Here is a 52,663-nt window from a genome sequence, read left to right as displayed (position 1 = left end):
ATTCTGTGATTCTGTGATTCTGTGAAAAGATTTCAATTTTGAACATGAATTTTCTTTTTACTGTGATTTCTGATACAACATATGCCATAGAAATGAGGAAAAACCCTGCAGTTAGCGTGAGGGCCTTCTGATCTTTCTGGAGGATCCTACGTGCCTCAGTATGTTAATGTTTGAAAGGATTTAATTGACATGTTTCTGGAAAGGTAAGAGTTTATTTGTACTTGATACCAGTAAGGTTTTCTTTTTCAAACAGACTCTTAATAGTCATCAGAGCTGTGCTATGAATAAGATATTCTAAAGAAAAGTGAAATTTTTGAACATAACATTTTAAACTGAATTACATTATAAACTACTAAAATTGAAATCTTTTTACTTTAAGAGATAGTTTGAAATTTCGAAGCCATATGTAATCCTATACATTTATGTACTGATCACTGGAAAAGTACCGCTAGAAATAGCATGTACCAACTTGAATTATTCCAAGAATATCATGTTCTTAAAAGGCAATAGTCATTAAATACCCAGTACATGAGACTAATACAGAAATTAATTATTTTATAACTCCTGTATTGATCCAGTTATTTGGCTTGCTAAAAAGGGATTTATGTAAAGCATGACTTTGCAGCTGAACTTTTGTGTAGTCATTTTGGCAGATTGAACCTGATACGAAGAACTTAAATCTATTTGAACAGCACCTGAATTCTCCTGCAAGGTATAAAAAAAGGCAGCAAGCAGACCCCAGTTATATAAGCAATAATGTAATTGCTGTCCTGGTTGACAAGGTTATAATCTGATTTCTGATTATGTATTAATGTCAGCAAATTAAGATAATTCCAAGGAGATGGGTATTCAACATCATTATTTTAGTGTGCCACTTGTCTTTTAAAAATGTCTCTTTTCTTTCAAGAATGAAGTCTGTTCGACTGGAGAATGAGGGCAGCTCAGGCCACCCCAAATCTCAGGAGATCACCAGTGTTAGCAGCTGACGGTCTAATTGTGGATTATTGGGGTCGGACTCTCTTCTCCTGGCTAGGTGTGACTTGATTGACTTACAGGAGGTTCATTCATCCAGTCCCTAGGGGTTACAGCGTGAGTGAATTGTTCCCCTAATAGTGGCAGTCCTATTAATCATAAGGAGTTTCACATTTCCTATAGGTAGACATTTTGATTGTCTAAGATTTTTTAAAATGCACATTTTAATGATAGTACGTGAATTTCTGGCAGTGATGTATGTTGTTATTATGAATTTTGCATGACTTATGTATATTTCTCTTAAAGCCTAGGCTGAAAACATTGACTCAGAAGAATACTGTTATGAATGTTTCCTTTGCAACGTCTCTCTCTTAATTGTGCAAGGGCATACATCCAAAAGAGGCTGTCGCAGCGTGTAATCATTCATGTGTTCATACCTTAAGCTGACCACATACAAGACACGTGACGATGTAGGGTTTATTACAAGTTTTAAATTTTCATCACTTAAGAGATTGAAGAATTCTGTCTTCTTGAATTACACAGTGATTCATGACTGGATTCCAGTATTTTGGAGTTTTCCACAGTTTCTTGCATAAGCATTTTTATGACCTCCCTGTTGTTGTATTTCGCCTCACGTTAGCTCTGGGCTGTACAGAACATGTACAATGTGTCTGGGCATTAACGTAGACCTCAATAAAACTCATACCAAGCAAGGCTCAACGTAGATGATGGGGTACACTATTTAGTTCTTTGGTTGTTCCAAAATCTTGTTCAGGAAATCAGAAGGGATCTGGCCAAGACATGACATCAGGGAAGCGATTTGGGTTGATTTATGCCATCAGGTAGACAGACAAATTTCCAGAGCTTTATATTCCAGTTCAACAGAGCACATGCATTCTGTGAGGGGGATACAGGAGTTTATGGAGGGGGAAAGCATTTCCTGGAAAAGCTAAAGCCCATCATCAAGCCCTGCATCTTTCTATTTCTTTTTTTTTTGAGAACCACACAAAGGAGAGGAGCAGGACACCTCTGACAAAGCTCACCAGAAGTTATGAGGATTAATTTCCTGCCTTCCAGCACTGATCGCCCGGTAAGCATTTCTGAAATGAGAAAATGTTTCTGTCGTGGTTTTTGTTATTTGACTCTGTGATCACTCAACATCCCATTACGGGAGTAGGTTTTGATGAAGGGGAGATTTTACCTTTGCTTATAAGCTTTTTAATAAAACAGTTATTATTTTCCTGATTTGTCTTCGGACTGTCTTGAACCGATCGCTGCGTTGAGGACAGTAGGAACTGCACTCATAGATGCAGCTCTGCAAGACACTTTCTGTGAGGGTGAAGGCAGTTCAGAAGCTCCAGCCCCTTGTCCTCTGGGTCCTTTGCTCCCAGCTCCTTCGGTTGTGCTTTTACAATTACCTGTGGCTATAAACTGAGTACCCGAGTTAATAATCATCTTTCACCAGGAGACTGTGATAAGCCTGACTGTGCAGCCCCACAAAGAGTTGTGCCAGCACAGCTGAAAAAAACATTTTCACAGTAATTACAACCTGGGCTTAGGCTATGGTGGCACAGAGCAGGGCAGTCCCACCTCCTCTCTCAGGATACCAGTTGAGTTTTCCTAACACACGGGTATCGCTGTGTGCTGGTGTAATCCACCAATGAAGATACTAACGTAGAATTTTATTAAGACATCTGGGACAGGATTGTTTTGAATGCAAAGCCGCTGTCTGTCACAGGCTTTCTGTCAGGGCAGCCTGGGTTTTCTTTATGGCTATTTTGCTCCACAGGCGCCGTAAGTGAGAGTGGGAGTGCGAGTGAGCTCTATCCATGACCCACCTCCTTTCAAGTTCTTTAACTTGCCCACTCAGCTTCGTGTAGTCTCTTTTAGCTTGTTGACAGCACTTAAAGTAATAGTTTATTTAAAGGAAACTATACAAAAGGTGTGAGCCTGCATACAGTACCTTACAGAGACTGTGTTTATGGACTTGTGTGTCCACAACGTGTGGCTGCAAACAAGTGCTGAAAAAGACATTTCAGAGGGGTCAGTTTTCCAAAACTCTTACTGTGCTGTCAGGCACACAAACAGCTTGCTGATGAAGCACAGGGTGGTTATGACTGAGGAGCAGGAGTGTGGGGATTGTGGGGTTTTTTACCATTAGTGCAGTAATGGCTATGAAACAGCAGTCCTAGGGGAAAAGACCATCTTTTATGTAGAACATGTTTTCTGATGGCTCTGCTTTGGGCAGACTGGTTGGGATTACTGTTGACTCCGGGCTAGTGGTGGGAGGTGTGTGCCTATGTGGAGTGCGTGTATGTGCAGTCTCTCTTTTGAAACAGTGTTTTGTGAATTTCAGTTTATTGTCAGTGCCTTGTATAGCTAATTCATACAGAACATTTTAGCATATACCAAATAATGATTTCCATTAAAAGCAGAGTTCTCATTACTGTTTACTGGAGGGATTTTGTTTTTGAAAAAGCTTTGGCTTAAGTTCCATATGGTCTATGCAGCACCCTGCAATTTAAGAAGCTCAATCTAGGGGTTTTTTTTGCCTTCCTTTAGATTCCAGGTGCAGATTATTGCTGGATTTTATCTCCTGGAAACCTACATCCTCATTGTATTTAGGGAGCAACCACAGTTGAGGACAAGCTTAGGCCACGCTTACTTACTGTGTGCTTTATCTCTGGCCAATAATCACCCCCAACTTAATTAGCTAAAGTTGTGTTTAGGTATTCAATATTTATGCATCAGTGAAGCAATAACATTGCAAACCGCTCTATTTGTTGAATGCCCTTTTATAAAAACTGGATGTACCCATATGGATTGTTCCAAAGATAAATTGCACCAGGACTATTTATTTGCAGGTAAAATTGGCTCTGATGCAGCTGCTGTATCAAAGGAAAATCTCCCTTATTCTGAAACTCCAGTGTCCGTGCCTTCCATGGAGAATATAATGCTGTGAGTATTGCTGGGCCTGCCTTGAAGAGTTCATCTGATTCTAACGGATCTACACAGCGACAGGCTGGACATCTTGTAAGTAAGGAGAAATTTCCATCACAGCTATTTGAGTTGGTTTTACTTTTTGTGTTGACTAAAGAACCTTTTTTTTGGTCCTTTTTTCAAAAAGTGTAAGTTTTCTTTCGAAAATTTTAACTTTGCATTAAGAAGTTGTGGGTTTTTTCTAAACATGATTTTTCCTGTTTTTTTTCAAGAAATAATATCAACATTTAATTTTTTTGTTCTGTTGAGACTGAAATTTTTCACAGGGAAAAAACAGTTTTACTCCCCAGTGATATCTGCTTGTATCTACAGAAGTTCAGTTTTTGTTTAAGACTAAATGTATCAGACTAAACAAGAGCTATCACCGTTGTCTGGGTTGTTCATTAACAGAGGTTACCCTGGATTTGTTCTCACATAGAAAAGCAAAATTTAGTCCTGCAGTGATCAATCTGGTGCCTTTCTGTTTGAGGTCTGATTCCAGCCAGTTCCAGCCCGGCAGTGCACTGAGAGGCAGAGCAGACCAGCACAAGCAGCAGCTTCCACCACAGCGGCACAAACTCTCCCGTCCCTCACCGTGGTCGAAGCAGCCACTTTGTCTTGTGCAGTGCTTTCACATTTGTGCATCTTTACCTTTTTTTGAAGACTGCTTTGAATAATAGCCAGAATCTCTTCATTTCCTCCAAATGTTTAAGACAAATGGAATTTCCAGTTATTTCTGTGCTAGGTTATACAATTATTGTGTTTCAGCCACAGCACAAAGCAGACACTTGTAAAAACCTGGAAATGTCCACAGGATGGGTACTCAGATAAAAAGCTGCCCCAGTGCTGTATGCTGGTTTGTAACGGAGACCTGAGCTATGTTTGCATGCATGCATGCACACGCACACAGTGTTTCTATTTAGGACTGCTTCTCCTGATATTTATCTCTCTGGGATTATAAAAGATCTCAGGGTAAGAGAAAATCTCACCTTTAGTTTTGTTGACTCCATCAGTTCAACGAAGGCAGTTGTGATGCTTTTTATGTTTGAAATTCCTTGTTACAATTTAATTTAAAACTCCTTCAGGAAATGGCTTTTCTTTTGTCTGTATCATATTCATTTATCTGTGTCTGTTACGACCTTTCCATTACACATTTCAATGAATTGCCACATTGCAAATGTACAGAGATTTTATTTCTGAATTACTTGTAGGGAGTTGCAGGGGTCAGATGAGGATACTCAAAGCCAGGGCACTGATAACTGCCCTGGGAAATGTTGTGACGTTTGCTGTATCATTCCTTTATGTCCAAATAAACCAAACCTCGGGGTAGGGTGAGGGCTCGGGCTCTGAATGCCCCTGCTCAGAACAAGACTCGGGAGGTTTTCAGGCTGAGAACCCTGGGACCCTGAGACCACGGACAAGGACAAGGTTCCTGGTTTGGCTTCTGTTCCATTCCATACCGCAGTTTGCTCATCTAGAAAATAATATCAATAGCAGCAACTTGTTTATCTGGCTCTATGGTCAACAGACTTTACTAAGAGTTCTTTGTAAATTATTTTGAGGTTCTGTGATGAAAGTCGCTCTACCAAATAGTTTATTTTAACCTGATTTGTGCATATGCTAATGTCATCATGTTCACATATGTACAGGTTCACAGGATCAGAGCTGCTTCTCTTAAGCTGTCCACAAATACCTCACATGACAACACCATAAAATCAGGGAACTGGATATCCCTAGAGTTAGAACTTGAGCCATCAGTCACAGTAAGTACATAATAGAGCTATAAAAATACGCATTGACACTAAGTGTGATCAAATGAACATAAACAATATACTCCCAAATAGTCTATCTACATCTCTGTTTGCGTATACCACTTATGTCAAATAGATTCCACTGGCATGTCTAGATTTAGTTTCCATATTACACTTTGTACTTGATCATTAGGTAACACCAGACAACATTATTACTGCAGAGAGTCAATGTTATACAGGATAAATGACAAGAGTACCACACTCTGTCAATTCTCTTTTTATTCAGAGCAGTGAAACTGCATTATCATTGCAACAAACTAATTCCATTTTGTTACGGAGTGCAGGATGCCTATAGCAGTAATACAAATGAATTAAAATATATTGATTATCTAGAAAATTAAGTGCAAATCATTTAAAACATCTTAAGTGATTAGATGTAATAAAATTTTACAGACACAATTGCACAGCTGGCAAACCGAATTCAGAAGAAAGCGATCACCCCACTCTGGATGTACTGAGAGCCTGGCTCCTAACCTTGGCTTCTAAGCGCGGAGCCTGACAAGCACTGTTTGTGCTGCGCCGAGACAGGTGGCAGTCGCAGCGCAGAGCACTCCAGCTCTGCCGCTCTCCTCTTTTAGACCTGACATCAAGGCTGCCTGAGCGCTGGCTTGAAATCAGCGTCTTCATGCAAAGACAAAGGCCAACGCTTGTTTATGAACGTGAGTTCTAAAGGTATTACATAAAAACCACTGTTCGTTTAGATTACACAGTATTTTTACGGGATGTGTGATGCATTGGAGGACTATATAGACATACATTTTAAAGTAACTGTTGATTGCCTACGTATAATAATTCTTATCCTAAACAGATCGACACTGCAAAGAAGGTTTTTGTTTACAAAAACAATGCTACGATAGCATAAAATAAAACTGTCTTGACTGTGGGTATACAAAAGGATTAAAGAGTATAATTTTACTCTCTTAGACCAAATGAAGTCCTAAATTGGAAAAGCAGCTCCATCCAAGGTCGCCTCTGTTGTTTCCAAAAATATCTTGAAACGAACGCAAGAGGGGCACTTTGTTGGGTGTTATCTAGACATATATAGTTTCAATCAAATTCTTCAAGAAGTGTCAGAATAAAAGTCGAACATTTGTTTGACACTGCCAAGTCACCAGCAAGTGAATCCCTTCAAAAGTTGAAAATAACTTTGATAAGAGCATTAAAAATTGTACGGTTTTTCCTTACACTTAAAAAAAAAAGCCACATTAATTTGGGATGGAATTGTAAACACTTTTTAGACATTTGATAAAAGGACTGTATAATTCTTTCCACTACACGGGGTGAAGTGTTACAAGGTTGTGTTAATGATCCCAGGAAAATATTTATAGTGCTTTTTCCAGTATATGAGTTCTCTCTTTCCCGCTTGTCATATTTTACGATCAACCTTCACTTCATTCGGCTCGATCAACAAGCAGAAAAGAACCTTCCATGTACATAGATTTTAAAGCGATGCATTTCGCATACGAATGGTTGAAGTACAGCGTAGCAAATAAAAAAACCACAAAAGGAATGGTAAGCACAGCAGGAACAACCCGCTATGAAGTGTGCTGTGCTCCAGCACTTTGCTAGAAGAATTCAGGTTGCTTTCCAGTTATTACCTGTGGGAGACTGAATTTTGAGATGGTGTTGTCATTGCCCCTGAAATAATAAATGCCTGATTTTTGTTACTGTCCTCTGGACGTCAGTGGGGTCTCTCGGTGTTTCCTGGCTCACCGTTGCAGATACCTGAGCAGTTGGATCCACCCACGGAAAATGAGAATGAAGCCAAGAAAGCCTTTAGGACACGTGATGCAACACGAATGTAAAATATGAGTGGAACAGGTTGTCTGTGGGTGACTTTCAGTGTTCTGATACAGCTCTGTTTTCTTTTTAATATGCTATCAAAACACAGCAAGCTTTAGACCATGGAATAAGGGACATGGGTACAATGTTTTATAAATACTTACAACAGTTCCACGTTTTTGAATGCTGTCTTGGAGCAGAGCATCATTTAAATAGCAGTCGATAAGCAAAATGCGTCATTTTCACATGACTTTTTTATGTCTGAATTTTCAATTTTTAGAATCCCAAATTATTCAGCCCTTTCTGCTGTTGGTAATTCTTCACTAATGGCTCTGAGATTTCTGTGATAACGGCAAGGAAAGGCCTGAACACTCGTTTACTCGACAGAAAATGCTGCAATAGTGTAAACCAAGTAAACTGCTGAATTAGCCATATTTCATAACCCTAGAGTTTCAACTGCTATTTAAAAAACACTAATCCAGTAAAAAGTAAAGCACTAAAACCCCACAAATTTTAACTGCAGAACATCTTAAGAATTTTCTGGGTTTTGTTTTTAGTATGAACCGGTTGTAAAATTTATAAAGAAGAAATTGTAAGGTTAATTCCTTCATTATTTCCCTTACATGGTTATTATTTGTACGTGATCTATGCCTTTACGGGTTTGTTGTTGTTGCTCCCTAAGTGCATATTTTCTATTCCATTCCAGGGAAAAGAAGTAGGGAGAGAGAAAGGAATTTATCTTGGAAAACTGGTAAGATCCCATTTTCCATACTCCTATCAACTGCATTTTCTCTGGTATTAGCAAAACGTGCAGGACTTGGCTTTATCCTGTTTCAAGAGTAGACCTAATTGAGTGCTTGTTGTATAAAAGAGTGGTTTTGAAACTTGAGCAGTTGCACTAAAATGTAGAAGCTTACAAACGCCACGTTACTCTGTAATGCCAGACTGAACAAAACAGCGTCACAGAGATTGCCTTGCGTGGAGCCATGTGCAGGAAAAGACCCCCAGCTCCTGGCGTTCAGCAAATGCTGGTTGTGTGCATCCTCATCTGCAGAAACACACTTCTTTTTTTCAAAACTGTGAGGAATGGAAATGCAAAAAGAAAAAAGTAAAAATAATCTTCTTTTTTTTAATTATAAATATAAACAATGCCTTTAGATACAAGGTAATGCATAAAGTTGTATTTTAATGGTAAACACTATGCATACTCCAGTCCTAGATTTGTGCAAGACAGCCTGTCATAGTTGTCAAATGAAAATCAAACCATATTGCTAAGGACTTGTGTATTCTGATTGCTTGTGCTGAGAAAAACTTCCACAAACATTTATTTTCTGTTATAAATTAGTCTGTGTCTCATGGAACATTGAATTGTGTTGGATGAAAGGTTTTATTTCAGATAATTACAGCTCGTTTTCATTCTCCGTGTCTTGTAAATCTGCTGCTGGCCCTTTAATTCCTGCTTGCTCTGCCAGGAGGAAGAACACCGAGCTAAATCCAGCAGTCCTTGTTTTGGCAAAACTCCCACCGAAGTCAGTGCGGGTTTGTGACAGTGAGGACTGCACGGTTTGTCTCGCAGTTCCTGCTGCTTATTTGGAATATGTTTGCTCCCCCCTCACTCAGCAGAGGCCTCACCCACTTTGCCATCACCACGGCACAGAGCCTTACAGCTCTTATTTCTGTCTGTAAACCAGAATAATGAAAATCCACGTAATGCAGTTGTGAAAAATGCCCTTTTCACCCAATGATCTTGGAATCCCACGGATTGCCTTGGGACTTTGGAGACGGCTACGGGGACACTGACGCTGCAGAAACAGAGGCACTGAGGGTTTGGAGAACCCATTTTAAATTCATGCTGAGAATTAAACAAAAAAATCTCTTTAAACAAGTTGGAAATAGGTCAAGTTCTGATTGTTAAAAAACAACCTGCCCAACTGGCTGTTGCCCAGACAGGTGGTACTTGTGATAAAATTGTTGGTTCGTGTCATACCTCCTCCCCCGGAGCACTGGCACGTCCATGAAAATGTCAGTTCTGTTCCCATTGCAGAGTGCAATGAAGGCAGCTGAAGAGTTAACGGTGTTCCTTTTAGGAGCCCTGCTGCTCCACATGATAACAGAGGGCATGGTTCAGACCCAATGCTTTATTTTTTTCACTGAAGTCCGGGCAAATCCAGGGCCAGTGAGAGAACCCAGAGCTGCAAGCAGCAGCGCTCTCCTCATCCGCAGACAAGGTGATGGGGTAACAGCTTCCCATGCTGCTGTGTCAATGTGCCGTGACCTCTCTATGAAGGGGACACTTTTCGGTGACAGCACTCCAGTCTCTGTGGTCTTTCAGCTTTAAGTCTCTCTGCCTTGGTGTGAAGCTGGCTCCGGGCTCCCCAGACAGGGGAAAAGGGAAAGGGTCCGGGTACTGCAGCTCGCTCTGCACAGACCCCCGCTGGGGGCAGCCACCAGGCAGTGCACAGGGAGCTTTTGGCCACCGTTCACCTGGGCCAGCCATGAACCAGCGACCTAAGGAGGAGCAGCTCTGTACTTCAGTTCCTGTTCCTGAACCAGCAAAGCACTGAGAACAAATTTTATATTGCTTTTTGGGAACTGTACTATCCATGCTTATTAACCAGAACATCCTCATCGTGAGGGCATTTTCTAGGCACTGAACTGTAGATAAATAATTCTGCTGTACTGTGTTTTATAACAGCGAGCAGCATCATACTGTAGGAGAGCTTTGTCAAGAAAGCTCTGGAAATCAGCACATTTAAACACGATAAATACAATAGCAGGGCCTAACTTTAATGATTGTGGGCAACTATATGCATATGACTTCATTAGCAGTAATATCCACGTGAGTAAAGATAAACAAAAAAGTAATCCTGGATTTGGGTTACTTAAGGAAGTCTAAGAACATTTATTTATTATGGTTCACATGGAAGTAAAATGGTGCCACTAATACAAACAAAATAATCTGAAAACCTGATGGAAAATGGCTGCTCGTGTTACTCGGTAAATGTCCTGTTTTCTCATGCCTATTTCTGATGCCTGTAACTATTTCATCTTAGGTCCATGTGGAACTTGTCTGTAGCTGTAAGGACAGCTAAGCCAACAGGACTAAATCATGTAAAACTGCAGTTTCACAGCTGGATACTTCCTGGGTAAAGATAAGGAGAAGCTGCTTTGAAACTGCTGCTGTTGGATCAGGACTCCAACGGGATGAAATCGGGTAAGTGCTGAGGCCCCAAATTTAACTATGCAGACTTTTTATTGATTTGGACCTTCACAAGGAAAAGGCAGGTATTTTTCCATACGTCATGTTTAATCCTATCAGCTAACTGGCTGTGCTATTAAGAACAGCAAAGTAAAAAAATGAGAAGTAAACTTTTTGTTGCAAATTTGGAAGCAGAGATGTAACTGTGAAATTCAGTCAAAGATTTTCGAATGTTCCCATCAAATCGTGAACGAGGTGGAAAAGCCAGCGAACAGAATCCATTAAAGTTGCATTTACGAAATGTCCACTTATATAAAAAGTTAAAAATAGCATTTGAGCTTTTCCAATTTTCTCTTCATAACAGTTATTATGATTTTCTGCTTCATCTCAGAAAGCCACTTTGCTGCTGCTGTAGTGTATAATCTGCGTGCCCTTTCTTGGTGCAGTACGAATGACAGAACACTAATCAGATCAGAACAACAATCACGTCATCTTTGAGTAACTAGCAATAAACTGTTTTTACAAGGACTATTTTTAGGGTAACTGAACAGAAAAACAGAAAATTATTATACTCAATCTTACTCTGCATCATTGCATGAATTTCAAAACCATTGCTTTTCCCTGGGCAACTGCCTAATCCAGGTACTACATCTTTGCATGAACGGTCCAGTCAAATAGGGCTTCTAGGGCTTTGTTGAAAGTTTTGACTCAAAGTATATAAAATCGCCTTTCTCCCTGCCCTGTCTGCTGACTCTCAACCATGGGCTGTTTCCTAAGTAACCTAAGGGCCCATTTTTGGCAATATCCCATGTTTTCAGCACGTCTCATATCGAGTTGTCTCTGCTATGTTACTATTGCTGGCAGCGTTCAGCCAAGCCCTCCTTCAGGACTGCAGGTACACAACCACCACAGCTTTCCTAGGCTCAAGGGGCTACACAGCGCAGTGCAGGTGAAGTGCGGTAGTAACGGTCCAGGGAGAGCTGGGAGCAAACGTAGAGGTGTCTGGAGATGGCTGTGCCCACGCCGTGCAGTCTGCACATCCTTTTCCTGAGCTCCTCCCTTCCCGATGGACACAGCCACCCTTACTGCAGCCCGTTCTGCCCTGTAACAGCTTCTTGAGCAGTGGGTGGTGGCACCGCTGTGCGTTCTGCCCACCCTGCCCAGCTCTACCTGTGCCTGTGTCCCACACCGCAGCCTCTTTCTGCACTCACCCAAAATGTGCGTGGGGCACACGTGTTGCGTCGCCCTGTCCCGGGAAAGGTTAGCGTGCAGCTGTTGAGAAAGACAAGCTGCAGCTATGCAGCAGCGTGGGAGGGCTTGCATGAGGATGTCCTGGGGATCTACGGATCTGAGACCCACTCCTTACACATACACTGCAGGTCTGAACCCTCTGGGGTCATCTGAAATAAATGTCATCAAGTGACCATTCAAACCTCTCTTCTCGTGACCCAGCAAGCTACTTGTCACTAACAATTTACTTCCTTTCATCCGAGAAACGTAAAAAAATGAATACCACACAGTCAAAATGTAGTGCTCAGATTTTATTTTAGTTCTGTTAACAAATCTATGTAATGCAAAGGCAAACTAGAAACTATATAAACACCATACTCTCTCTTGATACAGAAAACAGCAGAAGAGCTCATAGTTATGTACCAGAGAAAGTGAAATTATTTTCTGTGTCCTGAAAAGACATTTTACTTCAGACAGGAAAAACTAAAAAAAAAACCCCAAACTTATCTAGATATTCAGCAAGTCAGGAGACCAAAGAAGAACAGCAGGAGTTCTGGTCCCACACTTATCTCTCCGCTTCTGCTCCGTGGCTGTGGCTAAGAGGCGCTCATCCGAAATGACGAAGCGTGAGGGACAGTTTCAAGCCTGACCTGCATTCCTCTCGCCCTGGGGCAGCTGTGGGGCTCGTGATGGGATTTTAAGGGCTCACAGGTCCAAGCCAGAGTGTGAGACAGCTTTTGCCTACCTGCCTATTTCACACACCCCAACACATGCCAGAACCACGGAGCCCTATTTCCGTCCACCAACTACCCCCGTCACTCGGATGAGCCCTTCGGGAACCATGCTGCACAGACAAAACCCACAAGATGTCCTCAAGGGAGAAAGCCTTCGCTAAGCCACCGTTTACGCTTTCACATGGGCAACTCAGAAAAAATACATTTGTTAACAACAAAAGATAATGGAAAAAGCTCAGAATCCAAGTAATTGTTCTCAGAACCGACTCCTGACGCTGTGGCAGCACAATCGGTTTAATTCAAGCGTGCAGAGAAAGTCTGACTGGGAGCACGCAGGCGAGGGCTGTGCAGCCAAAGCAAAGTGGCTCCATTCTTGCCAGTCACAGCAGATGGATACAGACAATGGGGAAGGACAGGGCCAAGCCAGGAGGGCCACAATTACACCAGATCAAGTCGCAGGCCTTGCAAAATGTAACCTTAGTGATACAGAATAAGGAGCAGAGCAATTACGCGCATTTTCTGTGACCCTGGAGAAGGATTTCTTTTCCTTTGATCTCTCTGCAGATGCATGCCATTCCCAGCCTCATAAACCAAAGATTTACGATGAGGTTCACCCCAGTGCAGCCCATAACAGATCTTCTGAACCACGCTATCACTTAAACAATGGACCAAAAGCTTTGTAGAGTGGCAAGTTGCACTCAGTTTATCCACCAAAACCAAATAATGTACAACAAATTTTGTAGAAATCATGAAAGCAACCATGTTTAGTAAGAAGTGACCTTTAAGAAGCCAACGCATGGTCTTCCTACTTCCTGGTGGTATGGAGAAAAAGAATTCATAACACAAGCCTATCTTTACCTCCTTCCTGAATGACTTCACCAATAGCTGTTTGGTTTTGTTGTCTCAGAAAACATTCTCTCTTACATTTCATTAACTGCTCAAAATCCTGCCACATTTTCATTTGCTTCATATTTGGCCCGTGACTTTCCCGTACAACTTTCTGCTTCTCTCGTAGTTTCTGTTAAAAACACAAAAATATTCCATTTCTGGAACAGTTCTACACCAAAAAAAATGCTTACATAGCTGTGAATAACAAATATTTTTATATGCAACTGAAATATGAACTTTTGTTCAAGTTGATAACACTCCTGCAAGGAGTGCTAAATGCATTAACACGTGGGACTTGGATATCTGCTTCATATTTCAATGTTTTAAAAGTAAATAATAGTCTTAGCTAGTTGAGAAGTTATGCTAGAAATCTGAGTTCATTTTCATACAGAGCTCTTGCAGTATCAAGTTGTGGATTCGTATCATCATGAGATAAACATGAAATTAGCATTTTACAATGAGATTCGCTACTGATTATTAACAGTGGCAGCCCAAACTTGTAAAACTTGCTCATAGATCGACTCATAAAGAGGAAACTAAGAAAAGAAAGATGTTTAGAGTGAATTGGTCAGCCTAACCTCCTCCACGCTGACCTGAGCTTTATACAAGATTAAAAATGGACAACTGCTTTTTTAGCACCGCTGCGCTGATGATCCCCTGGCCTTTAACAGCAGTGATAAGGCTGACAGGCTCCGAATTTATTGTCTTCAACAGGTTGCTTAATATACAACATAAAACCTGAGCTGGCGCAGTTTGCTAGGCCCATGTTACAGCTTTTGTCCAAATGGTTTTCAGGGAATGTGCTGTCACGTTAAGCCGTCTGGCTCTCTCTTACCAGCGGCTCCTGCCATGCTCTGCAGGAAATCAAGCCCTGCAAGCGAGCGCGATCTCTTCTCAGGGTGTGAGTTACCAACGCCAGCAGCCACGGAATCTTCTCTGTGGGCTGCAATGTGCTTTTTATAAAAGAGCAACCACGGCCTTTGGTAATAAAATACGAACGGTACAGTGTTTTTACAAGGTAAAAACCTCCTCCTTACCTTCCCAAGGTTTTCTTGTTCAAGGATCATTCGCATATACTGCTCTCTAAAGGAAATAAAAATAATTTTATTATTATTTTATTTGTTTCTATGTCATAGGACAAAATCAAGATGCAAGCATGGAATATTATGAAAGTATGGGGAGGTTCATAAACGAGGTAGAAGAGGAAGCGTGAAGAAACCTTTTTATCATTGGATAAAATAACCCTTGATATCAAGGATCTCTTTGCTCCTCTCAGCTCTGCAGCTGGGAGGAGTGACATTGGGTAAGACCTCTTTCATTTCTGAAGCAGCCATGCTTACCGCTCCTTCCAGCTTGAACACAACAACAAGACCATTTAGCTAAGATGTACTTGATCCCTTTTTAATACTGCATTTAACCTGGTGGTATTCCGAGGTTAGCCAGCAGCGTCACTCGTACAAGCACCAGAGTTTACACAGCCCCTAACTGCTGTGAAGGGAGCATCAGAATGAGTGGGAAAATGCAGGAATGGAGGGGAATAGGATTTCAGCCCAGGTTTGACAAATCCAGTGACTGTAATGGAACCGCTGTGTGCTCCTCACTTTCAGAAAACAGCCACCACATGTAGGTGCCTAAATATAGGCTTAGAAGCGTAACTGTTGACATTCATTATTAAAAATCTTGGCTGTACACCTTTGTCTGTAACAAGTAGCGAGATCACTTTCGGACATGCAAACTTGATACATGAAACCTTGATACATGAAGCCTGATGATACAACGTGCAAAGCATAACAGCAGCATTCAGATACATTACTATGGACTTATTCTAAAATGTGACAGTAAAAAACTCTTTACTGATTCACCTGGAAAAAAAAAAAGCAATCATTATATTCTGTGTGTAACAGGTACACTTAGAGGCTGAGCGTTTGCTATCGGAATTCAAAATAACCCAGCTCATCTAAAGAACTTTCCAAACTGCTCAGGGTGGAAGCCCTTTGCGTAGAGGAATCCTAATTTCCAGACAGAAATATCAGCCTTCATGCTAGCAGAGTGTGAAGGTTTGCTAGAGCGTGGTGTGTTTCCAACATTCTGCAATTTCTCCTGAGCACTGCAGGCTGTGACGGGAGCGCCTGGGCCCTGGCTCCTCGCTGCCGCTGCCACTGTCCCTGCTGGGGTCGCTTTGTGATCATCACCCATGGGCAGCTCTGGGCCATCCTGAGGCTGCTGAAGTGCTGTGCTGCACCACTGAGCCCAGCAATCCTCACCGAATCAGAGCTGGAAAACCACGCTGGATCTTGCTTCCACTGCCACACAGCGTACGTTCGCACACTTTTGGCCTCAAGAACACACTTGGGGTTTTTTTAAGGAGAGTTTACAAAGTAATCATCAGAAGATTAGATGTCTTTCCTAGCAAGATTTTCTTTAACTATTTCTAATGATGACTGGAAAGAATGCAACTTAATAACTTCATTAAAAACCCCACAACTTTCTATTTTTAGAGGAGAAAATTAACTTTTCACATTCCTAAGAAGTGACTCCACGGAACAGAGAGTTTATATTCAATAAAGAGGGTTGGAGTTAAGACATTTTTTGTTCAATATGTTGTTAGGAAAGTGCTCCTCTATTTATGGTTCATTTTACTCTGTTTACATTCCAGTGCCTGCTGAAAAATACATTCACATTCTAAATGGATGTCTAGAAAAAAAGTCTATAGTTTCATTTTATATTCTGCAGAGACTGAACTTTGTTGTAATGCATTGCAATGCGACAGTCTGCGACCTCTTACAGAAGGTCAAAAATGTATGCAGGCACTGCAAGAGCGATGATTTCCCCAGCCCCTGTGCCCACAGTCAGCGAGCACAGCAGGGACAGCAGTGTGGCAATGCTCCCTTCGCATTCCCCACACCATACCTGGCATCACACGGCTCACTCACGCCGAATTCCAGCACTTGGCTGTGTGGATGCTCACATTGTGGATGTGCATTTCACAAGCGTTTCGAGTTGGAGCATTTTTGCTCAGCATCTGTGAATAAACCCTGACCCTCTCCTTCCCTGCGAGGCCGTAACAGGACAGCACCTGCGGCCCGACCCACGTTTCCTCCCAGCCGCACGGTGAGCTCTCCTGCCTTTCACGTTCGTCAATATTCACAGCATCACTAGGATTTTTCTCATGGCCACTTCTCTTGTCGTCCTTCTGCTTAATTTTGCTGTTTCATCATCTTTCATTAGAGAAATCTTTTCTTTCCTAAATTATTTTGTGAGATGGAATAAGAGGCTCCTTAGCCTCCACTCACATCCTATCTCCTTGTCCTTTTCTCCCACCCTAACACTAGTAGCTTTGATTCTCTTCTTATTTCTCCTACATTGTTTCCTACATTTGCATGCCTCAGCTCCTTGAGAAGGTCTCTGTGATGGACATTAATCTCACTCTTCATTTCCTATGACCTCTGCATCACGTTCCAGAACCGCAGGAGATGCAGCTCCTCTGGTACCACTGCAAGGGACATTGGGACAGCTTCTCATTCACAAGGAAACTGATGGAGGAAGAAAACCTCATCTCTTAGGGTCTCCCAAGGGAATCCCTACAGTTTCCTCACTCAGTTTGACTGTAGCTATCCCTGCCAATGGCCCCATTCCAGAGTGAAATCTTAGTGGTCAACTACCACCTTTTTTCACTCCATAACCTGTGAAGAAATTGCCTCAGGTGATACTGAATGGCACTGGACCACATATACTATACATATACTATACATATATTATACATATACTATACATAGCCACATACTCCCAACTAACAGTGCTTCCCATGTTGCCACCCCTCCAACAGAAATGTCCAGGAATTCTTCTGAAAGGTAAAAAGCCCTAAGAGGACAGATATCTTGGGAAATGAATTTATCCTTCCATCTCCTGTGAGAAGTGATGACTGTTTCTCTTTTCCCGTTGTGGTGTCAGCACGTTGGATGGTTTGAATTGGAACGCAGAACGGTTATTGATGATCTAATTAAGCAGTTCTGGCTTGGCTTTGCCGCTCAGCCACGTTTTCAAATTGTTTTGTGACTGGGACAGTTCTGTGCAGCATTTTGGCATGCTGTGCAGACGACTGCACACGAAGCACAGCTCTGCCATGACAGATGCCGCAGAGCTCGAGGAGCAATCTGTGCCATCGCCGAAACTCAAATGCAGAAATCGAAGAAAAGGCATCGCGTCCAGGAGCGCCATTGCTGTGGCTTTTTACAGCCCCAGCAATGCAGCAAATGGTAGAAATGTGGATTGGTGCAGACGGTGAGATGGGGAGGGACGAGGCAGAGCTGATGCACTGAGCTCAACATGAGAAACTCTGCGGAGATTGCTTGGCACGGCAACGAGTGCACTTTTAAGGAGATCCAGTCCTACTCTCAAAGCATCAGAGTGCTTTTCACTCATTCCATTCATTAAAAAATAAAACAAAAAGACTCCTGATCAAGCCCAGCAAACATGAATTTAAAACTACTGTTCTGATAAATATTTTCCTGACAGAAACACTGTGGTGCAAAAGCCAAAGACCACTTTGTAGAACTAGTGACAGCAATTTGAGCTTGTTTGCTTTGTTGGCAGCTAGGATCTAAGAAATGGTTTCTGTCAAAAATGAAACCAGCTGGAAAACAGAATTTCTGTTTCATGTAAGATTCTGAAAAATTTGAAAAACTCATTATGAAGAATAAAAAGCAGGTGTTTTGACACTTTTACCAAATGAAAGTTATGAATGTTTTGGTTTGGATTTTCCTGATATTTAATTTTGATGGGGCTGAACCAGCTTGCTGACACTTACTGCCTGAATTTTGTTTCAACTTTTATATTGTATTAAAAGATTTAACATATACAAAATTTTAAACAGGATACTTTACAGAAGTATTTATGCAGTAAAGTGTAACAAATCTATACGGCATGGTAACATTTAGACTTCTTAGCAGAGATCATTAATCCAAAATATCTCATTCTCAAAAACCACTTCAATCTTTGGCAGGACTGCATCATTTAAAATAGAAAAATACACCCCAAAAATACTGAGGTCAATTCTTTTGTGCTTCTCTCCCTACCAGGCAAAGGCAATGGGTCCTGAAAAGACTCAGAGGATGACCTGAACTCACAGGATGACACTTGTATTCTATGGGAGGAACTGCAATGAAGTGTAACGATGAAGGTTTGTGTGATGGTACAGAACAGCACTCCTTGCAGCTCCAGTAGGAACTACAAATAGGAGCAAACCAAAATCCATTTATGATGAAACGAAAGAACGTAGAAGATCAGTGAGAAATAGCCAGGATTTGCAGGCAGCGTGTGGTGGTCTCTGAGGGGTGGCAGATCTCCACGCTGCCATCCCAGGGGAAGTAGGCAGAGGCATCGGGGCTGGTACAGCCACTCCTGTGAGCCCTGTGGAGCTCAGCTGCTCTGGGCTTGGGCCAGCAGGGGCTGGAGTTAAATGCTCCCTGCGGCCTGTGATCCCCAGCAGGAAGGGAAAATCTTTTGGTCTGGCTGAGAGAATTCGTAGGCTTACAGCAGCATATACTGGAATTCAAGATGCTTATTTTTAGATTATTACAGTGTTTCTAAATTTATCAGGTGAACTCCTCCAGTTCAAATGCCAGTGAGAAAATTCCTAACTTCAACCTTAGTTTATGAGCATCCTTCAAGTGAACACAAAGGAAACCCATTAATACACTCACCGAATTGTATTTCGTCTCTCGTGCGGGTCTGGGGAGACGTATGCCTTCATTTCCTCTTTAGCACGCTGCAGCTGTACTTCTAGATTCTATAAAGAAATACATAATTTTAAAAAATATATATTATAACTGCTATTTCATTTCACAATGAACAATCTGGTCCCTCTTGTGATCTTACCTTTTTCATGCAGTTAATATATCGGTAGTTGCTTTCTTCCTGAACACACTCCTCCAGAAGTCCTTTCACTTCCTGTAGAACAACAGTAAGGTTTCAAAGGACATCGTAACTGCAGGTCCACAGGGGATGCCCTGTGTTGCTCTAGAAACCACGAGAGTCCCTAACAGAAACAGGCATAACACCAAATTGATAATTTGTTAAATGTTGATATAATTTGGGCTTTACGGAAGTCGCTTTTGAAGTGAAAGACGATTGCTTTTTTTGGATTTGCAGTTTCAGTCACAGTTAGAGATACTAAATGCTTGTTAATAGGTGTTTATTAACATGACTGACTTCTAACAGACACTTCCCAAGCGCTGCCAAGGCTCTTGTTTCTAAGCACATCTTAAGTGCTGAATAGGGTTGTGAACAAGCATTGCCTGGAACACATCTGCAAAATGCATGTTAGAAGCTACAGGCATGTTAATTGTATGCTAATTAGCAATCAGTAATTATGTTAAGGAGTATGGAGACGGGTGAGTTCCAGCTCTAAATGGTCCATACAAAAACCCCTAATAATCCAAACGTTATTCATGTACTCCAGGCTGCACAGCAGTTGTGAACTCCAGAGCTCTGTCACCATGCGATTTCCAGACCATCAGCTGGAAAACTGAATTCTCTGCACAGCCGCGTCCAGCTCAGTCAGTGAGGTGACTGTCACCATGTGTTAGAAAATGACTGTGATTTGTCTGCCAAGAAAAGCAGCCTTGACTGCTATTGGAAAATTGTTCTTATGGAAGGTCTGCTTCATAGTAGGTTTATCTGTGGATTCTTTTAGTTTTCTTGGATTAAGCCACAGAAAGGTACTTTTAGAGCAGGAAAAGAGTTATCTATATTTCTACCCACACTTTAAATGTATGTCTTTTTTATTTTGAAATATATTCCTTATATGGCCAAGGCCTTGAAAAATCAAGTCCAGACAAAACTCACAGGAGGTGACCTAGTGAGATAAAGCAGGTTCAGACAGGTGAAGTGATACTGTCCCTACCTTAAGGGATTGCGCTGGCTTAAGTATGTGCCTTTCTGTAAGTGCTATAGTTCAAGTAATGCATAAACTGCATACACACAAGCTCTTGGCTATTCCTATATGGTTGTATTTTTAAAAAACTGTTGTTTTTTAAAAGATTAGATTACAGGAAAGTCACATTTAACGAAGCATCCTTGCCATCAGTTTCAGTGCACTAATTATCCATTGGATTGGTTGCTAATTTAATGAATCTGCTAAATACATATAAAGATTTGTCTTGACAAATTAATCCTTATTTTATGGTCAGATTCCTTCCTAACAGACACTATTGGGGTCAGCAGGATTTCTGGCAGATGCATCTTGCTTTGCAGTACTCTTGCTAATCAAGGCAGGATGGCGGTGGATGGACTGAGGTACCACTGAGCTCACTGGTGCTGTTCAGAACAGACGTGTGCGGCTGTAGCCAGTCCTCAGCAGCTTCACGCATCATTTGCATAGCTGTGCATCACCATTGACTCATTTCCACCTGAAGTGGGTTTGTACTTGCCATATCCAGAGGGAAAGCAGGGAAAACGCTGTACCACTGCAAATACCATGTTACACAGCATTTACTAATATGTGCACGAACAAGTCACCGCCTTACCTGTTCCAGCGTGGAGCGGCTGCTCTCTAACCCCGCTGCACAACTGTCGTATTGGATTTTTTTTTCATCACACTCTTGAGTTAATTCCTTAAAAAGGGCAGAGGGTACATAAATGAAACCTGCAGCTGACTGCCATGTGACATGCAGGCAGACGCTGTTCGTGTCAGTGTCACACGTCAACCCCAGCCATTGGCACACTCAGACACATACACCTCGTGGGCACACGGGTGTCCTTACGCACGGGGAAGCCTCCCCTCGTGCACCGGGGATCAGGTGCATACACCACTCATAGCAGGCACGTTTCCTCTTTACTCCACGTCCAGAGCTTTAATGCGGTGGGGTAACAGGGCAGTGTTTGCAAGAAGAAAGGGAAAGCAATTATAAAAATAGAGATTAAGAAAGGATTAGTGTGGTTGCTGCCAACAAAAAGCCATCTTTCCAGCTGTACACAACAAACACCTTAGCTGGGTTTCTTTTGTTGACACTTTTAGTGGCAGCATTAAATGTAAGTTCACTGGAAATTTATTTGATAGACAAATGGACAACTCTATTTGCTTCTACGGCAATGAGCCAACTTAGAGCAGCTGTGGGCCTGAATGACTTCTTTTTAAGCTCTCTACAGAATTTTGAAAACAAATGGATAAACCTGTCTTTACTACAGACTAATATAGCGCTTAGATCAATGTATTCAACTATTTGGATGAGATATTGTTTGCAATCCTTTTGAAAAATATCTGAAAAATATTTTTGCTATGGCTTTGAACCATGATTTTTTACATTTTCCCCTGGTGTAGTAATTGTTTTAATTGCTATAAAGGACAAAGTTTCCAGCCTGATTTTGTGCCTGCACTGTCACCTTTTACAAATCGGTCTTTAACATGTAGCCTGTTGCAAATCACTGCAAATCACCCATTCTGCTATCTGCAGCTTTCCTTCAGAGTTGATCATGTCCTTGTACAGCATCACAGAGCTGTAAATTTGTCTTATTTGTGGCTCTGACTTGATTCACTCAGAAGGAGAGAAGCGTTTCCACTGACCTGGCACTTTTGACGCAGCTGTCTCAGTTCTTTTATAACAGGAGCCAGGCTTGCCTTCTTCTCTGCCACCATGGTGTTCAGTTTTTTCACCTGACAGAGGGACAAAATAATACACACGTTATCGCTATGACACTAATAGTACATTTATATAATTAGGAAAGTAACAAGAAAGAGCCTGAGGAGCAGGGGAAATGAAGGAGTTGCGTAGAAGCAGACTGAGAGAAAGGCAGAAACCCTTAGGAAAACAAGCAAACCAACCTGCCTGCACAGCTTTATAAAGTCTGAAAATGCTAAAACAGAGTTGCTTTAAAATATTTAAGACTGAAATTTCAAATTAGATCCAGCTTTCTATTTGAGAGTCATTCTGTTTTAATTATACCGCTTTATTTTAAAGGTGCCCTAATGATTTCAAAGAATGCTATTTTGCTTCTTTGCTCTTTTATAATATTTTCAAATTAGAAATTCAAGTTCTGTCTTGCTTCTATGGCCACGTGGGAAGTTAAATTAAAACACGACAGATCTACGGACAATTGAAAATTTGGCTACAGGGAACAAGACAGGATATTTAGCTCTTTAGGCATATTAAGTATTTTTTAACAAATGCTTCACTCCAGTGATTTACAAACAACTTAGAAAAACATTCTGTTAAAGATTCAAACCATTTATATCTTTCAAATAATGTGCAAACATGAAACCACTTCTGAAATCACAAACAGTCAAAACCCACAGACAACGAGACTTGATATCCCTGGTGTTTCTGAAGGGGAGGAAAGGACAAAACTCACCATTTCAGACATGTTGTCCAGCGTCTGGCCTTTCATTTCATCCATTTCACTCTTCACTGCAGATACTCTCTCCAGCTCCTCCTGGGTGTAACTATAGCCAGAAATGCCTTTCTTGTCTTCAATAGCTTGCTGCAGACACAAAAAGAAATGCTGGATAGGAATCCACTAATGAAGCAACACAGCAAGCTCCTTCACAGAGCCAAAATACTGTGAGAGAGGAAAAGGTAAGCAGTGCAATCAATTTATTTTAAAAGGGTGTAATAGTCTAGCTGCCAGAAAACCTAACTTCTGATCTAGTACCTGTACAGTAAGACAGCAACAACTTTCTGTAAATGCACTTTTTGGTCATCCAGTGCCCAGTGAAATGAACAGAAAGTTTCCACAAAGTGAAGTGGGCTTTAGGTCAGGCTCTGAGCAAGTTCAAGATGTAAAATCCAGATGCTTCATCTGAAGATGTAGCTAATTATTTTTTAAACAACTGTCAAGCCAAAGTAAGTATTGTGTTCATTATAGTAATACTAATGCCATCTTACCAAATTCTAGCATTACACTACGCCAACTTTACACTGATACATATTGAGGTAAGGGTCTTTAGCAATGCTTGCTCATTAGCAGGTAAGGAGGGGTTTTCTGTAATCCGACTAACGCATTCCCTATTTGTTTAAAAGCAAAACGTTCATTCTTAAAAGCACCATATATCTATGAACTCCATTATCCTCAAAACACTTTACAAGCACATGTTTAAGAAAAGCTTTGTCTCTGCTAACAGCAGCTGCTGCCATGATGGGAGCAGTCTGTAGCCTTTAACAGCAGCGTGGTCTGACAGTGCCTTGTGCCTGGGATAGAAAAAGTACACCTGGTTTTGTGGGGAAAAGTGTGCACAGGCACCTGGTGGTATAAAGTCAAAGCTCTGTGGTTTTACCACAGAGTAGTTTAGAAAAGGTCAGAGTTGAATGAGCAAATACTGCTGACCACGTACAGTCACTGCACAGCAAAACTTGCAGGGCTTTGTCTCTGCTGGGATTTCCCTGCAAGGTGAGCGGCGCACGTTAGTGATCTGTGGTGATAAACACTGCCTAAGTGAAGAGACACAGCCACGCACCTACAGCAGCCATGCGGAAACGCTCTGATCCCACCGCTGAGGTGCTGCTTTCTACCCAGCCAGCAGTTCTGGTTGTATTTTTCATTAAACAGGGAAGCCCTATTGAAACACCATGACATTATCTGCTGCATCGATCTATCTTCCCAAAGTCTGTGACTCTGTGAAGTCTATCCCATGTATTATAACACTTCCGATCTTCTTTTAATAAGGCAAATACTTTTTCATTTAAAAATGTGAAATATGTACATACAACAAATCAGATATAAGGTAAATAAAACCAACATATTCTGATAACAAGAACAGTGGTACTGGAAAAAATACTACAGCAGTAGATTTTTGTGAACTAAAAAGGGAATCTCTTTGCATTTGGGATGCGTGTATATTCCTTGAATGCTGAGTTGTGCATAGCAGAAAACCTTCTCCTGCTGTTGTGGCTTAGAAAAAGCATTCATCCAGTTTTAAATTTTTTGCTTGCTGCAAAACATATTTTCTTCTAAATATTCTGGGGTTAGAATGTTTCCTTCCTGCCTGCTCTGTTTTAAAAGACTTTTCCTATACATTTTGCAGCAGTAGCTTGAAGCCTGCTGGCTGTTGATAATTTTCAAAGCCCTTACTACATGTGTGGATACCAAAAACTAATTTAAGAATGCAGCCCTGCTCTAACTGGAGTTACCGGAGATTTACCATTGCCTTTAAAAAGCAGGGTCAAGCCCCTCAGTCCAAAAAGAAACCGCACAGCAGCCCTGACTGCCTCTAAGAAACAGTTGCTGAACACAAGAGTACAGCAGCTTAGCACAGTGACAGACAAAAATGAATGTTATACCCCAATGGCTGTTTCACCACCGCCAGCAGGAGAGCTGAGGTGATGTGCACTAGGATTTAACACAACAACGTCCACCCGTTACGCAGCTGTGATCGGGGAAGGGAGGGGATGGAGCAGCCAGTGCTGTTACCAACTGCTGCTGAATGGCCTCGTGGCGCTGCCTCAGGAGCTCTTCTGTCCTCTGGAGGATGCCGCACTCAGCTGTGATTTCTGCTATTTCCTGCCGCTTCTTTTTATAAACTGTGTTCTTGCTCCGCAGCTTATTAACATACTGTTTAATCTGGAATGGGAGAGAACAGAAACGCCATTTAACTTAAAGCCAAAAGGGGCCTTATCACAGCCTGTTGCTCTGTAAAACATAATTGTCCTGTTTGCACTGCATGTTAAAATGAAGTGTTCAGAGCAGAGGACTGGAATTCAGGATTCCCAGGGTCTATTTATTTGCAGCTCTGCATTTGTTCACTGAGTGAGCTGAAGAAAACCAGCTCGATGGCTTTCTGTCCCAGCTCGCTCATTTGTAATAGTGAGATCATTCAGCGCTGCTCACCCCCATTTGATAGCTGGAAAAGCAATTACTCTGTAAAATGGTGTGAGAATCACGGATAATGAAAAAGTTCACGTAATAGTCATTTGCACTTGTAACGGAGCAGCAGATCAGCAGCGCATGGCCCCAAGGAGCTCTGCAGACCAAGAACCATGATGAGAAAGTGCAGAAAAACTGGAAGAGAAAAGGGCATGGGAAAAGACTGTCTTTAAAAAAATGCTAGTTCTCAATAGTTAAAATGAATTGATCTCTTTCCTTGTCTCTTGCAGACCCAAATGACATCACTGGCTGAGTTTTTAAAACCAGGAAAAGAAAAGCAGAGACCTTGCATAGAAGCAGAGAAATACAATATATATTTCACTCAAAATCTAAAATAATGCACAATTTATATCTTTATTAGAGACTAAGCAAAATAATACATATCCTTACAGATCAACAGCCTTAGCTAATTTACATCTGAACCTGTGTGTGCTCAATTTGTAAAGTGAAATATCAGGTGTTGCAACAAACATGCCATATTTTTCTTTGCCTTACTGTTTTCCATCTGTCAGACAAACTTAGCTCTTATTCTTACATTTTACGTGAAAGCTGTGCGGCAAATGCCAGCCACAGCTCAAAACTGCATTCAGATCCAGAGAGGGGAAGCAAATATAATTTATAAGAGTAAATGATGTAAGAAGAGGCTTCAGAGCGTTCCTTGACAAGAAGGGGTTCAGCATGTGCAGAGCGAGCACAAAACAGGCAGCCCCAAGGACAGAACAGGCGTCCCACTACCACTGATACAGGTTTAAAACTCAAACCTCGAGGAACTTCGATGCTGACATTTACATTCATTTTTCTTTTTGCAAAATGATGCCTCTCCCTTCTGAAGAATAAATCCAAACCCCAATGTGCCCACTGCCTCAGAGCCCCCAGAGTAACTGTGTGTGCTATAAAAAGTGTCCTGGGCACGATGCCCACAGTGAAATCAACTCTGCTCATCTGCCATCCTGTGCGATATCTAGGCCAAAGCTGCTTCTCTCTCTCTGTGCTCCAGAACTATTTTTAAAGCCAAAAGCTATAAACGTTTTTGGTGAAAGAACAAACCCACCAATTACTCAATGTGCTCTATGTAGATTGGGCTGAGCGTGGCTCTGGAAAACCATTGTACCTCGTGCGCACACCTAGGACAGGGACAGCCAAGGTCACCCCAGCCACAGCCCTGCGCAGCGCAGTTATATCATGGGCACACATCATAGAGCGTTACCAGAACTAAGTATTTTTCATAGCAAATTCAAGTATATCCTCTTAGCTAATACAAAAGACTTGTTTGTTTTTTTAAATTGCTTAGACAATCCCAAGTTTTCTGTGATTTCAGAGATTATAAAAGTATAAAAGTAATCTCTCCAGCTAAGTAAGGAAAGGCCAAAGGAAGCACAGTCATCTGCCGTGGTGGAGTCACTCCAGAGATATTCCATTTGACCAGTGCAATACAGTCAAGAATGATGCAAAGCATTACACTTACTTCATATGTGGCCACATGCAGCTATCAGATCTGAACGACTTTCCGTCAGTTTATCCCAGGATGAAAAGCAAATTCTTCACTTCTATAGCTACTTTTAAGGTCTTGAAAATAGCTCGAGTGGGAGGTAGAGTATTTGCATATTCAATATTCAAAGCATAATGTGTTTTACAATGGAAACCAAAGGATCTTGTTGATTAAAGAACTGATTCCACCAATGTTCTATTAATAGTTGATTAAGTTAGGACTATACAATAAAAATTTCATCCAAAATGAACTACCAGGTGCTCACATTGACAAAACCTATTCACTTTAGGAGATGGATGTTTATCTTTCATAGCAATATCTGGCTTCTTAAAAGCCAGCTTAACCTCATGTAGCTTTTATTGCAGCAAACAAGATAAACCAAGATACAAACACATAGTAAAATGATAACATTTGTAGAAAATCAATCAACAGTTTGGCAGAATTTTCATAAGACTTCATCTACTGCACATGCAGCACAGATTTGCCCCTCAAAATCTGACTGACTGAAGCCTTTTGGAGACTCAGGGCCCAGTTCGGAGCTGGGGTTATCAAATTTGACTCCACTTACATCAGCAGCGTGTGGGGATCTTAAGGCAAAATTTGGTTTCTTCAGCCTAAAAGCTAAGAATCATTCCACAGGTTTCCAAAAATTATAAATAAGCTTCTTGTAAAATGCCAGTGCTTTCATTTGTGTAAGCATACATCTCATGCTCCCTTCTATATGTGGATGGAAATTCAAGCCCCTAAAATGCTATGAAACATTGTATCTTTCTGTGGTTAAAGGTCTTCCAAGTAGTTCACAGAAGAATAACATTGTCTCGCCATATGACTTTCAATTATCTACCCAAAAGGAAGACAGTTCTGAGCAGCAGCATTTTCCCATAGCCCAGGTCAGCTCTCCCTGCACAGGAACTCAGCAGGCTCAGCCCAGAGAATTCCCATGGATCGGCAGCGCCTGCAGCGATGGCCCCATCAAGGCCCTGTCCACCAGGGAGCTCTTCTGTCTCCAGCAACTGAGCACAAACAGTTATTTAAGCTGCAAAGATTAAACGACTGGACATGAACCAAGCGCTGGCACTGAGCGAGCAGTTGAAGCAAACAAGCCTGGAGCCCCATGTTTGCTGCCCGAGTCGGAGCCCCCTGAGATATAAAAACTCTCCCAATGTCAGCAAAGAAAAATTCTGTCTTTTCACTCAGCTATTTTTATGGGTGACTGTAACAGAACAAGCGTGGAATCTAGGCTATGAAATAGAGTGAATGAAGGCAGGACTCTGATCTCTCATTCAATGTCCTGCAGCATGCAGGTATCCAGCATCCCTGCGCAGAGGTCCTGTATAACGATCATTCATATTGGAAGAACCCAGCAATGCCAGTACTTCACGCTTCTCCTCTTGTTACAATCTGAAGGAGATTGCCATCACCAGATCAAGACTCACCACACTTTTGTGAACTAGTTAAGTATTACAATAATTCTGAACACGACAAAATTGAATCACGGCATTAAAACAGCTTCTCCAGGACCAAGCAGAGCCAGGCAGTTCCCCTCCAGGAAGAACAGCAGCACCTTGACCACAGGCTGCGGTGACTGCTGGGCTGGGATCAAAGCTCGGTCCTGTGCTTTCCCTATAGCCCATCACTTTGTCTCCTTAAAACTAACACTTGCCCCATGTGAAGTTTTCACAAGGTTCTTTTTCCAAGATTATTACAGGAGAAAATGGACAAGCTTGTTTTCAGAAAAGAACAAATCCCAGATTAATCCCTCACTTTCAAGTCAAACCTTTAAAACAGTGTTTTCTGGATTACTGTATCAAATTGATGGTGTTATAGCAGTACAACTACTCTCCATAAAATACTACAGAAAAGTATTGTTAAAAAAGAATTCCTTTCTGAAATGCATAATCTAAACAAGGTTCCAAATAAAGTTTTGTTAGTGAAATTATTTGCATAAACACAATTAATTGCGGAAAATCTTAGCTGACTACCTCTGTTTTATTAAGAACTGAGGAAGAGATGTTTTCATATTCTGACTACACCAATTAACAGGGTACAGACCATCCAAAGTACTACAATTCAGTTGGGAAAAGTTCTTGATCATGACAGATTTACTGTATGTTGTTCGAAGAGACTCTAAACTTAAGCTAGTAGAGCCACTGTTGGGTATTGTCAATAACTGGTACACAGAAAGACAAACTTCTAAAAGACACCAGTGGGATTACCTCACTCTGTTGCAATGAGAGTATCCTACAGCCTGCTCCTTAGATCAATCAGGAAAGTTCTTCAGTGGCATTAAGCAGGACATCTCTCATAGGAGTGCTCACTTCTGGTCAGGAACAAAGTGTTAAAGTAGCCATTACTAATAATTTGGATCAATCGGAATATTTATAATGAAAATCCATTTCGGTTATCACTGAAAATGCAGAGATCAATAAAATGGATTTGCTCATGCCAGTCGGTGCTAAAAGAGCATTCAGTGCAGCTCACATTTGTCTGAATCACTGCATACATTTGGCTTAAATGAGGGTTCATTTCTGACAGCAAAAGCTTCTGCGAGAACCTACAGATCTGTGCTCTTGTTCTCCCAGCTGGACTCTGGCCGCTCTCCTCCTGTGTCAGGAGCCTCTGAAGGGGCAACACCTGCACCTGGAACCTAGTGACAAGTTAAGAGAACGGCAGACCCACAGGGTGATGTGTCCTGGGTGCTGGCTGAAACCATCTCATGTTGGAGTTGTGAGCTCCTTTACAGCCGCTCTCTTGAAAATCCATCCACCCAGTCTGGACCTCAGTAAGTGCTTCTGGTGGACTTGGGTGGACCCAAGAGTTATAGAGGAAAAGTGACAAGATCTATGGCCTAAGACTCTGTTTTCTCTGTTTGCAAACAGACATTCTTTATATTGTCTTACCAGGGGCAGGTAGGCATGGATGAGCTCTTGTTTGAAAAAAACCTACATTCCTTACGTAAATAGAGATGCAAACCTCGCACGTGTGTTACCAAACTGATAGGACTTTCTACGCCGCATTCTCAAAAACGTACTCGTTTCAACTAAGCCGTGAGCGCAGTCGTGACCCTGTTCTATTCTGATACCCTGGGAAAGTCGAGGTTCTCGGGGCCCTACAGTGAACTCTGAAAAGTACAATGTGCTGTGTAAAGAGCTAAAAATACCAGCGCTTTACCTAGGATCACTTGTAATTGAACCATCCAACCTTCCAAGTGGCAACATTTGATTCCCTAATTTTTGGGATCTGACAGCTGCAGCTAGGAGCTGCCAGCTTTGCCCCATGCTCATTGTTCTTCGTCTGAAGCACTTAAAAAGATTTCATAATCCCTGAAGCAGACAATTTATCCCTACCTTTCTGTGCTTGAGGTAAATGAATGGGTGATTCCCTGCTGTTTCTGCTCTCTATCTGTACACCCTCTCCAACCAACTGGAATGCTGCACCGTTCCTTCTCATGACTACAGCAGAAAGCAGAGCACTGGCACCTACAAAGATAAGCCAGGATTGACCTTTTGGAGAAGAGAGCGCTAAGAGGACTTTGACTGGAGATCCAAATAGTGGTATGGGAGCACAAGCCAAGTCTTGTGAGTGCCATGATGTAAGAGGACACAGCAAAGTGAGACAAAGAGAAGATGAGAAATACTGGGTATAGGAGAAAAAGATTTTTTTTATTTAACCGTAGCACTTAAATCGGTTAAACGTGGCAGGATTAAAAGCCTGCTTTAAACTTAAAGACAGCAAAACTATTTGTTAAAAATCCCTCTTTCTTCCTTTTTTGAAAATAGAGGAACTAAATGTGAAATGAGTGTGACTAACAGGAAAGCACAAGGAAGCTCTCGTGTCAGAGTGCAGAGCGAAGGCTCAACGTCCAACCCTTTTCTGTCCCCACTGAACACACGTGTTGCAGCAGTGACTCACCACTACTGCTTAAGTCCTGCATAAGTCAAGACTTCCCTCGATATTGGCTCAACCAGAAAATACACATTTAAAAGCATAACTTATCAGAAACCAGTGTAGAGCAAAAGGTTGACGGTGAGTGATAAACGAGACTTTTACAGATGAGAGATACCCTGTTCACTTCACTTCTGCTTCATCACCTCTTCCTTGCCAACTTATTGGTCTCATCTATCAGTCCTGTGTTAAGAAATACCAATCACTTAGCTGAAAGAAGTAAGTTTTATTTAGAATGAATCTCTTAGAGTCAATAATTTAACATTGGGATGCAAGAGTTATAGCATAATATTGTGTGATTTTGTATGCTGTTTGCTTAGCATTACTTGCTAAGTTACTGATTTTTCCTGGCTATACTATTTGAATATATATATATTTTTTTAAATATAAGATCTGATGCTCGAGACTCTGCTACAGGAAACCTAGGGTTTGAACTGCAAGGGTAACACTGGATGCCTGGACGGAGCAGACTGCCTTAATGCCAGTCTTCTCACACCCTAGCCTCTGAAGCAGCACTGTTTCTGAAGCAGCACTGTTTCTCTAATATGCGTTTGCAATGTACTTTGAGGAGATACAAAGGCTATAGTACCAAGGTCCTGTGTAGCAGTTTGCTATTTTATCACAGAATTAAATCTCACTATCTCCATTTTCAGATAGGAAACTCTGACCTTTGAAAAAGAAGCTATCAAAATCATCAAGAATTCCAACCCTTTCCTAGTTTTGACCCATAGGAAACACTCTCTTACTGCCTTACACTGGTGCCTGTGAGTGTCACTACAGCCCCTAATGAAGCAGTAAACACGAACAGCACACAGACTGTATAATACAGGCTGCCTTGGGCCAATGGGCAGAAAGTATCTTACAGAAGAGAAAATGCTTCTTACGAAAAGTCGAACACTTCTTATTTTAAGCTGACAGTTTTGTTCAAAGTGCTCAGTCATTTATCATTCACTCCTCAAAATGATGTCTTGAAAAGACTTAAAAAGTCAAAAGCAGAAGGTATTTTAACAAAAGGAATGCAGGTGATGTTCAAAGCAGGTCTGGTCTTTTTTTCTGTCCTGAGCCAAGACAACTAACTTGCATTTTTCATTATGAAGCCTCTGACGAGGTTCTGTAACCATGTTTCCCTCCTACCCTCCTCTCCTTGAATTACTATGGAGCAGAATATTTTGTCCTTCTCAAGAACAGGCACAACATGAATTATTTCTTACCTTACAGTGCATTTACAGATAATGTAAAACATATGTTACTGTCTTGGTAATGCATTCTTGTTGATTAATTAAACACTTCTTTCCCATCATATGTCATGAAACACAGATTGTCTGCTTTCTGGTTTTATTTTTACTTTAGAAGTTGTCAAAGACTTTAGCAACGTGCCTACTGGGGTTGAAAATCTTGTAGTAGAGAAATCTAATGCAGTGGGGTCATTACTGTTGCTACCTATGGAATGTGTGCAGTGTGTTACCGTAAGAAAAAGCAACATATGACTCCTTCACAGGCTCTGTGCCTCTGCTTTCACCTGTGGTTTTCATCTTGATTCAAAGAAGGGGAGAAAGGCAAGATGGCACAAGTGAAATATGCATGGATTCCATACCATACAGGAAGCCTTCATGCATGAGAGTACACGTACACGTTTCCATCCTGATTCACTCTTTAAAACTCCTTTAAAAGAAAAAACTGATTTCTGTGGAGCAGGCTTGTCCTATGGGATCAGGAAGGGAGTTCCTTCTACAAAGGGCGTTCCCTGTATTGAGCAGTATGTAAGAAAAGCACAGCAACAGACAAAGAAAAGGAAAGCGAAGTGTGTTACTCTTGATAAATGATGGCAGTGCAAATTAGCACATTATGGAGGGAATTAAAAAGATATATTAAGTCAGAGAATGATGCAGCTAAAATACTCTTTGCTTTAGTGATCCTGCCTGTAAGTACACTTAGCAGACTTCTTCCAAACTGAGAAAAATTACTGTCTTAAGAAAAGTCAATTGATTTTGCTGACAAACCACCACCCAGCTGCACAGCAGCCTTATTTTTCGCAAACTTTTGAAGCAGAAAAAGCTGCTTTGCTAAGTACAGCTTCAAGTATAACTTTGCGTGAGCTATGCTGATTGTGCTTGTCAAAGTCCTTGTTGCAGATAAACTCCAGGAGGGTCTGGGATGTGCAGTAAGAAAAGCAGAGGGCAATGCGCTGCAATGCTGAGGCCATGTAGTTTGACAACATCCTATAAAAATGGGTAAGACACCGTAGAAACAGCTCTTGCAATGTAAAATTACAAGGAAATTGTGAGTTTACAAAAATGGATCCATCTCTTACAAACCTCCTGTTCCTTACATCCACTGTTACTCTGCCTACCTCATCCTCTTTGAGAGCTTCCGAGCCCCCCAGCTCCTGGACCTGGCTGCTCTTCTGCAGCATCTGCCTCTCCATGCTGGCCATCTCCTCCCTCGCAGCCTGCAGCTGCTCTGCCATGGCTTCCTTCTTCCGGGAAATTATAGATGCCTGCATGACCATTAAAAATGCATATGGGCAAATAAAGTAAAAACCGCCTTGTTTAATCATTAGTAAAATGTAATCCATTAGATTTCAGGCACTGCACCACCAAAACCACATTTTAACTGCCAAAACCTGATTTTCATTAAGAAATGTGAGCATGTCTCGCTGCAAAGAAAAAAGCATCGATTACGCATTATACACAGAGGGTTAAACCGCAACTTTGCTCAAGCCGATTGCAGACTCCCAACTTTTTTCAGTGCAGCCGAGATTTCAAGCATCCTCTTTTTTCCCAGATTCATCCTGCTATATTTTACATTTCAGATTTACATTTCTTCACTTCAGTTTTTCCTCTTCATTGAAGAAAAAGGTAGGCATTTTAGCTGCTCCATTTCTTCTACTCAGTCCCTTTTTGTACATATGTAAGATACAGCAACATGGCTTCACTGGAAAGTTATCCAAGATTTCACAAATGTCATAATACAGATTTTTATAACTCCAACCTACTCCAACCTACAGAAATATGTTATACTAACAGCAGAACCGAGCCACTAAATCTTGGCAAATAGCTAGAAGACGATGAATAAAGCAATACAGTACAGAAATAGTGTAGATTAGAGATTATTCTCTCTTTTTTTTTTGAGTCTGGAAGATATAGCATTTAAAAACCAATCTTTTCTACATGGCAGAATATTTCAGAGTACCTACCATTTGACCAGAAGCTAACAGATTTGGGAACATAAGAATACATTAGTTCAGGAAAAAAACAACCATTTGTAACTTACCGAAGTATACAATTTAAAACAACACAACACATTAATTTAGCAGCATGCGTGTGAATTTGGAGGCATGGCTGGCTTCATATGAAAAGGAAAACTTATGAAAAATGAAGCAAAATGCAGACCAGCTTTCTCACACTGGGTTAAAAGAACCGGCTTTATTTCTAAAAACATATCTACCAGAATTGTGCTGGGGTAGCATCTCAGCTCTCTGCTCCACGAGACACCTGCAGTGACAAACTGCGCTACAATGTGCACCATTATGTTGTGAACCAGACGCCGGTCCCCAGCAGAACAGAGCAAAGACCACCACAGGCTTCGGCTCCCGCAGCGCTTCCTGCGCTGACCAGAACTGAGCACAAGCCCTTGGTCTCAGTACCAGCACGTTAGGGAGCAGGATTTTCTGTCGAGAAGAAGAGCATCTCTTACAAAACAAAATGGTGCATTTCATATTGCATATGGGATTGAACTGCAGTATACAATTTATCGCAATTTTTTTCCTCCCACCGATACATTTTACTTGAGCCTTTTCATTTTTTAAACCATCACCATAAGCACCACCATGAAAATCTTCAATAAAATTAGCAGCGGTACAGGTTGCCTGGAAAAGAAACCACTTGCATTTCTGCATAAGCTCTGAAAATCTCAGAGTTCATAAATCCTTTTTATAACTTGTGAATTTACTAAGACTGGACCAGACAGCCTATTTTACAGAAATATTATTTTATAGCTTCAGGATGAAAATCATCAAAGAATACCTTCTTAATAGGCATAATGGGAAAACCAGCGTGTGGTCAAACACAAGCAAGGGACCCAACTGAAAGCAGGGCTGCAGGCAGCGCTGCCAGCAGCACTCAGCCCTCGCGCTGCCCTTCCAGAACCTGGCCACAGCTGGAGCTTCACCAAAACAGCTCCTCCGAAACCATCCCTCCAGAATCCCCATGGTACAGCTGAGGCGCAGCACCAGCAGCCTCAGGACAGCAGTCACCACACTCACTGACAGCTGAAAGCAATTGCTTGACTCAGCCCTAAACAACATATATCCAACAGCTATTTATTCTCTTTTTAGCCTCCATTATTATGTATTTCTACCGATTCATGCTAAATAAATTAAAGAAAAAAGTCAAGATGTAAAACAATCAGTGACTGAAATTGCTCTACTGCTTCTGCTTAAAAGAATGTTTTGTTCCTTCTTACCTGTTGGCGATACATGGAAAGTTTACTATCAATTGGCTCACACTTCATCATTCTTTTCTCAATAAGCTGATTTATTTGTGCATTTACTTCATTTATCTGCAAGACAGTAGAAAAATAAGGAAATGAAGCTTTATTTCTTTGTCTCCTTCAAGAACTAAATGCTTTGCAAATGAGATTTACAATCCAGCCAGTTCCATTTTTAAAACAGAGAAACAAACCCAAAAAACTCCATGAGTCATTAGGTATTGGCCAGGAAGAGGCTGTGGGTTTGGATTTCCAGTTCTGTGCCTTTATGATAAGGCAGAAGCACGGCGTTGGCCCTGAAAATGAAGTAAACTGGTGTACATGGAGAGAAAATGCATGTGAATCGGTACAGACAGATAAAAGACTTGATGTTGTCACACACATGAAAAATGTACTTTTACCAACATTAACTAAAATTCCTTCTCACTCAGTCATTCATCAGAAGCTTAAAGGGAAGCAAATAAAGACCAAGGGATAGCTGATTTCATCAATTCTTTGAAAAGTCACAGCCCATCACGTTCCAGCTCTGTGGTACCTTCTTTCTACTGCCGCAAAATGCACGCGTGTGTCCATGGTCTGATTTTTGACCTTCATTGTAGCTGAAGCTTCAGAGCCTCCTGCCTCTGGAAACCCAGACACAGCTACACCAGGGCACTGACGGCAGCATTCCCAGTCCTGACTCAGTGCTACCCTGGGACTCTCATCAGCCCTGGAAACCACAGCCCAGCAACCTTCCTCTAATTCTCTGCTAGCGAGCTGGGTGCTGATAAGCAGCAGTGTAAACCTGTGCTGAAATCCAGTGAAGACAAAACGTACCGCAGGTACATGGGCATGACTCTGACATTCCTATCAGCAACATCAGCGTACTTTGGCAGTGAAGTATCTCAAATAAAGTGCTCAAAAGGACTAAAAATACTCCAACACCTGGAAAAAAAAATCTCCCGTAAATTCTACTCCTTTACAAAAGCTGTTAGTGGTAGAACAGGCCTGAATTTAAAGACAGCATAAGAATTCCCTTCTGTGAATAGATTTGCTTTATATGTTATGAAATGCATGATAGTAGCATGCTCAGTGCAATTTACCTCCTTTTAAAGACACTGAGATAATAAAAGGTTGATTTAAAAAAAAAAAGTTGTCTAAGGCCATGCTGTGATAGCAGCCAAGTATATGGCATGGTTTTATTATCTTTTAAGAAGAATACACTTCCAAAATATAACAAATTAGAAGGTTACCTCATGGAGAAAGAGGAAAAAACACCCAAAACCTTGAAGTTTTTTTTTAAATGTTGCCAAGAACCCAGCAAGACTCTTGGAAAAGAAAGGTGCAAAACAGGGCTTCAAGGATGCCTAAAGGCACTAACTGCAACCACTAACACTATTATTTTCATTAGAAGAAATAAACCAGGAAAGCAGGGGCTGAATCGCAGAGCTAGTTTAAGAAATCAGACCTAAGCTACCGGTTACGAATGTTCTTAAAAGTACAACAATCAGAATCCAAAATGGCATTAGGCTGTCCCTGATTTTACTTTTGTAAATAGTCTTAGCCCTAAAAGAGCACATATTCTTACTGACACCTGACTGCCGACTCTTGTCTCATCCAAAAATCCTGTGGGTAGTTCTTATTGCCTTACTCTGGCACGTTCTGTGTGTGCACACACCAGCTACTGTGATGTTGGTGGAGTTCTGATCCTCTCCTGCTTCAAGACACGAGAATGGTGGATGGCAGCCCTCGCCCACAGGAAGTCATTCTCTGATCTATTCCAAATTCTGTTTCCTCATTTTCTATCTGCCTTTCACAGCAAAGCCAGAGTTGGAGATCCTGGGAATACTAAAAACCAACTGATAAGAGAAAAAACCTGAAAAGGTAAATCACAGGTTTGATCCCCAAAATTCCTTTGGTCTAAAACAAACGATACAGATCTATTCCAAGGACTAAGGAGTTCTGAGCCATTGCACACTGATGAAGACACAATGTGAAGACCGATCACTCAGAATGATGCTCACCACTCCATAAACACTCTCTATACGTTGGTATAAACTCTCTTGATGTCAGTGAGAGTTTACAACAAGTGAAATCTGAAGAAAAATCAAACCTTTAAAAATTAACGTCTCCACTCATGCCTTTGCGAACTGCTGACGCCGTTTTCTAAATTGCTGGGGTTTGAGGTTTCATTTGAGGTTTGTTTGATTGGTTTGTGGGTTTTTTTAAACTTATCTGAGCATTTGCATTTAGTGATTAACACACCTTGTTTTGTTTCACAACTGAACGGATGTTCCTTTGGGAATTAAACAGTTTCTCAAGGATATAAAGCAGGGATAAGAAAACTACAGTGTACAAGAGCCATAGATTATGGTGCAGAACACAAACTGAGTGTGACCTTGGTCAACTTACCTTGTTTTCAAGCACATTGAGGTCAGATTGACTCATAGCAGGCTCTGCAACCACCTTTTGTAAGAAATATGCTGTTTTTTTCTTCCTCTCCAGCTCTCTAGGTATTTTTTCAGTAACTAGGTATGATTTGAAATTTATCTCCTCTTCTAGTTTCTTCATTAAACCTTAAAAACAAATGAAAACAGTGTGTCTATAAAAGTAATGCAGCAGATAATTAACTTTGATTTCACCAACACGCTATTTAGTCACACATTACAATAACAGCAGTATAACATTGGAGTCTTCTTTTCAACGCTTAAAGAAACAGGACGTTACTTGATTTAGATGTTTAATCTGCATGTTACCAGCATCATACGTATTACTATCCATCTGTATATCTAATATACAACTACTAACTCTGTGACAGATTCTTTTCATCAATATACAAGTAAAACCCTTCTTACATGCACTTTAGCTGAACCAGATGCAAAATCCAACAGGCAGCACTGATCTAGAGAGCCATAAACCCTGTGTGTGTCTTACATACATCAAGATATTGGATTCCATGTCGCTTTTCTGTGTTGTGAATTACATTCTTCCAAAATTTAAAAAGTTAAGAGCTAGGCTTTGGTTGCCTCTGTGCACACAAGACGAGGAGCAGCAAAGCACGTCACAGCTATGCTGACTTGCGGAGAGCTTTTTGGAAGCTGTAACCCTTGGCACTTGCCGGGCTGAAGCCGTGGAGCAGTGGAACAAGCGCCCTGGGGCTGGTCCTGCTCTCAGGTTGCACAGGTTGTTGTTTCAGGTGAGTTACTTCATCAGCAGACAGAAACTGTCTCTGTGTGAATTCTTTCTCTGTGCAAAGACCATAATTTGGTCTAGCTTATGCACAGGTTCATTATATCCTTGGCAATTCTCCCTTAAAATAAAACTTTAGTCTAATCTGGCATCTAAAAATGCCTTAAAATAAGCAGAATTTAATGTATGTCTACTTTAAGGGTCTTTTTCATTGCTGGAACACTTATAAATTGTCTCTCTGTAAACAGAGGACTGTGTTTTTTCTTGTGAGAACAATCATTTATTCTTAGGACTGTGATTAGACTGAGAATGCTGAAAATAATAATAAACCAGAAAAATAACAAGAAGGAATTGATGAGTAATGTAAAACCTCTGGTGAGAAAAGCAGCCACATTCAGAAGTTTTGCTCTGCACAAGCCTGATGCACACTGCATGTTGCCATGCTTATGGTATGATGGATGACTTAGCTCTTGCTAGGTAGAGTAATTAAACCTCCTTAACAGATAATTTATAAATAAACACAAACACATTCAGATAAGAACGATACACAGCTAGAAAAACGAGACAGAATAAAATAAAGCAGCTATTTAAATTACATTACACTGTCTTGTGCTGACAACAGGCAGTTTAGTGCAATTACTCCTCTGGGACATCTGTGCCAAGGCTCAGAGTGAGATTTGGAAGGTCTGTGGCAGATGAGAGTGGGAATGGGTATTTCAGACTATTTTTCATGATCTAGGTGACTGAAAGGTAAGTATCCTACTTGCTGGAGTTGGGGTTTCTTGGGGGGAATCTCCCTGTTTGGAAGAATATGTAATTGCTAGGAAATGCCAAGAAAAACAAAAAGGACCAAAGGAGAAGGTCAGAACAAAGTGAAATACAATCCTAGGAAAAGGGCCCCCCGTTATTCTGCCTCTGTTTACCTCTAGAAACACTACTCATAGATTCTCCTCACCCCCTGCTCCCAGCTCTGACTGGAAGGAAAGCTGCTTGGTGGAGGTGCCAGAGAGGAGAGCAGCCATTCTTAGCTCTTGAGAAAGCCTCCAGAACCAGAAGCAAGCAAGCAGCCCCTAGGGAAAGCAGTGCTGCTAACAAAGCCAAGCCAACACAAACTGCAAATGAGTGGGAATTCCTCTTTTCCAGCCGTTGAGTTTGTTTATGAAAAGCAACACTACCACACGAGCTTTTCCCCTTCGTGGAAAGGTCATTTATCTCATGCAAAACAACCAGCACCAATACTGGTTTAGGAAGGGGTAAGCGCAGTTTCTCTGCGCATGCGATAGCTGTGATGTACCTGGCACCGCAGCACTGCCCCGAGAAGCACACCTGGACCTACTGAGGGAGATTTCCTACTCCTTCCTTCCAGAAGGGCTCAGTTCCAGTCTTCCTCAGCCCACGGCAGAGCTGGGCAGGAGGGACCACCTTTTAATGTATCACCTCTGCAAATGCAGCAAAGCTTCCCACACATACTGGGAGCTGAATTGTCACCTCAGAACTGACTAGGAACACAACTCCCAGTTTGATATTTATAACCAAGATCCTTGTGTGGAAATCAAAGTGATAGCAATTAAATTATTCTGATACTAAATATTGATATTTTATCAAAATAATTTGTTGTTTTCCTCTTAGTAGCAAAAAAAAAAAAGCTGCATATATAGCCTATACTTTATTTCTTGAACTACTTCAGTTTTCTTATAAAAATGTACATGTCCAAATCGTAGATATGACACTAAACTCAGGAAATAACCACACCTGAACAATTGCTTTCATAAGAGCAGGGACTCATTGGCTTCACAGGGTATAACCTTGATCCCCTCTAGATTTCTTTCTCAGATAACCTCAGAGCTACTACCGACTTGTTCTAAACACCACCTGGGTCTGCATCGAGCTTATTCACGATGGTGCAAAAAGCAACGAAGCGAGTTACAACTCGACATCTTGATGGGGAAAGACGTGATGATGCCAACATCCCTCATGGCTAATGTAGTTTCTTTCCTAAATGCTTTGGATCTAGTTTTCTTCCTATACAATCCAACACATGAAGGAGTAATACCTAAGAGCTACTTTTGCTGCTTAGCAGAACCTTAAAAAACTAAACACAGGGCAGCTCTTGTTTTAAGTTTCTTTTTCAGTGAAAAACATTCTTTTTTCGAATTCCCAGGCTAGAGGAAAGAAAAGCAAGCATACTTTAAACCTTTCCATTACACATATAAATTATGTTTTTAATGTTTTAACATTCACTTATGATTACAAAATCCACATACGTAAGCTGCACAGAAAGTCTGGCTCTGTGCCCTAAGGTTATTTTAGCAAGGTTCTGCCAACCACGTATTTACATGTGGAGAGCTATTAAGAGCAACTCCTCATGTTTTCCACTCAAGTTTTTTCATTATTATTATTACAAAGTGAGGGATGGGAGAAAAGAGTTTCTTAGTGCTTGCTCAGTCATGTAGGAAAGAGGCAAGTTTCTCTGCATAATGCTGTTAATGGATCTAAAACTGGATTCACCTTGCGCTCAGATTCTAACTTCTTCTCCTACTCCTTTTCCCTCTACAGGCTACCAACTGTGCATCCCATACCAAAACCAAGACTTCCACATGGCTCTCTCTTCCATCAAACCTTCACTTCCCTTTCTGCACTCATCCTCGCTAAGAAAGTACTGAAATGACTCCCTCCACAGCTTCCAACGATGCCACTTCCAGTTCTGTTGTATTAAACAGAGGCCTGGGACATGCAAACACTGACAGCTGGTGACCAAATCATCCCTTTGGTAACTCCTAAAAAAACTAAGAAGCTCCCTGAATTTGCCATTGTAAGTTATCCTTTCCATGTTCATAATTATTATTGATGCACTCTGAAACCTCTTTAACCTTTCAACATTTTTCTTGAATTCTGGTCAAAGGACACAGAGTTGCAGCCAAGGACGTACCAGAGCTAAGAAGAGAGGTAATATAACGTTCCTATTCCAAGTTCTTCCATAAATAAAAGCACGGAAAGCACCAAATCTTTGACACTGGGAGCTTCAGTTCTACCATTTCTACACCATGACCCATGAGTCTTTTCCAGAGTCACTTAGGAAAGAGTCCCACATTGCACACACATTATTCCTAGAGAAATACTGTGGCATTTGGCAATTCATTAAAATACATACTGCTGACACAGACTTGGCTTCCTCAGTGATTAAGGTCCCTTTGAATCAGCAGTCTACTCTTGGCATTATTCAGTCATTTCCCCAATTTTTATTTCACCTGACCATTTCCTCAGCGATCATTTCCTGTTTTCTTTCAGGCACCTGATGTGAATACTAAACAAAAAAGTGCAACACTGATTTCTGCATGTCCTGATCAGAAACACATCCACTCAGTGATGATTCCTTTATTAATTTCCTTTCTAAAACTTTCAATAACTCCTTTTAATCCTTTTAACATAGGTCAAGTTGAATTTTTGCTGCCTTGTTTGTTCTTCAAAATGGGGTGCAAGTTAAGAGTCAGTGGTCTTACAGAAGCCAACCATAGCAATGCTATTAATCTCACCAACCAGACTTGTATCCTCAAAGATATCAAGTTGGCTTTAAAGTGCTTTACTCCTGACCTTGCATCTACTGACAGTGACTTCATAATAGATAAAGTAATTTAAAGATGGCAATACGGTTCCACCTAAGCCACTCTCCTTCACCAAATACACCTGTAACTGTAATCGTAATGTGGTCTGCAGTGTTGGCGGAGATCATTTAAAGTTGGAATTTTAGGGGAAGAGAGTTCCGCAGAAAACAAAAATGTTAAAGTTTTCATTCAAATGGGATATTTAAATAATAGCATCCTAAATTTCTATTTTTATCAAGTGTTCAGAATGACCTAAAATAGACATCTGTACAAAGCAATTCCTCTTTGATCGGTACCTCTGATGTTCTCAGCGCTCTAAATCTATTCCTACATATTAACTTAATGAACAACATAAACTACACATCTTACTGTTTATCAACAACAATCACCTCAGTACATTATTTTAATCAATATTTTCAAGCTAGTCATCCACTTCTTCAGATTTCTGCCAATAAAGTGAACAATAAAGTTCTGTAAAATGGACAGAGATCAAGAATGTCAGTAATTCAGTTCACTTCTTGGCGTCAACAATTTGTGTTTGTGCCAGCAGACATACTCACAACAAAAAGATGGCAATCCTGCTGAGAAAGCATGAGCTAGGGTATTCAAACTCATGGTCAGTGTAAACAGAAATACTATTCATATCCAGAACAGCACCAAAACAAACTCAGAAACTGCAAATTCATGTTACTTAGTGCTACCAGCAGCAGCTGCCTCTCTGTAGTTAAACAAGGTACTGAGTAGCACTGCAGGTAGCAAGGAAGGAGCGCACTGTGGAAACCAGCACGACCAATTCTAGTCTACAAAACAGCTCCTAACAATCAACTGGTTTTCATGATACAAAGTCTTCGAAACCTACTAACCATAAGCTGTATTTTCCTGGCACAGCTAAAGCAGGCTGATACTAATTGCACGTTAACGACACTCAAGAATACATGCTAGTCCCATTCCTTAAAGAGCTACGTTACATTTTTCAAAGTACTTCATCCTAAATTAATTATAAGATAAAGTAAAGCAAAGCTCCTACTCATTACTGACAACTTCTATCATTTTATCTTGCTTTGGAAGCAAAACCACCTGAAGTATTAAAAATGCAAGAATATAATTTAAAAAAAGTACCTAACTTCCAGTGAAAATCCACACCTCTCAATCAGCCGCTGAATTGTCAGCACACAAGCTATGCTGATACGAGTAGGCAGCTGAGGTACCAAACTGCAGCCAGAGGGAATTTTTAAAAGAAAATAAACTGCGCCAACTGTAGACCAATAAAGCTTTTAAAATAAATGGATTTCTATTCAGTGTACTGTGGTCACCTAATTTCAATTATTTAAAAAACACAGTTGGCATTCTGTAACTGCTACTACAGGCAGTGTCTTTGTAACTCCTATGGGGGAAAGCAATCACAAAGCTAAGGCCTGAAGTCTTTGTTTGGGCAAAATTTCAGCACAAGATTTTTTTAAGTAATGACTCCAAGTTTTCCTTTGGAACATCTAAACACTTTTTTTTCCCTCCTAGCAGGACTGAAGATAAGGAAATTAAATATGTTGACTTATCTTTATTTTCATCTCAATGACTAAATGACTTAGTGCTTTTTACTGTTACCTTTACTTCTGTGAACTGAACCCATCAAGTTTCCATTGGCCTTAAAGAAACCCAGGAACTGAAATAGAAATGTTGACACAGCTTTGCAGTATAAACTTTCTGATAGCTACTGTGAAAACTGAGCAGTTATAAAATCCACTACAGGTCCCTTTGGGTAAAATACATAGTTCAGATACTCTTTTAGTTCCTTTTGTGGTTCAGTGGCCGATGAGCATCATTAAAAAAATTAAAGTAAAATTACGTAGTAATAACAACGCAATGCAGTGGTGACTGAAAAAAGTTCTCCAACTCAAAAGAGCTGCCAAAGCAGTTATGTGATGCAAACGGAATATTAAATATATATTGAAAGAGTAGGACAGTGACTTATTTTCTTAAGTTTAAATCGATAAATAATCATATTCTACCGTTTTGGAAGTAATTTATACATATAATAAAAATCATTCTATGACACTTTTTTACCACAGCAACTTAGAATGCGACTGCAAAAGCCCTGCGAAAAGGACCATCCTCAGTCTTGTAACTTCACACTACTTTACATATAGTAAAGTATTTCCCTATAAATCAACACCAATGCCTGCATGAGCAGCACAAAAAATCTCTATCAGTCCTGTGATGTGTTATTAATAACCAAGTGCAAGGGACAAACTGAACTCTAAATTGACTCCCAGTTTTCTTGTAGAGCTGCCAGATACATTTTGGCAAATACAAAAGGCATAAAACCTTAGAAAAGACAAAGTTCTGATCTAGTATGAAGTTTCTGCTTTTTCTAACCCTTTGTAGTTCCAACTGTTTTTTTCTTGCAGAGCGTCATGGTCAGTATTCAGTATTTAACTGATTTAAGATTTTAAAAAAGTGGACCTCAAGAATATGACTGATAATATCTTCCCTTGAGATTGTCTCCCTGGTTTTTGTGGCAAGGCACATTCAGTCTTCGGATCTCCAGCACTTGCCTTTAGAACACAAGTTATTTCTTTCTTTAGATTCTATAAAGTTCCTTTATGCTTTTTGGCACTATCATATTACTGACAGCCATCCAGTTTTGATTTAATTTCTAACAGAGAAGTCCAAACCCCCAGCCTTTAAAGATTACTGCTTACTTTCAGGTTTTGAATCCGCTACTGCATGATGCATCTCTCTCAGCTGGAGCTGTGCTCTCTGCAGCCTCTGCTCTGCATGGAACAACTTTTAAGAGAGAATTGGACACACATAAGCTCATTCCTTTGAAATGCATATTCAGACAACTAAAACAAAAAAGTATCAAAAAGCATCCCAAACATAAAAAATGGTAGGTTTAAGCATCTGGTGATTATCTGTTTCACAAGGGACCGTGCCAAAACAAATTTTCAACAATTGGCCTCAGTTTACTTGAAAATTTTCTAGTGTTAATTAAGGCAAATATTCTTGTACTCCCAAGTGACATTTTGTCTATGGCAGAAATTCATTAAACAATCTCCAACCAAAAATTTGAGCGGCTTGAACATTAGAACGACAACAAAAAAGAAGACAGCAAGAATTAGGATTGCAGCATATAACTGTCCCTATACTGCAGTTCTTCAATGCAGCTGAGTTGTCAGAGCAATTCACTGTCCAACTTGCAAGCACACTGGAAAGCTCATTGCCAAACAACACCCAGTTGATTAGCATTCCTGTGATTTAGAGAGACGTGTACTCAGATCTGGAATTAGCTGGACATCACATTCATTTGACTTGTGATCTCACTTAGGTTCCAGCAAGAGCCAAACAGCTTGAAAGCCTACTGATTCACATTGATTCCAGATAGAGACTGCAATACTAGAAATCTGGGGTTTTTCCCTTTTTAATACAGTGTTGAAGTGCATGTTACAGAATTTGGAGAGATGATGTAACAATATGGCACTGGATTTTGTTAAAGTATCTTGTTTTGACAACACAGTTCAGGAATAAAACCCACTCTTACATTCAGATGTCAACTGCTTCCAGTGCTTCCCAGGACATCATCTGTGTCAAAATCAGCAACCAAAATCCCAAGGTTGCTCCTGAATGCATATTACCTGCACTCAGTGAAAAGCTGAGGTACACAGCTTACTTGCTCTGTAACTCAGCCTCTGAAATCTCAGTGCAGATACAGAGATACAAATCAAACTGAGGAAACATTTGCTCACTACCATAAATATGAAGAATTTTCCTTGGGTGTTACAACAGTAAGTGATGGAACATTTCCTGGGACTTGCTGAGTGGTGATGTCAGTGGCAGCTGAGGCAGCCAAGTACTTTGAATGAGGTGTTCAAAATCTGCAGCGTCAAGCCTCTTCTCTTAAAATGTACATAGATATTCCTACCTTAAATGGGATTTATTTTTCCGATGTTGGGAGAAACTCGGTACTGTTGTTCCTGATGTACCTTCTTAAATGCATGATTTGCAAACAAATGTCAACAACTATTTATTTTAATAGGTATGCTTTTATGTCAGTACCTGATTTTTTTGTTCTTGTTTCTGTTGAGCCAAAGATTCTTCTTTCTCTTTTTCTAAGCGAAGCTGTCTTGCTATTTCAAGCATTTGTTGATGATTTTGTACTGTCTCCACCTACAGCAAGTGGATAAATAGTGCATGTTACTGTCAGATAGTTGAGAAATACATTAACGAGATCATATGTCTCACAAGCCTACTTAGCGCTTCCTTTCCATACATGTTACTACTCTGAAATGACAGCAAAGTACTGGACTCAAGATTCTTAAAAGCTCTGGACTAGCGCCTAGGGAGATTCCCCGTGGGTCAATTAGTTATCCGATTCCTTCCTAGACATACAGTGTGTTTATCTTAATCCTTGTTTGCATTCCTAAATCAGAGTTGCAAGCCAAGGATTATGACACTGAAATGTAACAGTGTTACTTCTCTTATTACCCTCTTCTTAAGACGCTCTACTCTTTTGATGAGTTGATCTTTCTCCTCTTCCATTGCAGTGATGTCCTAAAACGCAGAAAAAATAGATACAGAAATGTTAATTTATTTACAATATAATATGGATTGGACTAAATTCTGTTCAAATTAATATGAAAATCAGAATTCTTCTCTGAATACACTGAAGCAGGTATAATTTTACTCATCTATGATCAGAACATCCAGGTTCCAATCTCTCTCTTTTCTTTTACTTCCCCCACAGTTCCCACTCTCTTTATGCTAACATTCCTTCACCTGCATCTTTCAGTATTAGTGTGAACATTTACAACAGAAGTAGGTGGGCTTTTCTAAAATAAAAGCAAACAAACAGAAACAACCAAGCAAAAATCAGCATGAATTCAACATCTGATGCAGTCAAACATATGTTCTTAATGTTACCATCCTTACCCACTTCTTGGCAGACAATTTTGCATGAAGCTGCATACAAGCCATGTTTGCTGCCACTTTTTGTATTAAAATTGTGTTAAAATAAACACTTTCTAGTGCTAAAATATGTCTCCAACTATTTTTCTCCTTTAATCCTATCTAACAAGAGAAGGATTCCAGAGATTGATAGTTATGAGAGAAAGGGAAATGAATTCTCCAAATTTAGGCCTTATCTCAACATTTTCTTAAGTTGTCCATATGTCTTACTGGAAAGCTCTACCCGCACTTATTTGGTGAAACGGGGCAAATACCTTTACCTAACACCTTAACCACACAGGATCATAATTTTTTTTTACTTAAGCTCTTAATTCATTCAACACCCTCTGAAATTATTGCCCAATATCAGAGCAAAAGGCTGTGTATCAGTCTGCATTCACAGGAAAGGGAGTTTTCATATTTGAAAATCTCGCTGAACAGAGCCTTGGCAGCCTCGATACCCAATCTGCTTCAGAAAGCTCAGTTCTGAGCACGAGCGAGGGCTTTCTCTTCAGTTTGCCAACTGAGAAGAGTTTTAGAAAGGCAGCTGCAGGGCCTACCAGCTTGGACCTCTACAAATTATACACTACAATGAGTCCACAAAACCAACAAAAATAGTACTGACATTAAAAAAAATAAACAAAAATTGTGCAATTTTGTCAGATTTTTTTTACCCTTCTTATTTCGGCAGTAGATAAACCAGATGTTTTGAGCTGCTCACATTCCTTATGTAGGTTTTTAAATGCTTCCATCAGTTCTTCATACTATAAAATGAAGTAAAAGCCATGCAGAATGAGCTCTGTGTGTGAGGATTTTCAGATCAACATGTTGCTTTAATACTAAGACAGTAAATATAGAAATAGAAATATGGTGAGAACAAGAATTAAAGGCATTTATTCATCACAAGGGCTTGTCAACTTTTAAAGCAAAAATAAAAACAAATCACAGTGCATTATCTTCCATTTGAAGGCACACTCAGAAGTTTCTCGATTTCTTCAGTATTTTCACCTCTTCCCTTGCAATACATAGACGATAAGAGGTTACCTGAAAGGAGCAATGCAATATTAACAGTATAAACCTGTGTATATCACATATGTAAATTTATCCACCCAAAAAGGAAGAGCTTGATTTAACAACATGCTTGATCAAAGCAATGGGGCTTGAATTTATAGAGCACTGAGCTTCAATCCAGCAACACGGTCCAAAAGCACACCTGACTTCTGTGAGAAATAGCTTTGACACATTGCGTAATCATGCCCTCCGTGTAACACAGAGAGTGATAGATGTAGTTCGGCAGCTAGAAAGAAGTAGACGGTGTGCTACTTCCACACCAGTACATTGCCCACCAGTAATCTTAAACTGAGAGGCAGTGTGAAAGTCTGTGTGGGTAGAGAAATAACAGGGGACAGAAAGAGTTTAGAAATATGGATAGGACATAAATTTAGATTCAACTTGGAGAAATGCAAGCTGAGATATAAGGAAAGATAATCTCCACAGAAACAGCCATTCCACGAGATGGAAAAATCCAAAAGGAGACTATCAAGTCATTTTTTACTTCCTGGAAAGAGCACTTGATATGAATGTGGAACACAAAATGGCAACGGCAAAGGCCAGTTCAAACAGAGGCATCATGTCCCTGAGCAGTGAAGCAGCAATTCTGTTCTATAAAACCCTGGAGAACCAGCATCTAGAATGTTAATTTCTGGTTGTTTCAATATCAGGCACACACTGACATGCTGGGATGAATTTTAAAAAATAGCAGTAAAATGGCTACTGAGAAGAAGATAAAATAATAGAGAAAGAGCTTGATTAAATAGCAAATAAAGGTGTAAGGTGTGCACACACTGGACAATGCAGAATGAGTTACAAAAAAATAGGTTTAAAAATGCAACTGGCCTGCTTTCCCTCACTTATTTGTTACACAAGTGAAGTACTTTAACCAATAACGAAATAGCAAGTAGTCTCTGAGCAACTGTATTGACGATTGCTGGTGTCCAGCAGCTTTACTTTGTGTGGATTCTCCAACTCTTTCAAAAGGGGAGTTTAGTGTTTTCTCATTGGGACACAAAATTTCAAGACTAGTGGTAGGATTCAAGCAAGGGCATAACACAGTTTGCCAAACCATGATGAAAGGAAGGTTTCTCACTTTCACCGAATAAAAGCTGCAGTTACTCCATGTGTACCCGAAGAAAGCGACACACTCAGATGACCGAACAACACCCAGGCTCCTGCAGAGGAACGGAAGATTCCTGGCACCTGAGTGCAACTCACCGAGGAGTGGACAATTAGATTTATGCCCGAGGTTGCTTACTGCTTAAATTATATTCTGCAGCCAATCTGATGTCCAAATCACACCACAGTCGGGAAGGTGGCAAGTACTCTGAGTACCTTTTTAAAATAATTTGCAGAAGTACGTTTGAGCTTGATTCTATACTCCCATTAAACTTGACCGTGCTCTAATGTTTCCAGACTCTCATGTTTTAAATGTTTCTCTTAAAAGACTCTATTGCAAGGCTGTCTATCTTTAGGCTAAATTCTTTAATTCATTAGTATTGAACTATTTGCACGGTAATGTTAATTTACATTAAGGCACTATATTGCCCCAGCTTCTGTTTTGAATTAATCAGCAGGGTATTAGTTTAATAAGACTGTTATATTACTGTAATCCCAAAAAGGAAGACATCTCACGTAATGGAAATGACGGAGTTGGATATTTATACATATTATGACTGTGACATACTGAAAAAACATACAATCTGCATTCCTTTCTCTCTTTGCTAGTTCTGCTTAGTTATTCCAACTTATAAATCCAGCATTGTTAGTGGTAACAGAAAAGTAAAAGGCTTAGTCAAGTTGCAGGCACACTACACAGCTTTGCTGGTGCACAGTCAATAAATCGAGTTACCCATTATAAACATTCAAAAACACTGCCATTTTGCAAAGTCATCAAACATAACAAAAGGCTCAGAAAACAGGATAACAATTAGGTAAATATGTACCTCAGATAATACAGATCTAAAAACATAACTTTGGTTCACTTTAAGCTTTACATTTCAAACCCACCCACTCTGACTATCTAAAATCAACATTTAATGCTCACAAAAGAAGTGGGAACATAATGAGTAGGAATGTCAGCCCGGGAAGAAGACATCTTTTATTTATTCACAAAAAAATAAATGATTGAAGCAGAAGTGGAATAAGGCTAATATAAATATTAGGAGCTAAATACCATACAATTAGTTGATAATTAGGAGACATTGGCTTTTGGTCAGAAGATTTTCTGAACTGGATTGAAGTGGTAATTTATGAAGTTAAAAATATCCAGGTCATAGTTCATAAGATGTTTAAAAATTAAGAAACAAAAATCTGTCTTGGCCAACATGGTTCTGAACATTATTTAGTACCCGGTACTTAATGGGCTTAAAACCTTTTAATTCAATACTGCATATTAATATACAATTTCAGGGTTATGGGAAGAAAGGTGGTCAAGATGTATATTCTTGTTACGAATCTTTGCTCACCCTTGATTCCAATATGCTCCTAACATAACTCACTTGAACACATTTTTCAGCAGTTACTCCCCGATTCATTTATCCCTCATTCTACTGGCACTTTAATTAATTAATGTAAAATGCTGGCATTCATGACAACGGTACCTGTTTGTTGATGTCAGCCACAGTATCATCCTGTAGAAATTCTGCTGGCACTTCCAGTTTTACTAAGAAACGTGCCAGGTAAGCTCTTTTCTTGAGCTCATTGGTCCTCTGAAGAAGCCAATGTAAGATAGGATGAATGACAGGTTTGCTCCCAGTAACTAACCCTTGGCGAAATGCACTCCTATATGGAAACCACAAAAAAAGAAAATACCAACATATCTCAAACTAAAGAACACTGCCTTGGAACAAACAATTTGCAATGTTTTTACATTCTCTCTCCATTTGCCTAATGATTTTCTGAATGCTGTTAAAAGAGAAAACCCTCATGGCGCCAGTTCGCTATTTACGATTCCAGTTCTGCTACCTTGAGACAGGTTAAAAACCCTGTAACACACCAAAAGGCTAAAGCCAGCAACCACGACTCTTCCTTTTCTGCGATATTCTTCAAGAATAAAGGCAATGTGGGCAGAGAGTGGGTTTGCCGGGTTATAGTCTGGTGCAGGAGGGTGCAACCCAGACCCGGGCGGCTGGGCTGGAAGGGCTGGGAAAGGGACTGACCCTGCCTGTCATTCGGCACCCTCTCCTGGCTGGCTCCGCAATAGCAGCTCCTGTGGCCGGGCAGCCCACACCAGCAGGAGCCTTCTGCTGCCATCCCCTATATCTTCCTCTACAGGACAAGGCAGGAGTTGTCTTCAAAGCATTACACATACTCACCAGGACAGCCGAGGTAAAAAATACACAGCTACTGAATTAAAGGTCGTCACTGTACAAGCTGTAAAAGATGGTTTACTGTGATTTGTAGACAAAAAGATACTTACAAGTCAGATATACTTCCTGGAGGTTTGTATTTAAGGATACCAAGAAGACTCAACATTCTTTTAGCTGTTTGTTCTGGCAGCTCTTCTCTAATGTCAACAGCATGCTAAATAGTAAAAAATAAAATAAAATAATCCACTATTTGTCCAAGTCATGTAATTAACTAACAACACTAAAAGAATTTACTATATCCACTTATCACATATGTCAGTGAAGTGAGATGCTCCATACTGAACATCCTTTTTATCACCATTCTCTTCTAATGAATTTTTCTCCAACATGTGGATTCAGGTAAATTTATCTTATGTATACATTTTACATGCTCATGGGACCTCAAACTGATTACTTCCACCATGAAAGTCAGATATCCAAGCACACCAAGGCACATATATCTGCACCCCAGATGTATGAACGATCCCTTCTCATCCTACACACACTCTTCGGAGATTCAAAGGCGAGGGATTCAATATCTGTTGCAAGACTTAAATCACGAGGTTCAGCTCCTGCCCCATATATGTGTGCAAGACAGTCTGACTTCTGACATAAGAACACAGTGGTTGTCAGTATGAACCAAGTTGAGATCTGTATCCCAAGAAAAAATATACAGCCATCAGCATCCCTGGCCCAAGAAACATCTGCTGGTTTGCCAAAAACACATAGATGTACAGACAGAAAGGATTCTTGCCAGGCACCTTTATTTCCAGGAAGATTCATACAAGCTACTTGGGTAACCCAAACACACCACAACATTATACAGAGCCAGACCTAAATAAAAGGAAATTTCTGTGTCAATCCCATTTCAGATGTTCACAATTACACTGGTCTGAGTACCTCTGATTGCCCTCCTTACCTTTGGGTCAATCTCCCCCAGAACATCATTGAGCAGCTGCAAGAGCTGCACTGACTCCAAGGAGTCAAATGTGATTAAATTGTAGTTCTTCCTGAAGGGCTCCTGATTGAGCTTCTCAACAATAAACTGGATTTGATCACCCATTATCGTGTCCTGGAAAAACCTCTGCAGAGAGGACAGAAGAGATGTCAGAAGGCCTTGGCGGGGAGAGGAAGCCGGGGGCTGCCGGGGGGTTGGGTGAAGGCACTACCTCAGCT

At 40.6% G+C, this 52,663-nt stretch overlaps 1 protein-coding gene across 1 annotated transcript; it reads right to left on the bottom strand.

Moving 5' to 3' along the window:
- Nucleotides 1-12,906: 12,906 nt before the first annotated feature.
- On the bottom strand, nucleotides 12,907-52,662 carry IFT81 (intraflagellar transport 81). Its single transcript, XM_010179679.1, has 18 exons — nucleotides 52,407-52,662; nucleotides 51,559-51,662; nucleotides 50,741-50,921; nucleotides 47,759-47,848; nucleotides 46,626-46,691; nucleotides 46,197-46,307; nucleotides 44,843-44,927; nucleotides 37,765-37,928; nucleotides 35,350-35,445; nucleotides 33,236-33,382; nucleotides 24,999-25,148; nucleotides 22,944-23,072; nucleotides 22,159-22,248; nucleotides 21,122-21,208; nucleotides 19,473-19,544; nucleotides 19,298-19,383; nucleotides 14,633-14,678; nucleotides 12,907-13,725 (listed from the first exon to the last, which is right to left on the bottom strand). The coding sequence occupies exons 1-18, from the start codon at nucleotides 52,548-52,550 to the stop codon at nucleotides 13,543-13,545; spliced, it is 2,031 nt and encodes a 676-aa protein (XP_010177981.1). The 5' UTR covers nucleotides 52,551-52,662; the 3' UTR covers nucleotides 12,907-13,542.
- Between the last annotated feature and the right edge of the window lies 1 nt (nucleotide 52,663).

Source organism: Mesitornis unicolor, unplaced genomic scaffold (assembly GCF_000695765.1).
Source record: "Mesitornis unicolor isolate BGI_N332 unplaced genomic scaffold, ASM69576v1 scaffold32842, whole genome shotgun sequence".
NCBI lineage: Eukaryota > Metazoa > Chordata > Aves > Mesitornithiformes > Mesitornithidae > Mesitornis > Mesitornis unicolor.
Note: the sequence above shows the minus strand (reverse complement) of the source record. Positions and strands in the feature narration are given on the sequence as shown.

What these genes read in the sequence shown, in the direction of transcription:
- IFT81 (XM_010179679.1), bottom strand. Translation starts at nt 52,550, where the DNA reads ATGGGTGATCAAATCCAGTTTATTGTTGAGAAGCTCAATCAGGAGCCC. An exon ending in TTTCCATGTATCGCCAACAG is followed by an intron (nt 33,383 to 35,349) that starts GTAAGAAGGAAC and finishes ATGGTCATGCAG; the next exon opens with GCATCTATAATTTCCCGGAA. An exon ending in TGGACAACATGTCTGAAATG is followed by an intron (nt 22,249 to 22,943) that starts GTGAGTTTTGTC and finishes TCCCTCTGTCAG; the next exon opens with GTGAAAAAACTGAACACCAT.